Genomic DNA, 51437 nt, shown 5'->3' with positions numbered 1-51437 from the left:
CGAAAACTCTTAAAATAGAATATTATCGTATCTAAATTAAGTTGTTGCATATTTTATTTGGATTGCTATAGTAAACAAGGGAAATTCTCTATGCTATCTCAGACCAGTGCATGCAACAAAACTTGAGCAAAATATATACTAAAACATTCTGATTTGGTGACAGGGTGTCGAATCTGTGCAATAATAATTACCTACTCAAGAAAAATACAAATTTTGTATATAGCGGTGAGCAGGGTCGAATCCATAGGGACTGGGGATAATTCGTTTCTTCTAGAGTTCAACGCATGGGGGATTTTTGGAAATTATAAAATAACTAATTAACTAACTAATGAAACAACTAATAGGAATAAACAAGAATTAATCAATAACCAATACGACTCTAGCAAAAAATGCAACTTTTCAGACACGGTCCATTCAACTGATCATCGATGCAAAGATAATTCAATTACTCATTACTAGATTGGTTATAGTTGTCATACACGCGATGAACAACTAGCCTTTCCTTAATTTCTCGATAGTTAAGGTACGACCGTTAACTATTTCTCTAATCAAGAAACAACTTTAGGTACAACCGTAGGATTTAATTATTAGATTGCATTAATAATTAGAAAAGCCCAACCCTAACTAACAAACACGCTACGAGGGTTTGTTTAAATTAGATCATACATTTCCCTAACATGAAACCAATCACGCTAATCGCCACTGGTATAATCAATTAAACAATTACGGATCCAATCAATTAATTTGGCATTAGATCATTAGGTTAATTCAAATATCGAGCCCTTGACATTCAAATAACATAACAAGCATAGGCAATTAAATCAAGAAACGTACAAATATCAATGAATGAAAGAAATAAATAAAATTAATTCGATCTCACAGATATTTGGAACCGCGCCTTCAAGTTGGCCTTCGACTAGATGAAAAGTTTAACCACGGCGCATAAATAAATTTCTACGCAAATTAATTGATTGCAAAGGCATCACGTTTTTCACTAGAAAAAAAAAGAGTAAAAGATATTTTTCCTGTTGGAAAATATATCAAACAGTCGGCGTGCACCTCACAAGGAAAGAAAGAAAACTAAAAACTATGCTAAAAGGAACTCTAAAAAGATGTCTCTGGCCTCTGTATGACTCTCCCTTAAAAGCCAAAAGCCAATGACTCAATGCTTTCCCGTGGTCCCCGCCGCAATTTCAAAATCAAAGTACAAAAGGCAAGACCTCTTGATGTTTCCTCCTTTTTTTTTTTCCGTCTTTCATTGCTCTTAGGACTCTTAAGTACTCAAGACACTCCCAATCAGCCAAAAGAAATGCAATCCTCCGTATCACCGTGCGGACCAGGTTTGTGGCTTGTTTGAAGTTTTCAGAAAGTCCCTCTTTTTTTTTGTAGTTTTCTGTTCCACTCCCTAAAATTGATTCTAAATACCAAATATAAGTAAATATTATTAATTAAAACAATATTTGACAAGGACAAAGGGGAAATTAATAATAAAATAACCAACAATTAACATCCTATCATTTGGATACAACAAATTTTTATCAATTTCAGTAGTTGTAAACCTTTTATGTTGTAATTTTTTATAATTATCGATAATTTTTTTGGGAGTTTTCTTAATTAATATGATATAATGTAGTGAATTTAATCATCAATTTAACATTTTATTTTTCCATTGATTGTTTATGACATTTTGTGTTCTTATTAATCATAATTTTCTTCTAAACCAATACGTATATAAAATATAGTTAACTTTAATTATCGCATTTAATTATATAATAATTGGAGATAATTTTAACACATACAATAATTGAAGATGAGGGATATGATTGGTGAATATAGTTGTAAATGGATAGTTTTTAATCTTAATTACCCACAGGTTTTTTTATTACGAGTATTGTTTTGCTATTATGACACAAACTTAGTTACCACTAAAATGACTTAAAATTTAAATGCAAAAGAATACTCGTAATAAAAAAAACGTAATCTTAAATAAAGTTTCTACTTTGTATATTAATAACATCATATTAAGTTTATAATTCAATTTCCACTAGCAATAAGTCATGACTCCACTCAGGGACGCACGCAGAATTTTGGTTTAAAGGAAGCAAATGATCAAACAATGAGTAATAAAAAATTATCAAAAAAATTGATGAATTCTAACTTGAAGTCAAAGTCTTAAAACCAAAGTTTAATAAATGATAACTAACAACTAAATGTTTTTAATAATAAGAGACAAAAGCATAAAGTAAAACACGAAAATTAACTCATGAACCAAAATCACATAAATATTAACTAAATTCAATGAATAGACATTAACCCTATACAAATTAACACAAAAATTCAAAGATACAAATTTAAGATAAGAATAGCTGACAAATTAATAATCATAAAAAAAATTCTAAGTCATAAATTAATGATTGTGAATCAAAATTTAATAGGATTGTAAAGGAGAAAAAATTAGACTTTTCTTGAAGGAAAGATCAATACTTGCTTGTTCCTTTGGATGTTAGTTTTTGACTTGATTGAATCATTGGGTATTGGGTTTTGACTAATGCATCAAGTTGATTACATATAAATATAATTCTAAACATGGTTGAATTTCCTTTTATTTATCAATTATTTGTTTCCTTACCTTAACTAATGTAAGGATATACTAAATACATTAAAGTTATAATGAAATTTAATATATATATATATATATATATATATATATATATATATATATATATATATATATAAGGAAACTAGAGTGAGGTATTACAAAACATGTTTTCAAAGAGAAATTAAAGGAGGTAGACATGTTAACTAATCTTAAAATAAAACTTAAATCTAATGCTCTATATAGCATTCTGGAAAATTTGGAGATGGCTGCCCTGACCACCCCCTTTGTGTCTGTCATTGTCTCCACTGATTGAAGAGTCTCATCGTAGTAATTGGGAAGGCTCCTAACCCCTGAAGTGGGTGGCTCATTGTCATTACAGCATAGCCAAATTTGTATTTGTAGACAATATTTACTTCCTCACTCTACTCCTGTATTTGCATGCAGTATCTTTATGCTTCCAGTTTCTCGCATCTCTTTTACCCTAGGGTGTACCCAAGGATTTGGAAGATCGCCTGTCCAACTCTCGTCAAGACTCACTACATTCACTTCAATTAATTATCAAAATAACCATTCAGGCCTCCAAAATAACATTTAAGTTTTATAATTCAACCAATGATTCAAGTTTAATTACAAACCAAAAATGAAATGTAAGATACAACATCAAATATCCAAAATATATTCTATCTACCAAAGTACAAGTACAAGAGGGTTATACACCCTAATTCACGCTTATTTGCTCCGAACATCCACTTTTGTAAAGAAAACAAACTAAAAGAATAAGCTAAAAGTCCAGTAAGGTTTCCAAACAAGCATTCAAGCAATAAATCACGGACATATTACATTTAGCAACAACCAACCAAGGAAAACATTTGAAGCATTCAAATAACAATAGCACATTCAGTAGAAGAATACGTGCTTACTTGGAGTCATTCATTCATGTAGTCCTTCAGTCTCCGACCATTTCTCCCTTATATCTCTGACATGTGAAAACATTTGAAAATAAAACTCCAACAGTGATCATTTCATTCAATCAGTCATTTCATTCACTAGCCAGTACTCCACCAGATTTCATGGTTATACTTGAGTATACCAAAATAGTGGCCCAAGGTCATCAACCTACTCGATTGAATCCGCTTCTGGCTCGAATAGGCTAGCGACGAAGGGCAAGAGCCCAATTCAACCAATGCGGTACAGTACAGTGCCAGATGTTTTACATTTATGCACAAGTAATGTTCAATCAGTTGATCATTGAAAACCCACTTTCACTTAGGTCAAGTGCGATAAAGTACACACTCGCCCATTGAAAATCTATTTAACAATCATTGGAAAGCATTTAACACTCAAACAAACATACACAACATTCCACTTAGTCATTTAAAGCACAAACATGCAAGAAACACTCACTACTTGATCACAATCGTTTCACTTCAACCTTGGTTCGTCCTCTTGGACACTTTTAAGTCTTGTGATGATGTAATACTTCAAGAGTCTAGTCACTTAAAGTCGAGATGATGAGAAAATATGAGATTCGAAACTTCACTTAGCAACCACAGAAGCCACAGTTTTAACCCTAATATTAGAAGACCAAAAAGGCCACGGTTCCTTATTTAAATCAAGTTCTTATTGAGTTCAAATCAAGTGAAATATTCATGCATGCTAAGGTTAACACACTAAGTATTTCAAATCAAAATATACAAGATTTAATCAAAGAAAGTTAGGTTTAAAACCCAGAAAAGTTTTCTAAAGTTTTCCAAGTCCTACTCAAACCATTTGATAAAATTCCCAACTTTAGTGACATTCTTTGAAAAGGTATAATTTGAGTTCCGTAGGTTGAAAAATCACAAAACTTACATACAAGCTTTAGAAGACACCTTCATGAAATTCAGCTCATAGATTAGTCAAATTTCAGTTTAAAACTTACTGCTATCATAAGTGCAAAAACAGAACAGTCATGATTTTTAAGAGAATTTTGCCAATTCGCTGGTATTTATAGAAATTGAACCAAACCCTGGATTTTATATCGTTGGAAGATCTATGAGTCTAGTTTCAAAAGCAACAAATGAAACTCAATTTTAACTTTTCTTTACGAAGTTATAGCAAATTTCTCAAAATTGCACAGAGCCTCCTACGAAAATTTCTAGCAAGCAAATAGTTTGGAAAACTAGGATTTTCCCCTCTTATACCTCTTTGTTTTGGCTCAAAATCAACATATATATGGAGAGCAAGGTTTTCACAAATGTCTTGAACAAGAGTATATCAAAATCACCACAAATTTTTTGAAAAGAAAGCTGAAATTTCTTCTTTCCCTCTCGGCCAGCCATAACAGAAATTTTCCATCAAAATTCCCAACTTTCTTACTTTATTCTATGGCAAATGTACTATATCTTATAACTAACATGTCATGAGGCTTATGACGTATATTCTTGGCAAGAAAATCCATCACAACTCCATATATACACACATATATATATACATACACACACACACACACACACACACACACATATATATATATATATATATATATAAAGCTTCAAGTAACTACATCAAGGCTGGAATTTTACCTTTCAAAGCTGGAAATTTGCATACCAAGCTTAAAATTCACATATCAAAGCTAAAACATCTCTTATGAAAGCTGAAAATTCATCTCAAAGTTAGAAAATTGAACATTAAAGCTGGAAATTGACCAAACCCTAGCAACAACTTCACCAAACCCTAGCAAAATCATAAATTACCATAAACATGCTTCCTCTAACTCCAATCATAACATATCTTGCATAAATCTCATGAGACAAGTAAAAAGAAATGTGATCTAGAAAATTTACCTCAAAATCCGAAAATGACAAGCAACTAAAGAGTTCTTTTCCTCAAATAACTCCATCAAAGGCTCACATCCAAGCTTAACTCAAGGTTTATTGGAGTGGATTAAGGTTGGCCTTTGGATTCTTCACAAATCAAGCAAGGAAATCAAGATGAACTGTGGAAGTTTTTCTCTCCTATTTCCCTCTCTTAATTTCGGCCAAAAGCAAGAAAAAATGAAGAAATTTTTTGTTAAAATGTAAGACAAAGACTAGAGAAAAGTCTTGGTCAATGGAAGTTTCAAGCGTTGACACTTGGCACAACATGATTCCATTCCTATCTCTTTGTCTCTCTTTCGTCTCAATAACTAATCTATCTTGTATTCCTCTAATACACTCTCAATAATTCTAATCACATAATTTCTCTGGTACCACACCTGTTCTCGTCCACCAAATATAATACGCACACCTCACTAATCAGTCAAACTATCATAATACTCTACGAAACTTAACATGTACCAAATTATAAAAGGAAAAAGAGAAAAATCTTGCCTTAATCTTTAAAATCACCATAAAATTTAAGGTTAATAAAGTAAAATAAAAGAAAATATAAATTAACTTTTTCAAAAATAAGAGAAAATATATAATAATTTTTGGATTCTCACACATGCTGCATGCTGAAAGAAATACCGCAGCATGCAGTATCTTTATGCTTCCAGTTTGTTGCATCTCTTATACCAGTTCAACGTAGAACTAAGAGTGCCCTTAGCTATTCCAAGTGTTTTATTCAATGATAATCACTAAGAAAGCTATGGATTATTTCACATTAGACTTTATTTACTACAAATAAAACACAATGAAAAGAGAAGATAACTTCACATGTTTTTATCCCTTTAACCTTTGTTTTCAGTGACAGAGGCTAATTTTGAGAAATAGCGCTAGGTTACTTTTTTTCTTATGCCATTTAAATACAAAAAGAAAAAAGAAAAAAAAATCGTCCCACCAACGAATAATTGCTTCTATGGTGCAAAGCTGAGTCATAATTGCACGGTGGGAAGAAGTAAAAGGAATAGGACAACACAGCCAAGTGGGCTAAATGATAGACAAAAATGAAAATAGTAGCTAGGGCGAAGCGCTCTTTATGTCAATTTCTCTGTAATAAAGGAAGTCTCAGACAGGCTAGAAACGGTAATGAACAAGGGGCCCACGGTTTTGTTTCTTGGAACTTCCCTAAAATAAAGCCTGTTTTTTTTTTTTTGATCGATACCATAGCTTCCTATACTATGAGAGAGGGAAAAAACCTGAAGAGGTTCAAAGGTAATCCGAAAGAGACTGAATCACCACCGGGTCAGACGGGTGCACTATGCATCCCCCCTGAATTTTTTAAGCAAAGCTACATTTAATTGTGGCAAATTGCCTCCCACCCCATCAAGATTTAATAATTTGGTGGTGGCCACCAATTTTTATTTTTTGGAACTTCCCAAAAATAGAGCCTGTTATAGAGAAGGAATAAAGATGCCACTTTCCTGTCTTCGGTTCTAGCATCCATGAGATCTTCTTGACCCAATGCAACGTTCCCAATTATTTTAAAGTGGCATCTTTATCATTTTGGGAACTCGGACGACATTTTTATTTAGCATGTACAAAATTCATTAACTCAGTTTAATCTAGTGTTAGATCCCATTTGTTCCACATTATCATGAAGTGTGTGTCTTCTATCTATTTCTCTAAAGAGTTTAAAGTATATCAAGTTCATCTTGATTTAACGCTTTTTAAACACCTAATGATTTATTGTCACGTAAACTTTCTTAAGTATTCTATTATAATAACAATGCACCTACATTCACTAAGTATTATTTATTAGTTAATAGTAATGGATTTTTTTTGTTGAAACCCATAGAGTGTTTTATAACTAAAAATATAGAAATAGGTCTACATTTTTTTCTTTTTCCAACTCTTTTTTTTCTAAATTTTATTTACTCTCTTAATTTCTTTTAGTATTTGTTAACTTTTTATTTTTAATTAAAAATATCAATTACATTGGTGAATAAATATTGATTCTTTATTAAAATAATAGTCAATCACAAAATGAGCCTACGATATCTATTAACTCATTCCAATTAACCTTAATCAAATGATAAGCATCACTATGAATAATTTTGAAACTCATTCCTTAAGGGACCAACTTACTGAATGCCTTTTAAGTACATGAAATAAATTGACTTATGCTAAACTTGATTGATGGTAAAATTTGAGTAGATAAATTTTTGTGAAAATTCATGAAATATGTGATGCAATCCTCAAACTATGAGTAATTTTTTTAACCTTAATGTTTTGAGAGTATGCAAAATGAATCAATGATCAATTGCAAGTAAAGAAAAAAAAAAAGTCAACGAACAATTGGTACTTAATGTCATATTAGTGCGTAAGACATTTTCTAGGTGTGCACAAGTAATCAAAATTATGGCTTTTTGTAAAAATATTATTCATGAAAATTAGTTTTTGCAAAGGATATTTATGATATGGTGATTTTTTTGGTAATTAATTTCAATTGGCCAATTACTAACATAATTTAAGTTCATATTTTAAAACAGGAGGGAGTGTAATTAATTAATTGACACAACTACCCTTGAAATCATAAATTTTTATCTGAAGAAAAATTAAATACTCTTAATAATAAAGGTATAAATGAAAGTTTAGAAAATATAAAGCGTGTGTAAACACTACATGATTTAGAAAAGATTAAGCGTGTGTAAACACTACATGATAATGCTCCTAATCTTTAACTTTATCTATTGTATAGATAGTACAAAAAAGGCTTAATATTTTCTTTATTGAAAGTAGATATACTAGTCCAAATGCATGTCACGTGTATTTTTTTTCAAGCTAAATTCAATTTTGGATTATTTGTTATGCTTATACATTGCTATTTAGACTTATTTATTTAGCGAGTTTTGATTTGATGGATTCGAATGACTCATTTAAATCTAAATCCATATTGTAACTAAAATATTCATAGGTGGTTAAGCGAAGAGTAAATCCTATACGCAAGCAATGTATACATCATTGCTGTTGGATTTATGACGGACGTGTAAAAGTTCGATTCCAAATATAAATTTTGTATAGTTGTCATTTATCAAAAACTGACAGTGTGTATGTTGTCAGTATATAAAATATAGAATATCAATCCTTAAGCAAATCCACTAACTTTCTTTTACTTTTTTGTCCTTCTCATTCTTTCTCCTTATTCCAAATATACAAGCAAAATTTTCAATTGTTGCCTAACTAATTCTCATGTTAATACCTAAAATTTTTTTAACTCCAATAATGACTTTGCTTAACAAACAAGTTTTTGGCCAAGTTTGTCTTCTGCATGTTTTTTAACAACTTTAACTATAGTCATCTCAAAAAACTTCTCAAAATTGTTAAACTATACACTTAACCATACCCAAAAATTTACATATTTCAAAAAAATTTCCTACAACTTCTACAGTAAATTACAGTAAAGTTTTAGACAAATACCCAAAAAAAATCATTTACCAAACGAGGCTAATATTTCATTAGTTGACACTTGTCACAATCATCATTTGTGTCATGGTACGAATTTTCTTTGATTTTTTTCTTTTTCCTTTTATTTGGATAAAAAGTTTATTTACTAACATAATATGTTTTAATTTTTATTACAACAAAATACTATTAGTTATGATTAAACAATAAGCAGGGACTTCAGCTCCAACATGCGCATATGCAAAAATCTAATTTTCATCTAATTTTTAATTACATTTTTGTTCACAATACTAACATTTACTAGTTTTGCTAATTGCCATTTAATATAATCACATCTAAATTTCCAGTTCTTCCATTTATCTTTATACTCCACTTAATTAACTTATCCAGCATTATTTTTTCTAGTTTCAAGTACAAAACTGCAACACTATATTTGAAAAGTTCACTATTTTCTTTATACCTGTAGACACCAAAATTTCAATTCTTCTTAATTCAATTTTAATTTTAATTTAATTTATTTTTAGTTAATCAAAATTCACAAAATGATAATTACCTATTGTTATTGAATTAGGTTCATCATTTTTAAAATGTTTTTTGCATTAAATTTCTGAAAAAAGGAAAATTCTCAGAAAAAATTTACTTTTAGTCTTTTCAAATTCAATTTCTTCCAAATAAAATAAAATTTTTGCAAGGCAATCTCAATTAGGAATTAATATTTTGTTTACCCTAAATTTTTTTTGAAAAATAAAAAAATAAAAAAAGAAAGAAAAACAAGATAGGTGGAAGGCATGCATGGTAGCTAAGTGTATTAGGTGAGCATTAGACATGTGTCTTGGTTTTTTGCACAACACATGCAACGGGCTAGGTGGCAAGACAGGTGTAGGAAGATGAGGGAAAAATCTGGAACAAACAAGAAAGGAAAAGGGAGCTGCGGGCAAGAAGGCTTCAGGCAAGAAAAAAGAAACCGGGAGAGGAGGTAACGGCGGAAGGGAAAGCAGGAAACAAGGAAGAGAAAGAACTGAGAGAGGGAGGAGAGATTGAGAGGGGGTGGCGGAGATCAGAAGACAAAAAACAAGAAAGATGGAAAGAGAGGGAGAGCTTCGGGGAAAACAGGAAAAAGGAAAAAGGGTTTCTGGGGATAGCGAAGGAAAAGAGAGAGAGAGAAAGAAAGGAAGGGAGAAAGGGAGGAAGCAAGGAAACCAGAGAAAGAGAGGAGAAAGGGGGGAAACCTGGGGAAGATTAGAAAGGAAAACAAAAGGCAAAGGAAAGAAAAGTGAGAGGAAATCAGCGAAGGAAGGGAAAATTTTTCTGCTGGAAAAATTTCTGGTACCAGGCTGATCAATCAGCCTACTTGTAGATCAATTTCCGACTTGATTTCTAGTTTTTTGAAGGAGATAGCTTTTCTACACATCTATGGATACCCACAAGCAACTTTTGTGAAGAAATCGTTCATCAAAAATCCCTCCGTGACAACCAAATCGAAGCTCCAAGTCACGGGTTCGCTTTTGCTGCACCCCACTGTGACGAAATTTGCCTAACTTCATCTCACGAACCAGTCAGCATTCTAAGGAACATTTCGCACTGTCAGAACTCACAAACATTTCCAGGTATTCATGGCTTTTATTTGTACCGGTTTAAAATTTCTTTTTGGTAAAAATTAGAGCCCATCTTGTGTGCGAATTGCCGAACCTTTGCTGGGGTTTGATGATTTTTGTTCCATTGCTTTGCCATGTTTGATCTCCTTGATACTCTCCTTTGTGTTTGTGAATCTTGAGCATTTAAGTTTTAGAAATAAAAAGTATAAGTTGCATAATCTTGTTGGCTTGGAATTTGTTTCGGATGAACCCAGAAAAGTTGCAGGGAAAAAGAAAGCTTTCGAGCAAGAAAGCTGCGATTACTTGCATGGGAACTTTTGAAAATTGTATTTTGGCTCCATTTTTGTCTAATGCTACTATGGCCCAGAAAATTGAAAAAATAATCAATTCTTGTCCCTTAAAATGTTAATTTTCTTTGGTATGCTTTAATGTGATTTTTGGACAGTTTTTTTTTGTGAGTTTTAGGATGAAATTTGAGGTTTAATAATTTTGATACATTTATAGTTTTGATTAGGGTTTTAGCAAAAGAATTAAATATTTAGGTGACTTTTTTTGTTGTTTAATTTTAGCAAGTGGAGCAAGTGGGTATTCATTTATTTTTGTGAATTTTATCATTAGGTGTGGTAGGCTTTGTTTTGAGTCCTTAATTTTATTTTATTTTAATTTAGACTCTTAATATTTGTAATAATAATAATTTGACCCCTCAAACTTCTTTAATTATTTCAATTAAGTCCCCACTTGTTTTTAAATTTTTAAATATTGGTTGTTTACTTTCATTTAAATGCTTTAATTGTTCAATTTCATGTTTATTTCCAACTCTTATGATTATGTATTAATTAAAGTGATGCCTTGACCATTTTCTTTGTTTTGGAGGATGAATAAGAGAAATTTCGTCTCATTAGGTCACCAATTCAAGGGAGGCATACTCTACTCCTTTATTTTTTATTTTACTTGATCCTATGTGAATTTATGTGTGTAATTGCATGTTTTTTGAATTTTTTATTTTATTTTATTTTATTTATTTTTTCACTTTATTTGTTTTTTAATTTTGTATATTTATTTTAATTTAATTTTTGATTATTTGAGAGGCATTTAATTGTCAAATTGTAATAGTTAGGGAGTTCAAGACATGTATTTAGATAGAATATGTAATAGTTAGATAGTTATTTTATTATTTTATTTTTTCTCCCTTAGATTATAGTTAGTGCCCCTAAATGTAATAGTTAAGTCTCTATTTACTCTTATTTGCTTTGTTTGCTTGCATGCTTATGTGTTTACGTGTTTACTCACATTCTTAGGGTTTTTGCATCTAGATATCATGCTTATGTGTCATGTGGTTTACATGATTTATATGTTTACTTGCTTTTATTATGTTTTATATGATCTATTAAGTTATAATAAATGCATGACGTCACCACACTAGTCCAATACTTGTTGTGGTCTATTTTCTCAATTTCTCGCTAGTCCAACGCTAGTGAGAATACATGGGCTGGTTCAATGCTAGACCCTTAGGGACCGTCCACGCGCTAGATCATGTTTGTGTGACAAATCACTACATTTCATGCATATTTTCTATTTTTTAGGATATTTACCATTTTTTGCATGATATTTCCTCTATACGTATATCCCTTATCCTTATGTGTGAAACATGATATTTAGACTTGCATTCCGTGTAAGAAAAATTAGAAATAGATTAATGCATTTGCTTGATTAGGTTAGGGAGTACCCCTTGAATATGGGATATGGACGAGTATGGCTTCTTAGCCTTAGCACGCTCATATTCCCTCTATAAAAGGGAAAATTGAGTCATGAATCTCAGCTCCCGTACCCGTTATGTTGCATCCCTCTCTTTTAGGTCACATATATTTGTACTAGCATGGTTCTGGCCGTGCTATGCAGCGGCCTACCCACTGATATGATCAACTAATATCATATTTATCACAACAACTCAATCACAGCTGGGCAATCGAGACCATATATCTATATGACCAACTGAAAAATGAAGAGGTAAATAATGAATATGCAAATCACAACCATAGATTACATAAACTCAATCATTCATGTCTTAGCAGAACACACACTTCAGTTCAAGCCACAGTTACATATTAGGGGGTTTAAATAAGCTTCATTGCCTATTGAATTACAACATTCATGGTTAAACCATTCATAGATATATTAGGATCCATTACTTTTTAAGTCAAAAGAATAATGGATCATAATATAATTCAAAAGGCATTGTCTAAGCAATCAAGACAGTCATCAAGGCAATGAACAAAAGATATAACAAAAGTACAGAATTAGACCATATCAGTCTTCCTTTGCTTTAGCTTTCTTTGCTGGACTATCCTTCATATTGCCAAGTGGGCTATATGATTTTGCAGGTTCTTTGGCAAACTGTTCAGCAGTCTTTGTTGCATGTTTAGGAAGTGTGTCTGCTGGTAAATATTCTGGAAAGTCAAGGCTTCTTTTTGCTCCACTGGTTGTAGACGACTGTTTCTTTGTAAGAACTGGCTCCAGCAATTTCTTCAAGTACCAACTTTGTCGTTGGTGTGAACATCTGATCTTTTGATGATTTTTCTGGATGCCTTGCTGATGAACTGCCAAGTGCAGAAGAAACTTGAGTGTTTTCTGGAAGTGCCAGTGGAAGGGGATGGTGCGATAGTTCAGCTGCAGTGTAAGCCTTGATGACAGTATTCTTTCTCTGCAGTTGACCTTGGAAGGGAGTCTCATAGGGTTTCAGAAAACAGACAACTGTGTATTTTTTTAAGGCATCATTAAGTTCAATATCTATTTCAAAGCCCTACAGCAGAAAAATTTTTAAGTTAGGTTCTGTGAATTCTTGTCTATGTATATTTGTATTTATGGCTGAATATAAGACAGGAAATTTGTACTTACATCTTCTTGTGCTAGCTTAAGTTGCAGTGGAGTGAACTCAATCATATTTTCAGCATCTTCTCCAGATATAATGCAATGTATTGAGCTCGAAGGATCAGTTATTATAATTGGAATGCGAGCCCTTTAGTCAGGTGAAGGAATTAAGATTAATATATGGTAATAAATGTGAAGAATGTTTAATTTAGAAGCATAAGTTTATGGTCTAATTTCAGTTCGACTTCACTTTGCTGTTTGCATGAAGGACAATGAATGATCCAGTCAATGTCAGCATTCACAATTTTGTAACAATTCACACAAGCAGTAGTCCAATATTTGGTGAATCCATATGCAAGTTTGACAGTTCCTTGCACCCAAGCTGCCTTTTGCTGAGTCAAGCAACCAAGAATGGTATTTGAATGTCAATTAGAGACAAAAAAAGTTATATTTAAGCAGAATTTTAAAATAACAAATAGCTCTTACAATTGGAAATGATGCTTGAAAAGTGCTGATTGCTTTGATATCCTCTTCATTTGGAGGAGGAAGTAAACAGATAGCATCACTGTATGTTTTTGCATTAAGCAAATTTTGGATTTCTTCCTCGTTCAAAGTAAACCTGAATGATTATGTTTAGAACACAAATTAAAATTGTACCAGTAAATTTCATTGATAATTTAAGGTAAAAATTTTTAAAAAAACTAGACTTACCATTACTTGAAAGAGAGGTCATCTGGGAGTGGAGGACTAATCAGAATTCCAGATGAATACCTTATAGTGAATGACAAAGCTGTAAAAATGATGAAATGGTTTAGTAATTATAACATAAAGTACTAAGAAGCCAAACAATAGAGAAATCATAATGCATAGTGAAAATTTTACTATTGAATGTGGTCACTTTAACACTGAGAGTTATGATTAGAGGGGCAGTGCTAATCATGTCTGCTATTTTGCTCCCTTCATCATGTTCAAATTCATTCCAGAGAGTCATAAGCATGAGTTTCTTCCTGTCAGGTATAACAAACAAATTGTAACTACTGCCATTAATCTAAAATGACTTAATAAAATGGTAGTATTCAGGTTTGATTACTCTTCATTCACTATTATAATGTCTCTAGAAGTACAATCTGGATCTGCCTGTTTTACTGGGAATGCGTGAATAACAAAACCTCTAATATCTGAAACAAAAGTGTTGATATGAATGCAAGAAATCAATAAAATGTCAAATGACTGTCAAGTAAATTAAAAAATAATGTAAGAAAAATTACTGCAAAGGTTATCTGAATCAGCATATTTGTGCAGATCAGAGAAGTTTGTCAGCTCAAATATGCAAGGCAACATAGGTGGCACAGGTTCAGCATAATTTTCAATCAAAGTCTTGTAGTTCAAAATCTAGGAGCATTCATAACTCTCAACTCTATATGTTGGGTCGGCAGGAACCACAATTGCATTAGAAACATAATATCTTTGACAAGGCTGCAGAAATTTGCTGAAGATCTTGATGTGTTGTTCATAAGTCATAACAGAAACTTTTGTTCCCTGATTAGGATTAGAAAAAGTTAGTTTTATATATATTATGAGTTAAAACATAACTGTCATGTTAATGGTTAATATCATATTTATTACACAGAAATTAAAATTATAGATATGAATACTTTAATAGTTAGGTGAGTATTCAGTTGCAATGAAACTATAGTTCTGATATTGTAGTATGTATACTGTTACATGAATGCTAAGGATTTTTCCTTAAGCAAATGTAATGAACAGACAAATCATGAAATGTACTTATACAAAATCTGAAATATTCTCATAGATGAATTTAATGAGCTGAGAAATAGAAAATCATTTGCATACCTCAGTATCTGTGAACAGAAAGTGCATAATTCGCCTCGGTGGAACTTCACAAGTCAGTTGATTGTGTCCTCTGTGAACAACTTGTGCGAGAACAGTCCACTTTTCTGCTCCTTTCTGAATCTCTAGCACTGAAGATATATGTCTAGGCATGATGACCTATACTGGTAGAGAAATCAGATAGTCAATTAAACAAAATAATAAATTTCTAAACAAAAAAGGCCATGAATGTTAAAACCTGATAATGTAATCTGGGAAGCTTTAAGAATTTCTTTATATACTATATTTTTAGTATGATCAGTGCATGATTCATCAAAATAAGTTGGTCTGATAAGGACTTTTACAGCCGAAGCTGTTTTGACTCTTGAAAGTGCAACATATAATTGGCCATGTGAAAACACAGGTTCTTTCAAATATATACCAACAAAATCTAAAGTTTGGCCTTGTGTTTTATTTATTGTCATCGTAAAGCACAAACGAATTGAAAATTGTGTTCTCTTATATGGAACTGGATATTGTTCATCACTTGGTGGCTGCATGAAAATTCTATGTATAAAAACTTCTTTGCCACAAAAATCACCAACTGCAATTTTAGCACAAATAACATTCTTGCTCAAACTCTTTATTATCAGTCTAGTTCCATTGCATAATCCTTCAGCAGGATCGAGATTTCTTAAAAGAATTATTGGGGCATTGAATTTTAACAGTAACCTATGTGGAGGTAAATTGCTAGGCGTAACAGTGTTCAGAAGATCAATGTATTCAGATTGATGATTTTCATTCAATGTTTCATCGTAGCTTAGGTACTCAGCCAAAGCTCCTGGAAAGTTTTTGATCAATTCATCATTTATTTCATCTACAAAGTTATTCTTTGTAGTTAGAATTGCTCTATTTTGTGAGCAATGCAGTTTCTTTGAAGGATCTTTAAATTCATGATACACAATATTGATTAGCTTTTCAATTGCATCAGTCTCATTATTATAATTAATTATAATTGAAGATGGAAGTTTTACTATGTCATTCTCATCTGTTTCCTGTGTTCCATTTCCAATTTTTAAGAGAAACTGCGTGAATGAAGGATCTAATTTTGCTCTCATGTTCTGTTAATTGCAATTTCTCTAATTTGTGCTATAATGGAGAATTTATCAAACATGTATTTATCATTTTAGCTTTTGTTCCTTTTCTAACAACTGGTAATGTTTGTCTAAAATCTCCACCAAGTACAACTACCTTTCCCCTAAATATTTCTTCTGAATTCATTAAATCTCTTAGGAGATCATCTAAAGCTTCAATTGCTGCCTTTTTAGACATTGGTGCTTCATCCCAGATTATAAGCTTTGCTTCCTTGATCATTGCAGCTAAAGAAGTTTGTTTACTGACCCGACATGTTGCACCATCAAAGATATCTATTGGAATTTTAAATCTGGAATGTGCAGTCCTTCCACCTGGTAAAATGGAAGCTGCAATTCCTGATGTAGCTGTAGCAAGAGCAAGATAACCTTTAGATCTAATATCAGCTAACAAAGCTCTATATAGAAATGTTTTTCCAGTACCACCTGGACCGTCAATGAAAAAAACACCAGGTCTATCTGAGTAAATTCTCTCAGATATGACTACAAATGCTTTTTTCTGTTTTTCATTGAGTAGCTGAATTGAATTTAAGTCAATTTCTGAAATGACAATGTTTCTTTCTGCTCTTAATTCTCGAGTTTTATTCTCTATATTTTCATAAGAGAATCTAGTGGGAATCAAATTATATGAATGTATACTTTTTCCCATGGATTGCAAAAATCCATCAATTTGTTGCAAGACATTTCTTTTCACTTGTGCAAATGTCATTGCTAAACATTTGGCAAAATCTTCTGACATAGAAGATTCAAAATTTTGCCACAATGCCTTTGGGTCATTAGGGCAAGAATAAACCAAAAGTGTTGCAAAAAGTCGCCTCATGTCGTAGGGCATATGAAAAAGTGAGTCTTCTTGTAAACAGATTTCTTGGCTGTTATCATTTTGTAACAAGCCTCGAATTAATGTTGTTTCTTGGAACGTTTCTACTTGAACTCCATTAAAGGTTCTTAAGTCATCAAATGAAGTTGGACATCGAACCTTTGTCAGAGTAATCTCAAGTAGTATCGTTCTCCTTCAGAATGATGAGCAGTCATTATTCGGCCTATTGATTCACCTCTTTCTCTCAATTTTCAGTATTTTTGATTAGGTAACCAGACCAAATGATCAGGAAACTCTACATAAGTACAATTTAGATCCTGAGCTGCTTTATCTGTCCTATTCATGTAAAAAAATTCAGTGAGCATTGTTTTTTTCAAATGATAGTTATTGACAACATTTTGAAGATTAGCTATTTTTTTGAAACTCATTGGCTAATAATTCTCCAAATGTAATTGTAAATGAATAATAGGTGGCTTTATTTCACTCATACAAAATCTAAAAATTCTCCAGGTTGCTTCAGGTGGAGAAACCCACCTAGCTGATACATATTGTTTAATTTCATCAATTTCTGAATCAGATTTATTATTTACTACACAGAAGTTAGTTCTATCATGACCTTTATAGATATACTTGTAAATGTACTTGACTGCCTTAATTGTAAAGCATATTTCAACATTAAGATGGCAATCAAATTTAGCCAAAAGATATGGATTGTATGGTACAACCCATCTATTATCTAAAAGAACTGATTTAATCTTAATTTGAACTCCATCATCTCTCCTTCGATATTCAGGATATGCATTCAGAGTTTGAATAGTTTCCTCACAGAAATTTTTAGGAAAATTATTCTTGCAAGTTCCAATTTTTCTCATGCATACACTTGTTGGATCAAGTGAACCACATGGTCCATAAAGCATATGTTTAATGATCAAATTATATAGATGTTCATTTTCCTCTTTATTTGGTATCTCAGCACAGACAATTTTATCATATTCTTGAGGGGTATACATCTTGAATTTTGACTTTAAAATTAGCAAGAAATGTGCATGTGGTAGTCCATGTTTTTGATATTCAATGACATAAGTGTAAGCTGCCACTTCACCAAAGCTGCATTTTTTCAAAAGTTCATCTTTAAGCTGCTCTAACTTAGCATGAAATACTCTAGCAAGCAAATCTGGTCTGTTTTGTGCATCTTCTTTGTCTATTAAGTGTTCTTTTATTTCTGGCCAATTAGGATTGCAAGTCATGGTCAGAAATATATCTGGTTTACCATACTTTTGTACTAATGTCATTGCATCCATTTATTTACGTCTCATATTTCTTGGCCCTCCAATAAAGGATGGTGGTAATATGATACGCTGGCCAAAATTACATGCTTGACTCTCACCTGATCCTAAAGCATCTATTATGCCTTTCAAGAGCTCTCTCCTAATTTCCTCTTGTTGTAATCTATAGAAGTCGAGTCTTTGTGTCTCAAGTTTCACATATTGATCAACAATATATTGTTGTAGAAGTCGAGCAAAATGTAATAACCAAGATTCATCATTGTCCCTAATCTGAAGTTTATAACAATAATATTCTCGAAGGGACACAAAATTTGGATCTTCATGTATGCTTTCCATTGCTGTGCAAATAATAATAGTACATCATTAAATGTCTAATCATAAATATTAAATATGTAAAATGAAAGATCATGGTATATAGTTATTGTACTAACCATATTCTTCATTTTGGATTAATTGTTCTGCTGTAGCAGCATTTTTGCAGGGGAAATCAAATCTGCTACAGGTTGCTTTTTTTTCCTCTTTCTTCCATATACTTTTGCTCCTTTCTTTGGTATTCCTTGGTGCCAGCCAAGATCACCAAAAGGAAAAAGTATTGGATATTGGAGTGGATCATAACATCCATAATAGTACTATATATTTTTTGAAGCACCACTATGGGTATGAACTCTAATATGACGCCTGCCGGTTTCTCCATTTTCTTGCCCCTGAACCCGCAAACCAGCAACTTGTGAAGTTGTTGGTCTATTATAAACTCTTTAATCAACACCGGGCAGAGTTTTTAACACAATGTAGTAGTTATCTAAATTAGGTACCTCTCTCAAATTTCTAAAAAATTTTGCATATAGATTAGACTCAAGAACTTGCATAATTTTTCTAATTACACTTTCAGATAGTCTAGGACAAGCTGCTAATCGATTGCTTACTTCAGTTTCAAAATCATTGAAATATAACTGTAAATTATTACTATGACCATTGCTTGAATTGAAATCATTCAGAAAATGATATATTTGTCCTTGAATTCTAAAAGTGTAAATTCCTTTATTCCTTTTTGAGAGAGTCAGATCAGTTTTAACACCGAAGGAAGTGAATCCAAAATGATTATTATACATTCTAATAAGAGTTCTAAAAGATTGTGCCTCTTGTGAAGATGAAGTCAATAGCTCTTTAAAGATATCTGGAATTTTGTTTTGAGCTAAAACAACTTCACCATCTTGACAACAAAAATATGCTGTCTCAGAAAAAAACTTCTTCGCTCCGCAATGAGGACAATCTAGTTGGGTTGGTAGGATATCAGCTTTGTTTGGAATTATATCCAACAAAGCTCTTCCTGTTTTGCACCCTCTTCCTAAAATACAATTATTTTGCAGCATTTAGTAATCAAACCATTCAATTGATTTTAATGGCAGTGGAGAAAAACATGTTAGAAAACTTAAAAAGTATTAACTCTAGACCTGGCTGAGTTTTTTTCAGAGATGATCTGCGATGCTTCGAACGACATTGAGAACTATGCTTAACATCAACAACTGAGGAACAATGATTAACAATTGTGGTGCTTGTTTGCTTTTCAATTATATTTGTAGAAGCAATTGATCTAGACTTTGCTCTGAATCTTTTCTTTTTCCATCTAAAGTAGGCCTGTCTTCTATATTCTTTCTTATTTATCACCTCTCCAGCATATATATCAAAATATTCAAGAGGCCTGTTATTATAAGATATAACTGGAGTACTACCTATTATAGGTATATGCTTATTCACAAAGAGGGGAGGAGTATAATTAGTTAGTTGCATGTCTATATTTGGTATTTCAGAATAACCATTTCTCCTTTTAACATTTGTGACTTGCTCACTCTGAAACTGACTTCCTATAACAAATGATTGCTCATTGCAATTCACTTGTAATGAACCAGCAGGCTGAACAGCAGACAAATCGATTAAAGATGAATTCATTGCAAACAAACAATGATTGTCAGTAGAATCAGGGGTATAATGAATTCCTCCAGCATTTTCTGGAGGGAAGCAAACATTTTTAGCTCTGCAATCAGTTGGTAGAATTAGATTCCTATCGATGTGATTTTGTGAAACACATGTTTCAACAAAGTGATTTTCACAAATGTCATTCTCACTGTTGATTACAAAAGGAGAATATGGCTGAGAAACAGAAGAATCGACAGTAAACTTCATATGCTCAGTCAGCATATTTAAGTTTTTCTTTTTGCTTCTTTCTAACATGCTTAGATCAAAAGCATCATCAAATATCTCATCTATCAGTCTAAAACTTGAACTAAATTTTCTTTTTTTCTTCGTTATGAAACACAAAAGATCAACATCTAATTTTACTATAAATACTATAAAGGAAGTAAGATACTAAGCGAAAGGCACACAACGATGACAAAATCAAAGCATCTTAGAATAGCTAAAACTAACTAATATATATATAATGACTACCTTAATAACTCAAACTACAATAACACTAAATTATGTAATTTTTCAATACATAAACAGGTAACAACATCATGCAGCATTTGAAATTAAAAAAGAGGCAAAAATAAACATAAGCTAATCCGAAAAATAACCATCATAGCATAACATGAAACACAATGGAGGTCGTTAATTAACGGAAGGCAATAGACAGATGCAACAACAATGAAACAAAAAAATTGCAGTTCAAAATGGAAGGAGAGAAAATAGAAACATACCTATATTTTCTTTGCTCGGCTGAATGTTGGCAAAAGTCGGGCAACATTTGAAATCAATAAAAACAGAGAAAAAAAATAAACATAAGTTAATCGATAAATTACATCATAATCATTCTTTTATGCATAATATGAAACACATGACAGTGTCTAATTAACGGAAGCCAATGATAAACAGGAGGGAAGAACATTCAAAGTAAAAAAATTGCAACTCAAAAATAAGAAGAGAGAAAATAGAAACATACCTAGATTTTGTTTGCTCCTCTTCTGAATACCGGCAAAAGTGGGAAACAAATGTATATATAAGGCTGGAAATAGTAAGTTCTGAAAGCTGTACCATGGATGATAACTCGGTACAGTAGCCATACCTAAAATGAGCTGTTTTTGGGGGAAAAGAAGAATGCACATGGATGAGGAGGATTTTTTGGAAGTGAATCGAAAGGAAGTACAATTAGTTGCTGGAACAATTGGCAGAAAACTGAAAATTTTGCAGGCTCGCAGATTTTGGGGAAAGAAATTTCAGTGACCTAATTTTTGGGGGAAAACAAAAATTCACGTGCGTGCGGAGGAATTTGTGGGTTGCAATCAGAAGGAAGGACAATTAGTTGTTGAAGGAATTGGCTGAAAACTGAACATTTTGCAGGCTCATATAGCTGGCTACTAATCGGCGAAAAGGAAGAGGCTATGCGACGCAAAGAAAGAGGAAGGAAACTCTGCCTAAATGAAGAAAAACTTCAGTGACTAATAAGACCATTTACTTGACTTCGTTGGTTCCTGTCAAACCAAAGAAAGGGGCCGAAACCTTTTCCTTTCCTCACTGTTTTTGAGTACAAAAATGGCCCACAGTTTGGAACGAGAAAAGACTGGAGTCACGTGCTTAGAAATCGATGAGTGGATTCATCGTCATAGCTCTATAATGCAGGGAACAAAGACGTGGAGAAGTAATCTTTCTTTGGAAGACTTTGGCTGGCACATTAGTTCTAACGGCTTTTACATTTGGAATATTTAATTAGGAATATTATAATTAGGAATATTTATTTAATAGATATAATATAATTCAAAACAGCCCATGTGAAAAAAGGACACCCAAATAGTCTACGACTATTTACATTTGACCAAAGAAATATAAAAGGAATAATTTTAAATGGACAAAAATAACCCTAAATAGTTAGCAACTATTTAAAAAGCTAGTTTTCATAAAAGGATTCAATTGACCTTTCTCACCAATTAAAAACCAAACAAAAGAATCAAATGAAAATAATTCAACTATTTTTACCAATTAGCCCCTAAATAGTGAGGAACTATTAGGCCTTTGAACTTCAATACCAATGCTCAAATAGACATTTCTCTCTCTTTAATGTCCAAAATAAAGAAATGAAATTTGTTTCCTCAAATGAGACCTTGACACTTGGCATCAATGGAGAACTTGAGTTGTTCTCTTATCTAGTTGGTAGATATTATATTTTTTTCTATTTTTTTTCAAGCCTCATTGTTGCATATTCATGACATCTTCAAAGAATCACTTTTGGGCGTCACAATTAATGCGATTTGCACCAACTAAAATTCGAAAAGACATCTTGATCCTTCCGATAACCATTAGGTCTAGGTTTGCATTCATATAGTAACGTCCAAGTGTGATAAATTTTTAGGTTAAATTAAGGAAATTTTTCAATTAAATTACGCAACTAACCTTGGATAGGTTGAAAGGGTACTTTGGATTTTATCCTTGCTTTCCCTTCTTCAACCGTGACTCCCGAACTCATTTCTCTTGATTTTCGAAGATTTGGAGTCATTTAAAAAGGATTTTTCTCTACTTTTTATTTAAAATTCATTTTAGGTGACTTGGTACACTTTAACTCAATACCAAGTGACGACTCCTATTTTTCATTAAAAATCCTTTTTAAACTATTATTTTGGGTTAAAATCGTCGCACGTTCAGTCCCATTGTAGGCCCTTTTTCTTTATTTATTCTCCAAAAATAAAAAACTCATTTTCACTCAAAAACAAATCAAAAATCCATTTTATAAACCCGTAATTTTATTTCTTTAAAAAAAAAAAAGGGTCGCGACAATACCCAGTCCTTTTTTTCTTTCAAGTTTCTTTGGTACCATTCACTTTTTTTTATTTTCATTTTTGTTGGGGCCATATATCTAGAGAGTTTCCAAAAATATCTCTAATTATTAGACCATTTTATGATGACTAAATTTGCAAAAGGGCTCCCTATGATATCAAAAGTTTTTCTTTTTGGCCCCGTGAATTACCTGCTGCCTCCCTCTACGCGGCCCCACCAAGCACTTATTGGCTCTGTCATGTGTTCGCTTTCCACCGTAGCCAAAACCAAATAATCTCCTCATATATTACTCCAAACCTAACACGAATGTTTTCGGATTTGGCTGAACTTTGGACATGTGAATACGGGACAGGGACGTTTCAATTATGGTAGCGAAGTTACAAAGCTGAAACATACCCTTCAATTATGGAGAAAATTAAAATAATAAACTAGTCTCCAATCTCAATCTGTCCCTTGCACAATTCCAAGATTGTCCAAAACGTTGACAGATACCAAAATCAAGACAAAGAAAGGTGCACTCGAGAAAAACGTTGCCTCTTTCAGGCTCTGGAAAACTTGACCACATATTAGTGATTAGCAATTTGATGTGCCATGGGTCCTGTCCTTAATAAGAAAACAGATGAATTGTGGAATATAAAACAGGGACACATATTTGAAGATTCATGGTAGTATAGTGTTGAAGAAACAATATGGGCAGTCCACATGTTCTAGCCGTACCTTATCCAGCACAAGGTCATGTACTTCCCCTAATGGAACTTGCCTTATGCCTAGTGAAGCATGGTATCAAAGTTACATTTGTGTACACAGAATTTGATCACAAACGAGTCATTGAATCATTATCAGGGGAAGAAAATGTACCTGATATGATGCATCTGGTATCCATCCCAGATGGCCTGGAATCGTGGGAAGATAGAAATGATGCGGCGAAGTCAATGAAGGCGATTTTTCGTGTTATCCCTGCAAAGCTGGAGGCTCTAATTGAGAAGATAAATCAATCTGAAAGTGACAAAATCACATGCATTATTGTTGATGAGTTCTTGGGTTTGGCACTGGAGGTTGCGAAGAAAATGGGAGTTAGGGCAGTATCCTTCTCGCCTGCAGCAGCAGCTCTATATGCTCTGAAACTCAATATTCCAAAGCTCATTGATGATGGAATCATAGACAGCTCTGGTAAGACTCATGTCAGCATAAATGCATAATACTTCTATAGTTTCATCATTTTTGTATAAGCACTTACTTCTTCGTGGTCATAAAACGGTAAAACAATATAAAGTTGATTATAATTGGAACCTATGAAGGTAAAAATCAAGATGCAAGCAAAGTAACAAACTCATGGGAAACAGGGAGGTGCAATTTTGGGTGTTTCAAAATAAGTTGAAAGTTGAAAAACATATCAAGTGAATTAGTTTTCATCAATGCAAGGAAATTTTTGCAGCAAAGGAAAAAAAATGCTTTGCCAGAAGAATGATTATCAAATTTGACATTTGTTAAGGCAAATTTTGTGGCAGGAACTATCATGAAGAAGCAGATGGTTCAGTTATCACCCGCCACATTAGCCATGGACTCTGAACACTTTGCTTGGGCAAGTGTCGGTGATGCGACCACACGGGGTATTGTTTTTGATGCTATGGCAATAAATAACAGAACATTTAAATTGGCTGATAGGATTATCGGGAACTCAAGTAATGAGTTAGAGGCATCAGTCTTCACCTCATTCCCAGAAATGTTGCCTATTGGCCCTCTTCTAGCCAGTAACCGGCTTGGAAAATCAGTTGGTTCCTACTGGTCCGAAGACTCGGATTGTTTGGCGTGGCTTGATAAACAACCAGTGCAATCAGTCATTTATGTTGCATTTGGGAGCACCACAGTTTTTGACCACACACAGTTCCAAGAACTGGCTCTGGGACTTGAACTCACCAATATGCCATTCCTTTGGGTTGTGAGACGTAATTTAACTGCAGGAACAGATAGTGCATATCCAAAAGGTTTCAGAGATCGAATACAAGGACGAGGAAGATTAGCCAGTTGGGCAGCTCAACAACAGGTCCTGAGCCATCCTTCCGTTGCCTGCTTCCTCAGCCACTGTGGCTGGAATTCTACAATGGAAGGCATAAGCAATGGTGTCCCTTTTGTCTGCTGGCCTTGCTTTGGAGACCAGTTCGCTAACAGAAGCTACATATGTGATATTTGGAAGGTTGGATTAGGATTGGAAAAAGATGAAAATGGAATCATTGCACAAGGAGAACTTAAGAACAAAATTGAGCAGCTAGTCACTGTTAAAGGCTACAGGGAGAGGGCCTTGGATTTAAAAGCAAAGGTTATGAATAGTCTTAAAGAAGATGGATGTTCCGGCAAGAATCTCAACAACTTAGTCAGGTGGATTAAGGATGATTAGAACAACTATGTGCGCTCTGAGCACAACTATGTGTGTACGAGGGCTTTTTGTTGTATTTCATAACACAGGAATAATAGTCTATAAGGCCACTGTCGAAAACTATATGTCATCTTATTGGTATGTTAGCATATTTCATATGTTATTTACCTTCAATCAACGTGGAATTTTTCTTGGCTCAGCCTAAGTGTGACCTATTCACCCTTTAGTAATATCTTCTCTGCTCAACCAGATTAAGTAGAGTTTATTTCACTTCAGGATGGCATTGCTTCATTCTGTCTAAATATTCCCTCTGAATATTTTGGGTAGCTCATCTTTTGCTAACTTCATATGGATCACAGAAGTCAGATTGTCTGATGTGGATCTACAGTCTTAAATCTTAATTGCATTTTATGGCTTGTGTCCCGAACGAATTTTCCAGCTAAGTGGACCAGGTGAAGGCGTGATGTAGTTAGCCATGGTTCCAAAGAAACTATTATTACCCCTTGGCATCATACCTAGAGTGGAATCATTTGCAAAGACTATGGCATAATTCGCAAAGACTGCAGCAAACATAGATGATAAATCCAACTCAAGCTTCTGAACCTTCCTAATTGCTGCAAACTAGGGATCGCAAATAGGGTGAGTGTCCACGGGGATTGATGGGGTAGGGGCGGGGAAGTATAGCCCCATCCCCATCCCCATCCCCATCCCACCACCCGTTAAGAAAAATTAAATATATATATATAATTATATTTAATATTTAATTTAATTAATTATAAGCTTATAATAATGATATTATTAATTATAAATATTATATAATATGATTAATATTATCAATTATACTAATAATTATACATGTATATTAATAAAAATTATTAATTAATTATACTAAATTTACTAGTACATTTATATCAAATTCCTAATCACACCTAACATAATAACACTTTTTTTTTTACCAAAAAAAAACATAATAACAATGTACGAGGTAAGCGTCCTCGCAAGAGAAGCAGGATGGAATGAAGGAACGGGCGCAGGGGGCAGGACAGGGGCGGAGGGCCCTAGTGGGCGGTGGGACTCCTGCCCCACCTCCGCGCGGTTGCCATTCCTGCTGCAAACTCCTTCCATTCATCGAGAATACTCACGGGATCTCTTCCCAATTCAGAAGACAATTAGACACCCTAAATTATTCAATGGTTGTGGCTTGATGTGAAACCACCACTTGATTCACCCTGTCTATTTGCTTCCTCTGTTCGACATCAAACATTTTTTGGCCCTGACGTAGAATCGCTTATCATTATCAAAGTCCGAATAACCACCATATGATTTCCATAAATTGTCCCACCTGTGGGATACAACGATTGTCCTTGCAGCCTCTTTCAGTGACAACCTCGACTATACACATTTTGCTTATGAGATCAAAATCCATCTTTTTCTGCTTTTCCATTATTGACCCAATTTAGCAGACCTCTATGTCCCTCTTGTCCACTCTATGTTGAATTTGATTCGATAGCAAATTTTAACAAAACTATACGACAAGGAGCCAAACAGATTCTGTTTAGGAATCTGACCTACAGCAGAGGCGAGTCAGTCAAACTAGGAAACCGAAGCAAGGGGTACAAAATTTCCTTCCAATTGGCAGCGATCAGAGCTTGCAAGTTCTACCACAACTCCTAGGAGTCTCACAGACAAAAATTTTCAAAATCTGACAAGAATATGAAAGTTTCCAATCTCCTTAATTTTAACATCACATACAAGTGCAAATAATAACAGAATGTGCCTCCGACCTGTACAAAATACCAACATCTAATGTAGGTATTGTTGTTCTTAAACTTGGAGAATACAATATGACATCTCACAATATGCCTGTCAATTTATTTATTAGACTGGTTTAACCATACCAATCTTCTGGTGTACCTTGCGGATATTAGTTATATATAGTACTCGATCACCAATTAAGTCCTACTTTGAAAGACTCAGTAGGAAGCTTTCTTGGCTTCTCGAGTGATGTTTGCTTCTTCAGATAAACAGTTGACTTGTCAGGGCCTAGATCAGAATCACCCGCAGACATAATTTTAAGGTTCAGTACATCCCTGCTGAACAAACTTTTCAGGTAAAAATGGGATAAATACCACAGAATAGCTGGTCCTTGTAATCGAAAGCCACCATCTATAGCATTGCCTCCACTAACCGGATAAATTATCAGGTAGAATGGCACATATTTCACTGGGCAACAAGAAAATGTAACCCGATAAGACTCAGATGTTTGAACAATGAGCAAATGCATGATTAATAAATTCAAGTGTTTGCCATTGACAAACAGCTAATCAAATACCAAAACAGAGCTGCCATAACTCGGCACTTTAGAGTCTCTAACCTCCTTGATGTACAGGGATTGCCAACAAGGCAAATACAATTACAGCATCTATTCTTAATGGGGCAGTTGAAGAGAGTTGATCACACCTTTCATGACATATCGGCCAAGATCAAGTCAAACTATCTGCTCTGCTCAATCCCCACTGGCACAACCCCTGCAGCCACAATGTACACACTCTATAACCTTCTCCTCCCTTAGATGCTTAGGTACTCTGCAAACGCATGTCGTCTGGAAATTATGATCACGAGGTTGCATGCAGCGTAGACAGCAGAGACGTTCATATCCAGGCTGCCGTGATTAAATTAAACATTAGAAATGAATGCACAAAACAATGAGAACAAAGGCAATTGCTTTCCCCATGCCCAACCACAAAAAGACAAAGGAGGCTGGTACTCAAACTAGTAGGAATTTGTACAAACTAGCAGACTAACATGCCTAGAGATTACAAAAAAAAACTAGAGTTTCAGAAAAGCATCTTGAAAGTTTTGAACAGGTTGAAAACTTTTTCCTTTCTATAATCAGTTCCATTCTCCACCATCATTCCAAGCTCCTATGATATTTTACTTATCCATTAAAACTTTGACCATATATGGAGTCAAGTCTACACTCCACCCCATCTGGCACCTTTAGTGAACAAGTGATCTACATTTCAAATCAACACTTCAAATTGTTCATATACTCATGACTCGCCATACAGCCATGACTGGCAATTACTTATAAAATGGAGAAAAAGGAAAATTAAGCCTTAGAAAGTAAACATAGGAAAACAAGCCTCAGCAATATTTAGCTGATTCTCACACCAAAAATGGAGAAACAATTTTGAGACTCAGTGCCAAAATGATCAGTTGGAGCCCATTCGAACAGAAAGGAAGATAATACCCAGAATATATAATTGCCAACATTAACTGACAAACCTTTTTCCACTTTGCAATTAAGTTCCGGTCAGCATAGCCCTGATCCAAGCAAAACTCATACAATTCCTTGGAGATTTCCTTCCTCCTGTAATAAAGGTCAAAGATGTAGCGACTCTTCTGATGGGCTATCTTAAAAATGGGCCATAATGCCTCACATTTTCTTTTATTATCATTTGGATCGTTTTCAGCTGTTAAATAAAGCAAACAGGAAATGAGACTAAATTAGCCAAGAATTAACCAGAAAAAGGGAAGAAGAACCATAGAGCTTGATAAGGTAATTAAGTAATCAAAACCTTCTCTCATCTTGGCTTGTAACTCATTAAGAGTGGGTTCAATCAACTCCCAACCTTCAGGGTATCGAACCCGATTAGTCTTCACCTTTGGCATTTTAACTGTCGATTAGAGCAGAAACCTACAACAAAATGCAAGCATTTATAAACATAATTTAGTTCCCTATCTTATTTTATTTTATTTTTTGTACAAGAAGAATGGATGAGAAGATAGCCCCCATGCATCATAAACGAAACCAACTATTTAGTTTAATTCTAAAAGCTCTAGAAGAAAACAATTCAAGTATCAGAATAACCATACAGATTGACAAAAAAAACAGAATGAATAAAACTATAACCTTAACTTAAGCAAGAGTTTCCCTTGGAAGCTGTTTTCAATTTCTTCATCATAAAACCCAAGAAAACAAAAGACGGAGCCCTCAAATTATTCTTGAATCAATCTTCTACATTCACTCATTAAAATCACTGTGTATCTTTTTGTTCAATTATATCTCATAAGGAGCTTCTCTGGTGTGTATCCAATATTTGGCAACAGAGACAGGAGCAGAAACCAGGCAAACAAAATAAGTAAAAATTCTACATAGTATCATGTGTGATACAGGTATAACAACCTTAACCACAAGAAAACGCCATACTGCACTAACGTGAAAACACCAATTCACCACTAAGACAGAGTCGACTAAAGAAGTCACATCCAGATCAGACTAATTCAATTAAGTCTAAAGATCCCAAAAATTGTAAGAGAACAGTGTTCAACTGCATTAAAACAGCTCTCAACTAGTCAAAAGTGGAAATTTCCACATACCAACTTCAAATTTCTAGTCACATTACAAGTAACACGCATGATTAAGAAGCTTCTCAGTTTTTACTCATGCATGTGGCCCCGTATGAATTGACTTTGTATATTTTAATAGCTGAAAAATAAGCAGAATTACATCAGAAATGTAACTCTCTTGAACTAGAATTACTATCTAATTCTTATTGTCGCTCTGACTTCCCATACTTCTTATCTATATCCTCCTTCATTTTAATTCACGCAATCAAATCAACCTCAACGGACCACATGTGTTACCTAATCCATACAAAAGTTGAACTTTTGCATCTTATTTTTTCTCTAATGCTTAACAATTTATCTAATCTCGTATCAAGAAAGTACTAAACTAATTTTAAATCCTCCCAAATCTTTCAAATCTTCACATTGGACCCCAAACAGAAAAACAAATTGCACCGCTTTGCTCTGCATTTCATATAATCACCAGGTTTTGGATTCATTAACATTTTAAGCTGAACTCGAACTCAAAAACATAAGCATAGAACCAAAAATCTTTCCTCATACAAATAAGTTGAACTATTTGAACCCGAGCTCGATAGAAAGCTTGTCAGAGTTTGGCTCCAGCAAAAATCCATGCAAACTAGAACCCAAAATTAACCTCATTCGAAAAAAAAAAGGAGAAGAAAAACTGAAAGCTTCGACTCAATAGGCTCGTTTAACAGTAATTTCAGGCAAATTTTTACTCCTAACACACTAATTTCTTAACTAGATCAACAACAGTCATCAAAAAACAACTAAGCGACAAAACGTTACAATGCCGTAAAATCCCAATTACAAAATCTCAAAGTTAAATCAACTAATATTGCAAAAATGGCTTCAACGAAACATTATAATTTCTGAACTAGTTGAACAACAAAACCATCATAAAAGTTCGCCAAGAAGAACAAACAAGTGACTAAAATTAGAATTCCCCAAAATCCCAGTTAGAAAAATTACAAAACTACACAAACTAATTGCAAAAATGGCTTCAAAGGAGAATAATACCTGGGAACACAGGGCTTCTTCTGAAACAGCGTTGGAGAGCCAGAAAGGGGAAAGTGAAAAGGGGAGAAGATGCTGGTTGGATCGAGATATTAATAAACTTTGCGGGTTTAGGCCGCCTCTCCTTCTTGAATGAATGGGCTGGATATATTATAATAGTTGGATCCTTCCAGTTAAAAAAGATTTTTGGATTTCAATAGGTGTTTGGGTGTTCTGAGTCCAAGTCTAGAACCATATCCATATCTGAACTTGGCCCAAGTTATCGGTTTAATAATGCATCACTTAGAGTAAAATACTATTTAACCCTGTAGTTTAACGTTTTATTGCATAATTCCCCTGCTATTGAATAATATTCACTTAACCTCCTATAATTTTGTGTAAAATGGAAAAAACAAGAAGCATCCCTGGTAGCTTTAGATATGTAAACTTTAAATCACTTTCAATCAAAAAGATGTGTAAACTTTGAACTTCAGATATAATATATTAGTCATTTTTTTAATCTAGAAATTGTTAATTACAGTGTTTAGGTGAATCATAATTGATATGTTAGTTTAACTTTAATTTTGTATTATATGATTTTGCAATTCATTTAATTTTTCAATATGTAACTTTAACAAGCTCTTCAATTCGACAACCCCCGACCCTCACCTAAAAAATTATTAAAAATTAACTTAATGACTTCTGATACAATTTGCCGACTGTAACCTTGCAAAATCCCTCTTCTTTATTATATTTTATCGCCCACAAAAAAAAATGAATTTATATTTCTCCATGGCCATGGGGGTGTCAACAAGTCGGGTTCGGGTCAAAATTGAAAATTCCGGACTCGAAAACATTTTTATGTAGTAGATCTGGACCCGACTCGTATACCTAACGAGTCTTGACCTTAGAGTTACGGAGTTACGGAATCGGGTCCGACAGGTCCCGAGTTGGATCCAGGTCTCCCCAAAAAGAAAAGATCCAAAATTAAATATTTCAAAATTAAATCCAAAACCAATTACAAATCCAATATTCAAACTTAAACAAATCAAACTACAAAACTAAATCACAAATAGCTCGCAATAGTCAATTCAAAACTAACCACAAATCAATCTACAAAGTCATTACTAAATTGTTAATTTGGTAAAAATATATATATAAATAATTATATTTTATAATTATTAATATATTGTTCAGGTCCAGATTAAATACTAGTCAAAATCTTATGTTATGTATCCGACCCATTTTTTTGTTAGAGTAAGCGGGTCCGGATCCGGGTCCGAGTATCGAAATTATTTTTTAACCCAGACTCGAAAAAATTTATTGGATCCGGGTTAGGTCCGGATCTAAACCTGCCCCATTGACAGGCCTACATGGTGACAAAAGAAAAATAAAAAAAAATGTACATTTTATATTATTTTAACATAATCAGAGAAATGCTAGCATTTAGACCAAGTCGTGCCACCCTCTAATGGATCATTCTGCAAGTTGTATTGCTCTTATATTTTATTTGTCATTGTAAAAATTAATTCTTTTTTCTCTATAATTGCATGGGACAAGTTCACCTAGGCCTACACCTAAAAAAAAAGGGACTCAAGAGTGTCATTATCTGCACAATGTGAGCTTTACGAGGCCAATTTTCTGTCTTTACAAAAAGAAAAACACGAAAAAAAAGGCCAAAATTTCAAGCAAAATGCCAATTAAAAGAACCAAGAGGTCCAGGACTACATTCTATTTTACACTAAGCAAATATAGACAAGTGGGAACGAGGAGAAAGAATATAGGATGATAGCCTAAACCAAATAGGCTAACAAGTGTAAATCCTTTGCCGGCTTTGGTGCGTTGTGTATGGGGATCCATTAGGCCTTGTGTTGTTTGCTTTGACCAGTATGAAGAATAATCATGTCCAGGAGAGAGAGAGAAGAGAAGCGAAAAATATGTTGAATAATGTAACATCAGAGACATTTCTGCATCAGATAAGGAAGGAAAATTTTGGGCAATACCAAGTCCAACTAAAGGGACCTTAGATAGCAGGAAATGAGGCTATGGAGAAGGGCTTCCGGAGTGTTGAAAGATCAGAATAGCCTCTGGATTTCAAGCTTATCAAGAAGAACAGCACTCCGGAACCCTGACATTGAAGCAGCAATCATCAAAGCCACCAGCCACGACGAATTCTCGATCGATTACAAGAATGCTGAGAGAGTTTACAAATGGATACGTTTGTCAGATGCTCATATCAAGCCTCTTGTGTGGTGTTTATCTCTTCGGATGGAGAAAACGCGGTGTTGGGTTGTGGCCTTGAAGGGATTGATGCTGATGCATGGCGTCTTTTCGTCTAAGGTCCCTGTCGTTCAGAGGATTGGGAGATTGCCCTTTGATCTCTCAAATTTCAAGGATGGATATAATAAGCCTGGAGAAATTTGGGCTCATAATGCATTCATTCGGGCGTATTACGCATTTCTTGATCAGAAATCTACGCTGCTTTTCATTAATATGCAAGAGAGGAGAGCTTTTCGAGGAGGAGGGGTTGTTCAGGAACAGAGATCATTAATGCAAGATCTTGTGATTTTACAGAAGTTGCAAGGCTTGCTTGATATGCTGATTCAGATCAAACCTTTATCGAAAGCAGCAAGTGTTTTCCTTATTGTGGAAGCCATGGAATGCATTATCATTGAAGTATACGACGTTTATAGCCGAATCTGCCAAATGATTGCCAAGGTCCTGAAGAGGATTGATACAGCAGGAAAGGCTGAAGCAGCAATGGCAGTCAGGATTCTGAAGAAAGCAATTGTTCAAGGCGATGAACTTTCGATGTATTTTCAACTTTGCAGAGAAATCGGTGTTGTTAATGCCAAAGGATGTCCTCAAAGTGTGGAAATTCCTCAAGAAGACATCCATGATCTTGAGATCATGATCAATGAAATCTCTGATAAATCAGAGATGGATGGGAAATCAGAAGCAGCTAAAAAGGCAATTGTTGTGAGTCAAAATGAAACAGTATTGGTAGATTCAAGAAGCAGATTAAGGACAGTAATCACAGATAATTGGGAGAAATTTGATGAAGATTTGATGGTGATTTGCCCGGAAAATTCTCTCACAGCTGCCTCAAAAACCAATCCTTTTCTGTCACCACCCCATCAACAACAGGGTAAATGTGATGATCTACCAGATTTAATTACCTTCTAGCCTGCATAATCTTTCATGTCCCCTTCCATTATATTCAAGTTCCAAATCAATTGCATCAAAAGGACGCAGAAATCATTTGTATGAACAATCACAAAAACATGTTTACAAATTACCTAGGTGATAGTACAAGGAAATACAACATGATTCGATGAGAGATTCATCTTGTGTTACATTCCTCAGTTTTGACAAAAATAAATAATGATTTGAGTTTAGACTCTCTAATGAAGCACACTAGTTTGCCTATAGAGATACTCTCTTTGAATTACAATTAAGTTAGATTTTCTTATTTTTGTGCTCAGTTCGCCATGATAAACTATTTTCATTCATTCATGTAATCAATGATTTGAAGTGCTTTTCTTTCTCTATCATTTTTTCCCTAGCCATGCACGCCACCACATTCTTAAGACTTGAATTAAGTCCACCATTTTGGCCGGTAATTTGGTTTGAACAATAAAGCTATTAGGCTTAATACATAACTTGCAAAACAATCATCAACTCAAGCACAACTAATACAAATCTTTGATTCTTACCATGAACAAATTTCTATTAAAGTTTGGACTACCTTGATCCATAGGCCTTGAAAGTTATTACAATGATGCCTATTCAATACCCAATATGTAGTTTGAATGTGGTTGATTAAAACATTCGGCGGTGAAGAATAATTCTCTCTTTTGTTTGGCGTACATGGAATCTCTTTCTTGGTGCTAGTCATCTTCGCCATCAAAGAGTGTACTTTACCAAATTCACATTCATGAATTAGCATATGCACTAAATTTAGAGAAAAAGCCAAGCAAGACCAATATGATAGCGTCTTGCTTGCATGTCCTTTTTAGAATTTTTTTTTTGTTTTGGGTTGGAGGGGTTTGTAAGCCATGAAGAAATTTGTTTAGGCTCTAACTTCTTTACCAGCATGGCCACACTAAATATAAAAGGAAAAAAGCACTTCCATTTCATCCGAGAGGAAATTTCTGTCACAAAGTAAATCTTTTTACATCTCCAGAAGATTGAATGAATTACAGAGTTTTTGCTTCTAATCCTGTCACCACAGGTAAGGTTGTAGTTACCATGTAGCAGTGGAACCGTTTCTCTGCCTATAAGTTCCGGTCTGTGTATCCTAAACAAATATCAGTGTAACTCTGAGTCTCCAATTTGCATATGCATGGTGAAAAGTAAAATGTTCCAACTTTATAATCCCAAAATAGAGTCCTTTTTCTTTTTCTTTTTTTTTTCACAGGCCAAAACATAGTTAAAATTTCTATAAGCCAACAATTTTTTATAAGCCAAAAATTGTAATACATTGGGGGTTGTTAAAGTTTCTTCTAGGGTTAACACATTGCAACTGTAGGAGCAGGACCAACTAAGGCATATATTCTATTCGCTTTTATGATTCACTCATGGAATAAGATCAACACTAATCCAGGGGACTAGAAAGAAAAGTAATTCAAGAAAATGACTGATCTTATCAGTAGAGGAATCAGATGCCCCTTTGCACGTTAGCGTTCAAAAGACTGCAAAGGGAAGGAATGAGAATACAATTCCACCCTTTTCAAGGCAAGGAATTTCACTGCCTTGGGGACTGAAGCCAACTAGAGATTCAGATACCTCTTCCACTTCCACTGAGAATGCTAAATCATCAAGCAAACAAAGGAAGAATACGACCAAAAGAATCACTTAAGCTAGAGCTTATAATGATGCAAGCTTCAAGGAAAATAGCAGCATAGCAATTTTAGGACACTTTTCTCCATTTATCACTATCCAAAAACTCAATGCAAACATTATCGCACTCCCCAACCCTCCACCAAAATCCAGAAAGCCCCCTTCCTTCCTTCCAAAACTCCTCAGGGGATGAGAAACAAAAAGCGTTTCAGTGAACAGCAAACTTAAGAAACAGACAATCTGCATCAACCCTAGGGAAAAAAAATGATGCACCTTCATCAAGTCATTTACTTGGACAGTACAAATATGTTCCAGCAAGACAGGCTACAATTTTGACAAAACAAATCAATCAACAGATACACACAAGCCATATGATGTGGTCATAGAAGTCTTCCAGTACACAGGCACAATAGGCTAAATTTAGAATACTCCATCAACATTCAGTCCAATGCAAAAGCTCACACAAGCACACATTCAGAAAGGGTGGAAATTTGTCAAGAAAGTAACAACATAAGAAATGACTATATAAACTTGTCAAGAAAATAAGGTCTCAAGAGAACTTGCCAAGCAAAAGATCCTTGTGAAATTACCCTTAAAAGATAGCTGTATGTCATAACCACATGGTAGAAAATCCAGAACGCTAATTACCAGCATCAAAAAAGTACATGCACCTAAGCTAGAGGTGAAGGAAAGCCAGAGAGGCTTCACACTTGTGATGAAAGAAGGCAATAAATATTGATAACATAGATGATACGTCTAACCTTCAGAGTAAGATTTGAAACATACTAAAACAAAAATCTGCTAAAACTCCAGTCTTATCATAATAATCTTGATGTTTGTCATCAACCAATGTGCTCAAACTTACAAAAGTATTTGTGTATAAGTCTGGAAAGCTGGCAATATTTAGATGTAAAGGTCAGTCGAAATCCTTGAGTTTAATCCTCAACGAAGAAAATTAACTTGGAACCAAGAAGGTAAGCTGCAGGAGGTCACTTAAAGGCAAATATCTAAGAATCTCTTAAGTAGCTAGTCAAAAAGAACTTCCAACACTCAAAGCATTAATGATGCGGGAATCACCGTTCTTAAACCAGGAATAATACGTAAAACACTGGACAGTATAAATATTCTCAGTTGGCATTTTCCACAAATTTGAGAATCTGAACCAGGGTGGTGAGACTGACATTGGTATCATGTAAAATTTCTTATATACATGAATAACATACTATTCTAACCTAAAGATTCATTAAACCAGTGTAACAAAAGCATCCAGACTCAACTCTTCAGATTTTCCTAATCAATCCAAGTCCTGATTCTCAATTACCCCGACATAGGTTTGACAGATTGTTTCACTAGCGTTTCGGATTTCAGGTCAACACATACAAGGCAAATCCGACCTATTTCACAGTTACTGAAACCAAACTACTCTGGCCGGTCTTGACTACATCAATCCAGAGTTTGACAAAAAGAAAGAGCAGCCACAATTAACAAATGCTCTTCTTTGTAACAATTTGTTCACAATCAATCCAAACAAGACTGAAGTTGATGGACCACTTGAGCCAAAAAACAGTCAAAGATCTAGTAGATTTACCAAAATCTGCTATTCTCGTTAAATGAAGAAAAAACAACCATACATCATAGTCACATAATTGACCCAAGAGTTACTTGGCATTTGACATCTTATCTTAGAAACAACAATCTTCTCAGCTCTCAGCGCTGCAAGAAAGATTCAAAATGATCTAATTGGTCAAAAGGAGTGCAGCTTTTATCAAATTCTCCCAAGCTATCAACCTAACATTTTTAGATTTACTCATTCAAACACCAGCAGCAGGAGATATTCAAAATATTTAACTTAATCAGGACCTTTCGAGTAATCATATTGCATTTGTGGTCGGCTTGAATTGAAGCAACTCATTAGAAATGAAAAGAACTAGAGTAGCCAAAAGATTAAGATCTCAAAATTGAGGAACTTGTATCATCTGTTCTTTTTTCCGTCACGCTTTGACCAAATGGATCAGGGCTAGTGCAAATAGTAGCAGAGAGGACAAAATGCAAGCAAAAACATCTAAGAGGTCATCATGCACGACCCAAAAATACACAGCATTAATTCAAGCATATGTTTGTGGACCAGATAACAGCTGAATGAGCATACACAGTCCGAATAATAAATTACTTAGATAATTCAGCAAATATACTAAGTCATGCAAATTGGTGAACTACATATCTTAAAAAAACTCAATTATTAAGAATCAGTAAAAAGCAATGCTAGGGCACGTCCAATAGGTCAACTATGATTGAAACTTAGCAATTCCTACTATGATACAATATGCAGGCATCTATTTAGTCGGAGGATGACGCATACAAGATAAATACTAAGAGAAAGGAAGGAAAGATCATTAATACATACTTAAAATTAAAAAAATTCTCCAATTAATTAAAGGAAAAGTCATTGACATTCCTACACTCAGTGGCCAGATAACTTGCTAGCCATTGACACCAACAGAAAGGAAATTAAACAACGCCTCTTGAGAATCATATCTGGAAGTTGAAGACAGATGTCCTCATGACAGTAAAATTGATGGACTACAGGATGCCAAATTAACCTTTGCAGAAGGCCACAGATATATATACAGGAGAAACAGACCGGGTGCAGTGGCAGTCCACTAATTGTACCCACTGTGCAGGTCTACCTGATTGTTACAAACTTGTTGGTACCATGCTTGGCCCAGTGACTCCTGAGATCAATCGGATTAGCAAAGTTATAACCCTCAGCTGCAAGTTTCTCCAAAACCTTTTTGAAAGCACCCTGACTCATCTTCCTTCCAGCAATTCTGGCTCCACGTCTTTTGGTACTCATTGGCAAGGGATACATAGATATAGTCGTGGTACAGCAAGCTGATTGCCAACCGCCACATCCCCATCGATAGCATTGCTGAGGAGTACCAGTGCAAGAGCAAACAGGAATAGGAATACCAGAAATGTCCAGATCAATCCCATTTATCACAACATCCATGCTCTTCTTCACTGCTTTGCTTCGCTGGCCCGAGGAACTTCCATTTTCCTTTGGCACAGCAGGGTTTTTCTTTGGCTTCTTTGATTTAGGGGTCTTTGGGACAGAAACAGCTGCCCTCTTTTTTGCAGGACCAGGCTCCTTTCTGACACCAACATCCTCCACACTCACCCTGGCATCCTTGCTAGGTTCAGGTTGTTGCAGCATCTGCATTTGATGAGTTCCAGAAGTCTCTGGAAGCACAGTATTGTATGGATTCCCTGGAAACATGTGAACGAATTTGTCTCTATGGTTTATCCAACTGTCCCTCACATAGTCCATGTGATCAGGAGCTCCTGAAATTAAATAATCCCGGGGATGATACACTCCATTGGCAGCTCCCATCACACCACTATCACGCCCAGAAAGGAAAGGTTTCGTGTCCCGATCCGCCACAGATGACATAAGCTGCAGAGCAAGATTCCCTTTAAGGGAAGAAGGTTCATAATAACCCCAGTTCCTCATGTTCAATCCGTCGTCATCCATCAAAACTACAGATCACAACAGACATCACTAGACACATTAACTTCTCCCCATGATCTCAATTTCCCAAGATGGGCATCTCTGCCCCCAATGCCATAGAAGAATCAAACGACAACTAAGAAAATCAAAGATAAACAAGCATAAAACCAGGAAAACAGGCAGATCTAACAAATGTCATGCAATAACAGCCCCTGAGCAGATCACTATCAATTGAATCTTAGGAACTATTCTAAACAAAGCAACAGACAACAAAAGAAAGTTAAACCACATTTTAAACAAAAAAATGATTTGGAATTCAAGTTTGTTGATTCTGTAAGAAACAGATAGATACCCATTAATGGCATTGGAATTTCCACAACAATATTCCATAAATCTCACCAGATTCCCCCCTAAAGCAAAAAAGGTTTTCAGCTTAATTGCAACAACAAAGCTTTAAAATGAAGCAATTTAGTTTCACAACACCCAACAAGGTGACCTTCACAAATCAAACACAAAAACGAGAAGATCTGCGAAACCCATCTCATAAAAATCCAAAAAAACAAAAACCCAGATAAGAAATCATCGAAATACGAAATCCCATCGAAGGACTTCTCATGATATGAAGATTCCACTACAAAGTTCAAATCTTTAATTTTTTCCATACAGATCTGGCCTAAAAGAGGCAAAAACAACCGATCCATAATTGGAATCAAATCAGCTGCTAAAAATCGTTCAAAGTACAATAACCATGCAAACAAAATTTAGGGCAAAATTGAAGTTCAAATATTTAGACAGAAATGAAAAAGTTCAGATTTTTATATCCACAGAGAGGGAAAGAAAGGGAGAAAGAGAGAGAGACAGAGAGAGAACTTACTTGTGGGTAAACAGCTCTTTTAGTTAGGGTTTATTTTCCCTTCTGGAGAGAGAGGAGAGAGGAGAGAGAAAGAGAAAGAGAAAGAGAAAGAGAGAGAGGAGACAGGAGAGAGAGAAGAAAGAGGAGAGAGGAGAGAGATAAATCTAAGAAAGAGAAAGGGAGAGAGAAAATGTGTGAGAGAAAGAAAGAGAGGTTGGCGTTAAAATTGAAGTGTTTTATTATATATTGTTTGAATGAATGAAAATTGGGGAAAAATATTTCCAGATTTAAATAAAACAAATCCAACCGATGTCTAATGTTAGAAATTTACTATTTGCAGGTGACAAGAAGGACCGACCTTAGGTGGTTAGGCTATTCCTTATCCCCTAATGAATTTTAGGGCAACCCCACTCCCAACTTTTCCTTTTTGATTTTTTTTTTAAACTACTTTAATGTGTACTTAGTACAAGATTTGGAATACTACTACTACATGATTTCTTATTGTTTCATTAGAAAAAGGAAGGAAAGGAAGTACATATACTATTGGTCATTTGAATAATACAACAAATCTCCAAATCAATAATAAGTACTTCTAAGGTCTTCAAGATTACTCTTCTTTGCCAAAAGGGTGATTTCAAAATATAAAAGTAAAAAAGGGAAAAAAAACAAAGAGTGTTTGATAAATATAGAAATTGGATTTTTGGTTTAAAAAGCTTTTAGAGTTTAAAATTACCTAGCATTCTTTGGAGATAGTAGCTTTTTTTCAATATAGAAATCTGAGAATAGAGAGGTTGACCTTTTGTCATGAATTTTGAACTAAATTAAGGGCATACATACATTTAGAAGATTCAAAAACCATGCGTCATCAAACACAAAAGGTACTTATTTAAATGTGCTTCTAAATGAGAGGATTAAACATTTTTATTAGACAAAAACAAAGCACTTTTATGAAAACTGTTGTCAAATAAATATTTGTGATAAGCAACCACTAGCACTCTTTTCTGGAGAAAACATAATGAAAAAATTGTTTAAAACGTCCCTTATATTTTGTCAAAATAAATTTTTTTATTTCTCACTTATAAAATGTTGACTTTATGACCCTTACAAAATCAAATAAATCAAATTTGATCCCAATTTAGGTTTACAACCATTTTTTTAATCTGAATATACCACATAAACCACACGTGGTCATTTTCTTAAGCTCAAAAAAGTTAGATTCTATTTATAGTTAAATAAACAATCATATCCACATTCATGTTTTCCCCCTAAATGTAATTAAAGTATTAAACAAATTATCCCATTCACATTCATTTTTTCCCTAAAAATGGAATGTAACCTTTTTACACCTAAAAAAATGATAAACATGAGTCACATGATTGATTCAAACTAAAAAATAATGAGAAAATTATTGAGAGACCAAATTTAGCTAACTTGACTTTAGAAAGTGAACGATAAAAAATTCATTTGATGAAATATGTGAAACGTTTTGAACGATTTTACTGGAAGTAGTACGTACAAAATAATATCTGGAGAGTTATCCTTCAAGATTGGGGAAGAAAAAAGACAAAGGCACTAACTGGATTATAGTAGTGGTACACCGTATGCCAATTCCAAACATGGATCGTACTTGGAAAAGCAAAGCATTTTCCGTGTTATGCGAGCGGACTTTCTTTTGAGAGGTAATGCTGTTCTTATACTTTATGCTGTACACTCAATTGACATATGAAGATGCAAATTAGCCCATGAGAATGGTGAATATCGTTTAATGTCTTGTGGTCAATTGTACTCAGAAAGTACAACAGAGGTTGACTAATGAAGGCATATTTTGCCACTTCTATCGTCCTCTACAATATGAATGAGATCCCGTACCATCATGAAAAACTATGCAATTCATCTAATGCAAGACAATCTACAACCCTGTTACACTGATAAATTGTAGAATCAATCTAGTCTACAAAACAAAAAATGTTAAAATGAATCTCCGTTTTGCAAAGCAAGCTCCTCTAGGATCTAATACTCGTTCAATCGTTCTTGGTAATTTGAATGAATGGTCTTTTCCTTTCTGTCCCTAGATGATACTATACAGTAAAGGTGAACGAAAGCTCTGGAATGATTCAAGAAAGATTCACGCTTTTGTGCAGTCGACCAAATGATAATAATGTGTACTCAATGGCAACTGGATGCATATTCAGGCCTATCGTCATTAATGATTGAAGGCAAGCACAGGAGGTGATTTCTAAGTCGCTTCTGCAGAAAGTCCAGCTTTGAAGGTAAGGAAACTGACGAGGGAGTGAAGGATTTTGTGTTTGAAATATAAAGGATAGCAAAGCACTAGGACATGATGGCTTCAAAGTTGGAATTTTTCAACAAAATTAGGAGTTGCATTAGAAGTAGTTATATGTATGTTGTTGCAGCTCTAAGTACTGATTTGAAACAAGTTTCAATGGTCCCTCTTAGGGAAGCTAGGGATCAGATTTTGCAAGGTTATATGCATGAGAGTAACAACTCCTAGATTGTAGACGTTTTTAAAGTTCGGGAAAATGGCAAATTTCGTGTCCAAACTTCTTATCAATATCGATTTGGTTCTTAACTTTTATTTCTAATCAATTTTGTAGCTCTTATGTTATGAATACCATTCTTTTGTATACTGATCATTAGCTTCGCTCCTTACTGAACACCAGAAAATTCCCTAATTTCCATGTCGCGAGCGAGGGCTTCACTTTGTTAGTCTCATCTCCTAGTATGGAGCTTTTCTCTTTTTTTCTAATTCAGTCTCCAAGGTTGCTAGGAAGCGGCGGGAGCGCTTTCTAGACCTCATCAATTTGCTCCTTAAATTTAATATTTAAATCCACCACCTAAACGCGATCGGATTTCTAATTTAACAGTTAAAAAAGGGTATTTCGAGAATTTGAAGTATGAATTGTAATCAAAATGAGTAAATTAAAAAAAATCATTAGTATTTTGAATATTTTTAAATTTTAAAACTTTTTAAAGTTACTTTAACAATTTTTAATCAATTTGGTAACCCTTCCCCTACCTCACCCCTCCTTGTCACTGACACCGCCACCTTTTCTTCCTTCCCCTCCTCTCTCTATTACCGACTTTCCTCAGTCACCTCCTTTTCCATTAACCCACACCATTTCCCTTTCCTCAACATCCTTATCCTTCACTACCCCTTCACCAACATTCCTCTCCCACCCCTCTCTCTTGCTGAGTGTTACTCAAGAATATTCACCTCACATCATCCATTCCAACAATTGAAAAGGCATTCAACAAATTCAAAATGCATTCCAACAATTGATAGATAGCCCATTTCTACTAGCTACTAGTTCCACTGGGTCTTACAGTAGCACACGCAATTTGCTTTAAAATGCGTTTGACAAATTCAAAACATCTTACACATCTACAGAATTATCTAACTTGCAGAGTTCAAGTGAGCCAACGAGAAGTCAAGAGTTGTGGGATATCAAAAATTCTTGTATTTGTAACCTCCGTAAGTCACTAAACTCCATCGTGAAAATTTTGAAGTATTATAGGATGAAACAGCAGGAATTTTGTAAGAATTTGTAAGTGAGCTAGACAAAGCTATATTATTGTGTGGGCTCAAATATGTAGAAAAACTAAGATGATTTTTAGGAATCGTGAAACTATTAGTATGAAAGCAGAGGGTGGACATAGCAAAAGGCCGGAGTGATGATTATGACGGTGAACCAATTGTAGCTAACAAATGTGTTATGATCCTAGATATTGCTCATCAGAAGCATGAAGGTTAGTGTTGCTGATGTGGCTTTCTTTTCATATGGTCAATTAGCAAGTTAGTTACTAGCTTGTCATATATGGCTATTCTGTTATGTAGTTAGTTGAGCATAGAAGGATCCAGAAAGAAACTTGTATAAAGAGCCTGCAAATGGCATGATGAAGGCATGCAATAACAGATACAACAAATTATAGATTTCTTCTCTTTCTTCTTCCTCATGTTTCCTTCTCTCTATTCTTCTTCTTCTTCTTCTTCTGTTATCCTTCCTCTTCAATTCTTCTATTGATCAGATCACTACAAGTAGTATGAGAGCTTAACTCAGAAAAGCAATAGGTCTTCCTTGCTGCATCAAAACTACACCTATTGCCTTGTGGCTGGAGTCTGTTTCCAAAACAAAGGGAAGTGAAAAATTGGGAAGTGCTAGAACTGGTGTGTTACTCATCAGTTGCTTAAGTTTCTGAAAGGCTATTTTAGTTTGTTCACTTCAACAAAAATTATCCTTCTTCAGCAACTCAGTAAGTGGCTTGGCAATGAGCCCATACCCCCTCACAAACCTCCTGTAGTATCTTGTAAGCCCTAGGAATCCTCTTAGTGCCTTTATTGATTTAGGTGTAGGCCATTCCATCATACTCCTAACCTTAGAGGAATCTGTCTGTACTCCATCTCCACTGATAATATGTCCCAAATATTATTTGGGACTGTCCAAAGATGCATTTGGAAAGCTTGGCAAATAGAGAGTGAGATTTGAGTGTTTCTAGGACAATTCTGAAGTGAAGAAGGTAAGTGTCTGGATCTGGACTGTATATAAGAATGTCATAAAAAAACTAGAACAAACTTCCTCAAGTAAGGTTCAAATATATTGTTCATAAGGCTTTGGAAGGTTGTAGGTGCATTGGTAAGCCCAAAGGGCATGACAGTGAACTCATACAGTCCAAAGTGGGTCTTGAAGGCAGTTTTAGGAATGTCAGCAAGATACATTCTGATTTGATGGTAGCTAGCTCTTAGATCAATCTTGGAGAAGAACTTGGCTCCATACAATTCATCTATTAAATCAACAATGATAGGTATTGAAAATTTATTTTTGATGGTCAGGTTATTTAGTTGTCTATAATCAATACAAAACCTCCAAGTTCCATCTTTTTTTTCACTAACAAAACTGGAGAGGCAAAAAGGCTATGACTAAGCTGAATAACACCACTACTGAGCATTTCTTTCACTTGCTTTTTTATTTCATTTTTCTGGTTATAAGGGTATCTGTAAGGTACTAATTTGAAAGGGTTTAACATTTGGTATTAAGGGAATCTGGTGGTCACAGTTTCTAGAAGGAGGTAGGGATTTTGGCTTTCCAAATACATCCCTGTAGCCTTCAAGTAAAGCATTCAGGGATTGCTGAAAATTAAGGTTTATCTGAGTTTCAGTCATCTTCAGGCCACGAGCATGCTTCCAAACTTTGGTGCTCAGTTCTCCCTTCTCAAAATTGTCTCTAGGAAGCTTGAGGAAGGTCTTCTTGGACTCCCTCTATAATAGGATCCGTTCTCCTTCCTTATCTAAAGACATATTCAGCTGTCTGAAGTCAAAGGTAATGGGACTGTATGCAGCCATCCAATCTACCTCTATGATCATATCACATGGTTTTAAGTTAATTACAAACATATCATAACTGAACTGTTTACCTTGCATTTCCTAATTCATGCCTGGAATCATCTTATTACAAGTCAAATACTCCCAATTAGCCACCCTGACTTTAAAAGGCTTAATTGATGGGACCATTCCTGGATACAGTTGTGCTACAGAATTTTGACAAAACTGTGAGTATTTCCTCCATCCACCAGAATTGATAATTGAGCCTCCTTGAACAAACCCTGCAACTTGATAGTATTGTAAGTCATCTTCCTAGTTAATGCATGTATAGCCATCTCCACCCCTTTGGAAGATTGTGCCCCTTGGTACTCAATCACCTCCCTTTTTACCAACTCTTCAGAGTTATCTTCTTTTGCTACGACTAAATGAATTTCCTTCCGCTTACAATGGTAACTAGGACCAAACTTCTCTCCATATTTGTAGCAAAGATGGTGCTCTCTCCTGTACTGTATTTCTACTAGTGTGATTTTCCTTTAATTTTGAGGAGTTGGCTTCTTGACAACATTGGCAATGACAGGCTTGGCATGAGGCAGGTGATAGTGAGCAGGAGTTTGTGTGACACTCGCCACAGAGTTGGTTTTTTTATGAGATTTGTACTTCATGTGGTAAGCTTCAAAGGCACTCTTGCAGTCTTGCCAATTTAATGCTTTGGACAACGTCTCAAGATTGTGAGTTTTCACCATTGATCTCAAATCTTCTGGCAAGCCACTCAAAAAACAGGAAATGTAATAAGTTTCAGATAGGTGTGGGGCTTTAATCATTACCTCTGATAGTAGTTCTTCAAAATTTTCTTGATAAGTTAACACTGTGGAGGAGAGTTGTAACCTGTTAAACTTCTCCACTGGATCCATTTGCCCTAATGCACAGAATCTTTTGTACAATTCCCCAGAGAACTCCACCCAATCTACCTTATTACCCCTAGTCGATCTAAAACCTTGATACTACACATTTGCTTTGTCTTCCAGGTAAAATTCTGCTATCTCCATCCATTGATCCATGGGAATGTGTAAAAGCTGGAAATACTTCTGAATTTTCCTGATCCATTCTTTAAGTTTTTCTTCTCTAAATGCTGGAATTTCTAGTTTAGGCACACTGGTATAAAAGGCGCTCCTGCTATTCCTTTCATTCTGCTCTCGATTCCCCATATCTGAGTTCCTTGAGTTACTCGTCTTTGGGAATCTCAATATTTCTTTTTCATTGTTACCACTGCTCAATTTGGCAAATTGCTGAGAGATGGCCGCCATGAATGCATCCAGCTTATTATTCAACTCAACATTCACTGCATCAATCTTGTCCTCCAAGCTTTTCTTGTCGGTTGCCATGGAATCCACAACTCCTTGAATTCTGGTTTCTTGCCTGCGAAGTTGTTCCTCCATTGTTTTCATCCGTGTTCCTTCTGCCATTCTGATATATTGGTTCCAACTTCCTAGTCCAAGGACCGAAAGTTCTGATACCACTTATAGTGACATGATTAGTAGAAGATAACTACTTGTTATCACTTTATTATCAAAACAGACCATCAGAATTTAAAATACCTATTAGAGCAGAAGATAACTACCAGCCTACAACAAAAGTAGCTCACTAAGTTGTTGGGACCGGATTATGAAATACAGTATAAGAAGGGGAAAAAGAACCTTGTGGCTGATGCACTATCCAGAAAAGGTTATGACGAGGACGATTCTATTCACAGCCTTTTAGTCATGAAACCTGCATGGCTGTTAGAATTCTTGGAGAGTTACAAAGAGGATAGTGCAGTCTCCAAGCTAACTAGTGCTTTGACTATTAAACCTGATTCCATCTCAAACTACTCTTTTACTGGGGGTTTACTCAAGTATAAAGGCAAGATATACATTGGCTCTTTAGGTGGCTTGAGACAGAAGTTGATAGCTTGCCTTTATAAGTCACCCATAGGTGGACATTTAGGTAACTTGGGAACTTATCAAAGGTTGAAGGGATCATTCTTCTGGCTTGAGATGAAGGAAGAAGTAGAGAAGTGGGTGCAATAGTGTGATGTTTATAAGAGAAGCAAGTCAAAAAATTGTAATACACTAGGGTTGCTGCAACCTCTGCCCATTCCTGAACAAGCATGGCAACATATTTCAATGGATTTCATCGAGGGGTTACCCAAATCTCAAGGATATGAAGGTATTCTGGTTGTCATTGATAGGTTTACTAAACTCTGCCATCTCATGACCTTGCTATCTAAGTACACAACACCATCAGTGGCCAACATGTACTTTGAGAACATCTACAAGCTGCACAGATTACCATTGAGCATTGTATCAGATAGGGATGAGTTGTTTACCAGCTTATTCTGGCAAAAGTTATTTGGAAAGCTAGGCACTGAGTTGCATTACTCTACTGCTTACTATCCCCAGACAAAAAAGATTGAACAAGTGTGTAGAGGCTTATTTGAGGTGTCTGTGTTTCCAGCAACCTCACAAATGGAAGGCCTTGTTAGCTGCTGCAGAATAGTGGTACAGCACCAACCATCACACAGCCTTGAAGATGACCCCTTTTCAGGCCTTATATGGTTATCCACCTTCTGAATTAGGCATTGATGCTTTGGAAACCCAAGTAGCTGCTGTGGAACAATGGTTAAGGGACGAAAAGAAATGAAACGAGTTGCTGAAAGAAAACTTGATAAAAGCTCAGAATCGAATAAAGCAATCTGCTGATAAGGTCAGGAGTGAAAGGACTTTTCATGTAGGGGACTTAGTCTATTTGAAATTGCAATCTTACAGGCAAACATCAATAACAATCAGAAGGAACCTAAAACTATCCTCTAAATACTATGGACCCTACAAAGTTCTGTAGAAAGTTGGAAATGCAACCTATAGATTGGAGTTGCCAGCTAGTTCATTAATCCATCCAATCTTTCATGTTTCATTACTTAACCTTCAGCAAAGAATCATGATGTGTCTAAGGAACTTCCCTTAACTACCGCTGACGGACAAGTTAAAATTGCTCCTGAGAGTGTGACAGCTACACGAGAAGTTATCAGGAAAAGGCAGAAAGTGGCTTAGGTGCTGATCAAATGGTTGAACCTAGGAACAGAAGATTCTACTTGGGAAGATGTTACGGTGATACAATCACAATTTTCAGATTTTCAGCTCAATCCTAGAGACTAGGATTCTTAATGGTGGAGTGTTGTTATGACCTTAGATATTGCTCATCAGAAGCATAAAGGTTAATGTTGCTGATGTGGCTTTCTTTTCATATAGTTAGTTAGCAAGCTAGTTACTAGTTTGTCATATATGGCTATTCTGTTATGTAATTAGTTGAGCATAGAAGGATCCAGAAAGAAACTTGTATAAAGAGCCTGCAAGTGGCATGATGAAGGCATGCAATAACAGATAGAACAAATTACAAATTTGTTCTCTTTCTTCAGTCTCTTTCTCTTTCTTCTTCCCCACGTTTTCTTTTCTCTATTCTTCTTCTTTTGTTATCCTTTCTCTTCAATTCTTCTACTGATCAGGTCACTACAAAATGCTTCAGCAACGATTGCGCAAATGGCTGGGATCTTCTTTTCTCCATCAACCATAATGGTAGCAAATATGATAAAAATTGCACATTTATGCTATTTTTACTTGAGCCAGAAAGCATTTGCATATGTCTTCTTCAACTTTTCTCAATTACAATATAAACTCAAAGGTGGGGAAAAGAGGGTGAGGCGAGAAAGGTGGAAGTAGAAGGAGGTGGTAGGTGGCTGGTGATGAAGTTTGGTAGTGGAGAAAGGAGATAATCCAAAGTTTTCAAAAATGTCATTGTTTAATCGTTAAATTGGGAGCCAAATTACTTTTAGGTGGTGATGTCACTGTAGAAGAATTGATTAGAAATAAAGTTAGGCATTAAATCAATTTTTGAAAAATATTTAGAAACGAAATTGGCCGTTTTCGTTTAAGGATTCCGTGTAGCAAAAAACAAAAGTAAGAAAAAAAAAAGTAATGGTATGAAGATAGCTATATCTATTGTCCTTTATGCGATGATAGAGAACCACTCTTGTAAATATTAGTGGAAAGTTCTTTGCAAATGAAATTTAAAGCCTAATGTCTGCTACAATTTGCTTGACAATTGGTACCCTGCAATTTTAACCATCAGGTTGAAGACTACATATCATCCCTGATTTGACTGATAAGAAGCAAAACATTTTTGCCAACTGCAAAGCTATGTATTGAAACTCGGACTAGCAAGCGACTTGGCTGAGCTCAGAGGTTAGGGATCAATAGGTTTGATCGGATCAGACTGATATTAAAAATCGGATGATGTCATTATAACGTCATAAATGTGAGAACCCGTATTTTTCATTTTCTAGGTTTTATATTTTTTCATGACTTGTTTTCTGCATTTTCGTGCTTAGGAAAAATTTCTAGATATTTTTAATGATCAGATATAGTTTTTAGATGATTTTTCTAGTATCGAATAGTTTTTGAGAAATTAAGAGCGTATACCGGACGTGGGACCCACTAATGCGAAAAGTTCAGAAAAATTCGACCAATTAAGTTAAGTTTTGGATACTGGAAGTAATTTATCGGGTGTGAAGAGATAATTAGAGGATGCTAAGTGGATTGGTATAAGAGAGACAAGTTAGGTAAGCATTTAATAAAATGTGACAAGTGTCACCATTTGAGTGGGTTTACCTTAAGACCACTATTCATGGTCTTACCAATTGACTAAATAAAAAAAACTACCAAAATTTTTCCATTTTCTCTTCTCTTGTGGCCGGCTTTCTCTCTCAAAAAGAAAGAAAGAAACTCTTCAAGTTTTGCTTCCATTTAGCTCAAATCCATCCAACCAACCATTGAAACTTGAAATTTCTCCATAAAACCTCTTCAATTAGTGTTAGTGAGTTGATTTGTGGGGTTATTTGGAAAGTTAAGAGGACCTATTGCTCCCTCTCTCTTGTTTCTAAGGTGAGTTGTGAAGAACCACTTTCCTTCCTCTAATGATGCTTAATTTGTGATTAGTGGTAGTATAAGGTGCAATATTATGGATTACATCTTGATTTGTGGTTAAATTAGTGAAGTTTTCTATTTATTGGTGATTTTTCTGTTTTAATATGAACATAATTGTGTGTCTATCTATGATGATTGAAAATGGTATATAATGACTCTAGGAGGTGGAAAAAGTGATTAATTGCAACCAATTTCTGTTTGGAAGAAAAATTGACAAGTTAGGGTTTTTGTGAAGAACATTCTGCCCGGTTTTGTAGCTCCTAATTAGAGGCCGAATTGGCCTTAGCTTAAAACATGAAAGTTGTAGGGAATGACATTTTATAGGTGGCCGCAAAATTTCAGGTCAATCAGAGTAGTGTAGAATGAGAAAAGTCGAAATTACCCTTGCTGTCCTGGTTTTATCCAAATGTAAGAATTGCGCCTGTAATTGGTTGTTGAGGTCTTCTGATGAAATGTATCCCTGTTTCTAAGCTTTTGAGTGGCTTTGGAATTTCTGGATTTGGACTTGTGTAGGCTGAGTTATGATGTTTACACCAGAATGCGTTTTGTGAATCTGTTTTTACGGTTTTGATGTAATATCTTGCATTTTTTGACCTGGTTGCACTCAAAACTGGGTTGAGTGAACTTCTGCAATATTGTAGCCCTGTCTTTTAGCTTCGAAACGGTGTATCGTACACCTTCATCCGGTAATCGTGGTGCCTTTGGTGCCATTACCGCAAAAAGAGGTCAAAACCTATTTTTTCAGGGCCAAAGCTAATTGCATTTCCGAATTTTCTGGTTTCCTCTAATGTGTGTGTATGCTTATGGAACCCTATTGGGGTCGTATTTGGCATTGGTTTATGACTCGTTATCGAGTCTCATTGTACTTGTTTGCATGTTTTAGGGCGTGACGGTGGTTCACAACGTTTTTTTGACGGAAGTG

At 34.8% G+C, this 51437-nt stretch overlaps 4 protein-coding genes and 3 long non-coding RNA genes across 11 annotated transcripts; 3 read left to right on the top strand and 4 right to left on the bottom strand.

The window, feature by feature from the left end:
- The first annotated feature begins 9701 nt into the window (after nt 1-9701).
- LOC140016862 (uncharacterized) lies at nt 9702-13393 on the top strand. The gene is made up of 2 exons (XR_011823106.1): nt 9702-10511; nt 12881-13393. It is a non-coding gene; the product is annotated as an uncharacterized lncRNA (long non-coding RNA).
- On the bottom strand, nt 12515-22235 carry LOC140016861 (uncharacterized). 3 transcript variants are annotated; one of them, XR_011823105.1, is made up of 9 exons: nt 21390-22235; nt 21148-21166; nt 15222-15382; nt 14636-14906; nt 14250-14374; nt 14079-14157; nt 13854-13986; nt 13395-13759; nt 12515-13299 (listed from the first exon to the last, which is right to left on the bottom strand). It is a non-coding gene; the product is annotated as an uncharacterized lncRNA (long non-coding RNA). The 3 variants fall into 3 exon arrangements; XR_011823103.1 differs by having other exon boundaries at nt 15222-15377; XR_011823104.1 differs by lacking the exon at nt 14636-14906 and having other exon boundaries at nt 15222-15377.
- A 1498-nt stretch (nt 22236-23733) lies between these two features.
- On the bottom strand, nt 23734-24212 carry LOC140017032 (uncharacterized). Its single transcript, XR_011823332.1, has 2 exons — nt 24074-24212; nt 23734-23982 (listed from the first exon to the last, which is right to left on the bottom strand). It is a non-coding gene; the product is annotated as an uncharacterized lncRNA (long non-coding RNA).
- On the top strand, nt 23905-25788 carry LOC113718770 (UDP-glycosyltransferase 83A1-like). The gene is made up of 2 exons (XM_027243686.2): nt 23905-24385; nt 24724-25788. Exons 1-2 carry the CDS (start codon nt 23905-23907, stop codon nt 25608-25610), a joined length of 1368 nt encoding a protein of 455 aa, XP_027099487.2. The 3' UTR covers nt 25611-25788.
- A 1904-nt stretch (nt 25789-27692) lies between these two features.
- On the bottom strand, nt 27693-31119 carry LOC140016798 (protein BUD31 homolog 2). 2 transcript variants are annotated; one of them, XM_072070654.1, is made up of 5 exons: nt 30984-31119; nt 29171-29289; nt 28878-29065; nt 28050-28251; nt 27693-27812 (listed from the first exon to the last, which is right to left on the bottom strand). In XM_072070654.1, exons 2-4 carry the CDS (start codon nt 29262-29264, stop codon nt 28096-28098), a joined length of 438 nt encoding a protein of 145 aa, XP_071926755.1. In that variant the 5' UTR covers nt 29265-29289; nt 30984-31119; the 3' UTR covers nt 27693-27812; nt 28050-28095. The 2 variants fall into 2 exon arrangements, with proteins under 2 accessions (XP_071926755.1, XP_071926754.1); XM_072070653.1 differs by lacking the exon at nt 27693-27812 and having other exon boundaries at nt 27852-28251.
- A 1555-nt stretch (nt 31120-32674) lies between these two features.
- LOC113718860 (putative clathrin assembly protein At1g25240) lies at nt 32675-34371 on the top strand. The gene has a single exon (XM_027243785.2). It carries the CDS (start codon nt 32997-32999, stop codon nt 34143-34145), a length of 1149 nt encoding a protein of 382 aa, XP_027099586.1. The 5' UTR covers nt 32675-32996; the 3' UTR covers nt 34146-34371.
- Nucleotides 34372-38202: 3831 nt separating this feature from the next.
- Nucleotides 38203-40417, bottom strand: LOC140016746 (protein BASIC PENTACYSTEINE1-like). Of its 2 annotated transcripts, none has more exons than XM_072070437.1 (2): nt 40184-40417; nt 38203-39338 (listed from the first exon to the last, which is right to left on the bottom strand). In XM_072070437.1, exon 2 carries the CDS (start codon nt 39331-39333, stop codon nt 38485-38487), a length of 849 nt encoding a protein of 282 aa, XP_071926538.1. In that variant the 5' UTR covers nt 39334-39338; nt 40184-40417; the 3' UTR covers nt 38203-38484. The 2 variants fall into 2 exon arrangements, with proteins under 2 accessions (XP_071926538.1, XP_071926539.1); XM_072070438.1 differs by having other exon boundaries at nt 38203-39360; nt 40184-40394.
- Between the last annotated feature and the right edge of the window lie 11020 nt (nt 40418-51437).

Source organism: Coffea arabica, chromosome 11c (assembly GCF_036785885.1).
Source record: "Coffea arabica cultivar ET-39 chromosome 11c, Coffea Arabica ET-39 HiFi, whole genome shotgun sequence".
Classification (NCBI taxonomy): Eukaryota; Viridiplantae; Streptophyta; class Magnoliopsida; order Gentianales; family Rubiaceae; genus Coffea; species Coffea arabica.
Note: the sequence above shows the minus strand (reverse complement) of the source record. Positions and strands in the feature narration are given on the sequence as shown.

What these genes read in the sequence shown, in the direction of transcription:
- LOC113718770 (XM_027243686.2), top strand. Translation starts at nt 23,905, where the DNA reads ATGGGCAGTCCACATGTTCTAGCCGTACCTTATCCAGCACAAGGTCAT. An exon ending in TGGAATCATAGACAGCTCTG is followed by an intron (nt 24,386 to 24,723) that starts GTAAGACTCATG and finishes ATTTTGTGGCAG; the next exon opens with GAACTATCATGAAGAAGCAG.
- LOC140016798 (XM_072070654.1), bottom strand. Translation starts at nt 29,264, where the DNA reads ATGCCAAAGGTGAAGACTAATCGGGTTCGATACCCTGAAGGTTGGGAG. An exon ending in ACAAGCCAAGATGAGAGAAG is followed by an intron (nt 29,066 to 29,170) that starts GTTTTGATTACT and finishes TTTATTTAACAG; the next exon opens with CTGAAAACGATCCAAATGAT. An exon ending in TAATTGCAAAGTGGAAAAAG is followed by an intron (nt 28,252 to 28,877) that starts GTTTGTCAGTTA and finishes TAATCACGGCAG; the next exon opens with CCTGGATATGAACGTCTCTG.
- LOC113718860 (XM_027243785.2), top strand. Translation starts at nt 32,997, where the DNA reads ATGAGGCTATGGAGAAGGGCTTCCGGAGTGTTGAAAGATCAGAATAGC.
- LOC140016746 (XM_072070437.1), bottom strand. Translation starts at nt 39,333, where the DNA reads ATGGATGACGACGGATTGAACATGAGGAACTGGGGTTATTATGAACCT.